The 72,089-nt window shown below is 41.8% G+C and overlaps 2 protein-coding genes across 2 annotated transcripts; both read left to right on the top strand.

Annotated features, from left to right (window-relative positions):
- Nucleotides 1-16,026: 16,026 nt before the first annotated feature.
- On the top strand, nt 16,027-36,325 carry RNF114 (ring finger protein 114). The gene is made up of 6 exons (XM_072110615.1): nt 16,027-16,223; nt 23,223-23,373; nt 30,306-30,412; nt 30,680-30,794; nt 30,877-30,984; nt 31,924-36,325. The coding sequence occupies exons 1-6, from the start codon at nt 16,096-16,098 to the stop codon at nt 31,987-31,989; spliced, it is 675 nt and encodes a 224-aa protein (XP_071966716.1). The 5' UTR covers nt 16,027-16,095; the 3' UTR covers nt 31,990-36,325.
- A 10,446-nt stretch (nt 36,326-46,771) lies between these two features.
- On the top strand, nt 46,772-49,789 carry LOC140064086 (protein snail homolog Sna-like). The gene is made up of 3 exons (XM_072110614.1): nt 46,772-47,046; nt 47,182-47,700; nt 48,235-49,789. Exons 1-3 carry the CDS (start codon nt 46,968-46,970, stop codon nt 48,414-48,416), a joined length of 780 nt encoding a protein of 259 aa, XP_071966715.1. The 5' UTR covers nt 46,772-46,967; the 3' UTR covers nt 48,417-49,789.
- The last annotated feature ends 22,300 nt before the right edge of the window (nt 49,790-72,089 follow it).

The following is a 72,089-nucleotide window of genomic DNA, read 5'->3' as shown; positions in this document are numbered from 1 at the left end:
AAGACGAGCCCTGACCCCAATTTATATTTGGAAAGTTAAAGTCTCCCATTATCACTACGGTCCCCTCCTGTGCAGCCCGCTCCATCTGTTTATATAGGTGACCCTCTATTTCCTCAGAGATGTTAGGGGGTCTATAAATTACACCAAAAATAATTTTTTCAAAGCTCTCTTGGCTTTGAATTTCAACCCACAAAGTTTCAGCCTCCTCACACTCTTCTGAGACCACTGACTCATTCACAATCGCTTTTAAGTCTCTTCTGACATACAGACATACACCACCTCCCCTCCTATTTGCCCTGTCTTTCCGAAAGAGTCTAAAACCTTGAATATTAACACCCCAATCATGCGATGCATCAAGCCATGTCTCTGCTACACCAACAACATCTAACTGTTCCTCTAATATCAGAGCCTCAAGCTCGCCCATTTTGCCTGTGATATTTCTGGCATTTGTGAACATACAATTTAATTTTCCACAGTTATTTATCTGATTTACAGTAATTTTACTGGCACATATATCCTCACCACTGTTCTGAAACTTGTGGATCTCCTTATCCACCGTCTTGGTTCCACATACACCGCCCACCTCACCACCCACCAACATAACCTGCCCCCTCTCTGACCTGTCTACCCCTTCAGTGTCTTCCTTTTCCTCCTCCCCCGATCCTAGTTTAAATACTCCGCCACCCCTGCTAGGATCCTCTCCCCCAGCACAGCAGCCCCCCTTCCACTTAGGTGCAAGTTATCTGCAGAAAACAGCTTGTACCCCAGTGAAAAGTCAGCCCAGTGCTCTAGGAACCCAAATCCCTCTGCTCTACACCAGGATCTGAGCCATGCATTTAACTCCCTGAGCTCCCGCTGTCTGCTCTGTGTAGCGCATGGCACAGGTAGAATTCCGGAGAATACTACCTTGGAGGTCCTTTCCTTAAGCTTTGAAGCTAGTTCTTTAAAAGTATTCTTCAGGCTCCTCCACCTACCATCTATTCTGTCATTGGTACCAACATGGACCACGACAGCTGGGTCATCCCCAGCCCCTCCCAGTAATTTATCCACCCTTTCCACCACATGCCGAACCCTGGCACCAGGGAGACAGCAAACCATTCGGTTGAGGCGGTCTTGGCGACAAATTATTCTATCCGTCTTCCTGATTATAGAGTCCCCTACAACCACTAACTGCCTTGGCTTGCCTGCACTCCCATCCACCCTACTACTAGCTGGTCTGCTCCCCCGGCTGTGGGGGAGAGCAGGATCCGCTAGGGCTGCCATTTCTGACACTGACGTCCTGACATCATTGCACAATTTTGCAATTTTGCTTGGATGTTCAGAGTCAGAGTTGGCCTTCCTTTTCTTTGACCCCTTCCTACCCCCTCTATTTACAGTAACCCAGCTACCCACCTGGCCCTGCTGGCTTTCCTCTCCACCCTCCACTTCTACCCCGCTTATTGCTTGCTCAGTGAGCAGCATACTCCTCTCAAGATTGTCAATTGCTCGCAGCCGTGCAATATCTTCCTCCAGATCTCTAACACGAGCTTCTAGTAGAAAAATATGGGTACATCTGTCACAGCGGTATTCACCCTCGAACTCCTGCTCCAGCAGTGTATACATGTGGCAGAGTGTGCACTGGAGCATACCACCAATCTTGCTAGCCATATCCAAGTTACAAAACTGTGATGAGTATATAAATCAAGAGATATAAAATGTAGGTTACTTACAGTTTTGTGGACTTCTCTTTTTCAAACTCTGCTTTTTTCAACTCACTTAAGTTCACTAGCCACTTAGAATCACAAGCCAAAACTGAGCGAGCTCAAAAGTGAGTTGCTAGACCTTAATTTATCAGGTGTGAACACTAATCCCTCCTCCCAATTAGCAGACCAGGCAAAGAAAGGAAAAAAAAAAAAAATCTATTTAAATTGTGACACTAAGAAACGTGCCTTGCTATTACCTGTATACTCAGTCCACAATCACCCAAACAACAGATTCACTCTTATCACACACAAAACTCCGCTTTTTTCAACTCACTTAAGTTCACTAGCCACTTAGAATCACAAGCCAAAACTGAGCGAGCTCAAAAGTGAGTTGCTAGACCTTAATTTATCAGGTGTGAACACTAATCCCTCCTCCCAATTAGCAGACCAGGCAAAGAAAGGAAAAAAAAAAAAAATCTATTTAAATTGTGACACTAAGAAACGTGCCTTGCTATTACCTGTATACTCAGTCCACAATCACCCAAACAACAGATTCACTCTTATCACACACAAAACTCCGCTTTTTTCAACTCACTTAAGTTCACTAGCCACTTAGAATCACAAGCCAAAACTGAGCGAGCTCAAAAGTGAGTTGCTAGACCTTAATTTATCAGGTGTGAACACTAATCCCTCCTCCCAATTAGCAGACCAGGCAAAGAAAGGAAAAAAAAAAAAAATCTATTTAAATTGTGACACTAAGAAACGTGCCTTGCTATTACCTGTATACTCAGTCCACAATCACCCAAACAACAGATTCACTCTTATCACACACAAAACTCCGCTTTTTTCAACTCACTTAAGTTCACTAGCCACTTAGAATCACAAGCCAAAACTGAGCGAGCTTCATGGATATAAAGAAATGGCTGAGAGCAATGGGGGTCTCCTATTCGATGCTCTATCCAGCCCGTCTACGTGTGGTGTAACTACACATTTCTTTGATACCCCGGGATCTGCGCTTCAATGGCTGGGATCTGAAGGAGTGATTCCCGTGGTGTTGGATATTGAATACCAGCCGAGAATGTTGTCTGACCACTCGGCCCTATTGCTGAAAGCAGGGTGTGGGCGGAGGGATGGGCAACGACAGTGCGGTTGGCGTTTGAATGCTTTTTGGTTGAAATTGATAGATGGGGGAGTAACAAAACATCACCTGAGGGAGTATATTGAGTTTAATGAGGGGTCGGTACCAAGAGCTATTATGTGGTATGCTGTAAAGATGGAATTGAGAAACATTATAGGCAGGGAGATCAAAAGGGTGAAGACCAGGTCTAAGCAGATAGGAGCTGACTTAAGGGAGAAAGTGGTGAGGGCGGAGGAGAACTATATCATGACTAACACTCAAGAAGCGGAAAGGGTATGGGTAGATGCGCAGGACCAGTTGACAACATATATGCTCCAGCAGGCAGATAATAAGCGTATGTTCTTGAAAGAACAATTTTATGCGGAAGGGGAACAAAGTGGGAGGTTGCTAGCCAAAATGGCGCGGGCAAGGACAGAAAGGGCATATGTTTATAGCCTAAGGGAGGAAAGCGGAAACCTGGTAGAAGGAACAGAAGGGGTTCTAAGAGTGTTTGCGGATTTCTATAAGACATTGGGGCACATTTACTTACCCGGTCCAGTCGCGATCCAGCGGCGGGTTCTCCGACGCTGATTCGGGTTCTGCTGGGATTCACTAAGGTCCGTGCGCCGATATTCACAAGGTGTCGCTGCTGCGCCGAGGTCCGCCGAAGTTCACCTGCTTTTTTCTGGTGTATGTGAGTGCTTGATCTTGCGACACAAATGGCTTTTTAAATTCTGCGGTTTTTCCGAATCCTTCGGGTTGTCCGGTGGCCACGCCCCCCGATTTCTGTCACGCGAAAGTCGGCGCAATTGCGCCAAAAATCGATCGCGTGCGCCACAATTCCGTGAAATACAGCGCAAAGTGGAAATATTCGGGAAAAACCCGACGGATTCGCGGCTGCGGACCCTTAGTAAATGTGCCCCATTATATACTACTAGAGCAGATTATACCGCAGAACAGTTGGAGAGTTTTCTGGGGGAGATCTGTATGCCACTATTGAGCCCTGAGGCACGGGAGCTTTTGGAGGGACCCATTACACTGGAGTACTTGGAGCAAGCAGTTGCAGGCATGGCAAATGAGAAAGCCCCTGGCATGGATGGGCTGCCGACTGAGATCCTGAAGGAATATGGGGATGTTTTGTTAGTGGGAGTCTGCCGGCCCCATGTTATGAAGCTGCAATTGTAGTGATCCCTAAGGAGGGGAAAGATGCACAGTTGCCAGACTCTTATAGGCCCATATCGCTCCTCACGTCTGACATTAAAGTACTGGCAAAGGTGTTGGCGACTAGACTGAGTTCGGTGGTGGGCTCAGTAGTACACAGTGACCAGTCTGGATTTATCCCATCTAAATCCACTGCCCTTAATCTTAGAAGGTTATATCTCAATTTGCAAGCTACAACGGCGGATCGGGAAAACGCGGCAGTTGTTTCTTTAGACGCCACGAAAGCTTTTGACTGTGTAGAGTGGGGTTACTTGTGGGCTGTGCTTAAGAAACTGGGGTTTGGCCCTAATTTTATTAAATGGGTGCAGTTGATGTATGCAGCGCCATCAGCTAGACTGAGAATGAACGGGGAATGGTCAGATAGATTCTGTTTACAGCGGGACACAAGACAGGGGTGTCCACTCTCACCACTGTTGTTCACTCTTGCAATAGAGCCGTTAGCATGTATGGTCCGACAGCATCAGGATATAAAAGGATTCCAGTATAATGTAGGGGAAGAACGCATATCCCTATATGCAGATGATGTACTGCTATTCCTCTCAGACGCAAGACAGGCAATACCGGTGGTGGAGAATATCTTCTCTAGATTTGGGGACTACTCAGGACTGCGTATTAACTGGGTGAAATCTGCAGTGATGCCCCTGACTCCTATTGCCCAAACACAGGTACAGGGAGGAGAAATACCAATGGTGGACACATTCACATATCTTGGACTACACATTACTCGAACGGTTACGGACTTTATTGAGTTAAATCTGCCACCTCTCCTACAGGAGATGCGGGCACGTATAGTGGTTTGGAATAAATTACCTCCGTCTGCGTTGGGTCGTGCTAACCTGGTAAAAATGGTCTTGATGCCCCAACTTTTGTATGCCTTACACAACGCCCCAGTGTGGATTCCTAAATACTGGTTCCGTAGGTTCCACAGCCTGTTTAGAGATTTAGTATGGAAGAGAGGGATCCCAAGGAGAAGCTACAGATGCCGAAAGATAAGGGGGGTATGGCACTCCCTAATGCTTGGGTTTATTATTTGGCTGCGCAGTGCCAACAATTTGGAGGATGGGATCTGACAGGGAGCACTTCTTGTTGCCCAAGAGTGGTAGAGCACTTTTTGGGAACTCAGGAACCAATAGCAGCGTTGGAAGCAGGATTCTTGGGCAGGGGGGTACGTAATTGTCCGACCTTTAAACTTATGCAAAAGGTATGGGGTACGTATAAACACTTAATGGCAGTAGGTCCTTGGACTAAGTTTACGCCCTTGTGGGATAACCCATATCTGGGAGAGGTATACATGCTGGAAGACATGCAAAGATGGAGGAGAAAGGGGGTTGTATACTTACATCAATTGTATGCAGCTAAAGTGCTCAAGTCATTTCAACAATTGACGGAGGAATTTGTAGTTAGTAGGGCTATGTTTTTTCAATTTTTGCAAATTAGACATGCGATCCAGGCACAATTTGGAGGTCAGGATATAGAGTTCTCCTCTATCGGAGTTCTTTCAGGGGTGGTAAAAGCGAAGAATATGCAGGGCCTGATATCTCTGGTATACAAAGTGATTCTAGATAAGGTGCTGGGAGATCAGATGGCTGATACTCGAAGGAAGTGGGAGGTGCAGGTGGGAGACCTTACAGATGAGGAATGGGGGGAAGTGTTGGAGTCACCCTCCCTACTGTCATTGAACGTGGCACTTAGGAGATCACAATTATTTCTTATACATAAGGTGTATCGTACTCCAGCTGGGGCTACAGGGAGACTCGTACTGCCCGAAGTGTCGGGAGGAGGGTGCGGACGATATGCACATGTTCTGGAGGTGTTCCATGCTACAACCCCTGTGGGAAAGAGCGGGTAGACTGATGCACAAGGTGTTTTTGGTTAATGTGCCTATTGAACCCAAAATATGTGTGTTGGGCTGTGTAGGGGAATTAGACATAACCAGGCCAGAACAACTAGCAGTAGCCAAAATTCTTTACCACGTACGGAAATCAATCGCCAAACATTGGCTGGATGAGGAACCGCCGGTTCTTACGGAGGTGAAGAAAATGCTAAATAACACTATTAAGCTTGAAATGAATGTATATAGGAAGAGGGGGGCTTTTAAGAAATTTGAAAAGCAATGGAGTAAGTGAATTGAGTGTCCAGGACTGACCTCACCGCAGTTACTGCAGAGTTGGGAACGTTGGCAATCTGTAGGGCTGCTAGGAATATGAGCAGGATAACATGGGTGCTAGGTACCTCTGGAGAATAAATTATTATGCCAATGAAAGGATAAGCTCAGACCCATGGGGGAGGTGGGGGGGTTGATGTTGGGGATTTGTTATGTGTGTATAATGCATATTGAACAATGTTATGGTATATCACTATGTGGAATATGTCAATGTAAATGCTTCACTCTGTGATTCAAAACATAAATAAATGTTTTCTGGTTTAAAAAAAAAAAAATCTTCCTAAAAGCAGTTTTGAGTAGTTTGAGGCGTGTACTTTTAAAAAAAGAGGGGGGGTTGTTAGGGGTTCATAGAGGGATACTAATAATTTATATTTCAAACTCATTTTTTTAAAAAATATTATCCCAAAATTTTCAATTTAGACATTTTGTGAAAAAAATCTGTTCGATTTGTAGGCTGTCTACCGAATAAAAGAACTTTTAAAAAATGAAGAGAACATGAAACATGATGAAAGTTAAAATATGAGAAATGTTAGTAAGTAACTCATTTTGGTGGTAAAACCTCAGTCTCTATTTTCCACTTATTTACCTTGTGCTCCATACAGACTTTGGGGATATGTATCATACGCTGGTGCTTGTATGATAGCCCCGCTGCTGTATATTCGCAGCGGCATACATCAAGCAGCGTTTGTTCTGTGCCACTTGACTATGTACCTCACCTTGGCCGCCACCGCGGACAAAGTTGTGCCTATGGAGCGACCTGGTGGTACCATGTTGCAGGAAGTCCAACCCGTTTTGCGGCCGGCTCTGGTGAAAACTGGGTGCCACTTAGACTCCGGTCCCATGTATCGGCTTACGTCATCATCCGCAGTGGTACAGCAGGTCCACTACCCCTGAACCCTGACGGTAAGATTCGGCCATGGATCCTGCCAAGGTTCTACTACCTAACTTGGCTGATATTATCACCATTGTGGCCCAACAGTCCCAGCAGATTGCCATGCATGGTCAGCAGCTTGGACAAGTCATTGCCATGCTGCAGCAATTGATGGCTACTCAGGAGCAGTGTCAAGTTCCTGCGGTCTCTCCTGCTACTATAGTTTGTCTACTATCTGCAGAACCCAAGCTGAGACTCTCCATGTCCCCTAAGTATGATGTGGACCCCAAGTTGTGCAGAGGCTTTATCCCTCAGTGCTCCTTACACATTGAACTTATGCCGACGCAGTTCATCACGGAAACTGTCTAAAGTGGTTTTTATCATCAGCCTCCTTTCTGGGAAGGCATGGGCTCCTCCCCTCTAGCACAGGAAAGACCCGGCCACAGCTAATATCACCTCCTTCTTCGCTGAGTTCCGGTCCGTCATTGAAGCAGCTGCCCAGGTTGCTGCGAAGCTATCGACGGCTAAAAAAATGATGGAGCCGCTTTGGCGCTGAGGATCACTGCTCCCCATGACATCATCGGACAGTCTTCCGAAGACCGAAGGCTGTCTCGGCTTAATCCTTTTATTACAATGTGCGATCAGCACATTGTAATGAATGAGGAGGAAAATCCCCATATACTGCCGTACTGTAGTATTGCAGTATATGATAAGATCGATCAGACAAACTAGGGTTGAAGAACCCTAGGAAGTCTGAAAAATAGTAAAAATAGAAAAATGTTTTAAAAAAAAATTATAATAAAAAAAACTAAAAATTCGAAACATCCCCCTTTCCCTAGAACTTATATAAAAATAAATATACAGTTAAAATCATAAACACATTAGCTATTGCCGCGTCCGAAAATGCCCGATCTATCAAAATATAACGGTTTTTCACTGCATTTAACCCAGTAACAGAAAATAGCGCCCAAAGTCGAAAATAGCACTTTCTTGCCATTTTGAAAAATATAAAAAAATTCTATAAAAAGTGATCAAAAGGTTATACAGTGTTTAAAATGATAGGAATGAAAACGTTGTCAAAAGTCGCCAAAAATAACACCAAACTCCGTACACCAAAGTATAAAAAAGTTATTAGCGCCAGAAGATGGCAATACAGGAGGTTTTCATTTTTGTAAATGTATGAAAACATTATAAAACCTATACAAATTTGGTATTCCTACCGCCATACAGTGAGGAACACTACTGCCATACAGTGAGGAACACTACCGCCATACAGTGAGGAACACTACCTCCATACAGTGAGGAACACTACTGCCATACAGTGAGGGACACTACCCCCATGCAGTGAGTAATACTACCCCCATACAGGGAAGAACACTACTTCCATACAGTGAAGAATACAGCCATACAGTGTGGAACACTACCTCCATACAGTGAGGAACAGCACTCCCACCGATTTCTGTCGCATGAAAGCCAGTGCATCTGCACCACAATCCCATCGGTTTCAAGTCTCTGCCTTCCTGGATTTCGTCTCTGCAGGAAAATTTGTGAATCCTGCTTTCCAGATCCGCACTGAGCCTCTATATCTGCAAGTAGGGGCGCTGCACAAGGAGAGACTTCCATTTTATGTGCTACCCCGATCCACGTTGTCTGTTCTTCTGGGTCTTCCGTGGTTGCAGAGCCAAGTACCTGTGTTCAACAGGCAGACTGGTGAAGTCCTACGTTGGGGACCAGAATGCCAGTCTCACTGTCTGGTGGCACTTCATCAAGTGGCCCCCATGTCTTCTCTGGTGTACTCTAAGGCTCTGGCGGGTCTCTCAACTTCTTATACTGACTTGCCACTGCACCGTCCCTTCGACAGCCCCATTGAGCTGCTACAGGGCACATCACCTGCACAAGGTCGGGTGTACCCATTGCCTGTGCCCAGGGAGAATTTGCAGAAAGGGTCCTCTTCTCCTTCCCATGCTAGATTGTTTTTTGTGGCCAAGAAAGACGCGTCTCGCCTTCCCTGCATTGACTATTGTGGGCTTAATAAAGTTACCGTAAAGAATAGCCACACACTACTCTTGATTACATAGCTCTTCGGCCGCCTCCATGGAGCCAAGCTCTTCACTAAATTGGACCTTCGAGGGGCATATAATTTCATCCACATCCGTGAAGGCGATGAATGGAACACTGCCTTCCCTTCAACACCCGGGATGGGCACTTGGTATTTGATCATGGCCTTTGAACTCTGCAATACGCCTGCTGTGTTTCAAGAGTTTGTTATTTACATAGCTAGACTTATTTTACACCCCTGTCGTGGTCTACCTATATTGGTGTTCTCTACAGACCTGGAGTCCCATCAGGTCCATGCACGACAAGTCCTCAGACATCTAAGAGCCAATCGCCTTTATGCCAAACTCGAGAAGTGCCGGTTCCACCAGAAGAGCCTTCCATTCCTCGAGTACATCATCTCTGACAAGAGCCTACAGATCAATTCCATTAATGCGGTTCTCCAGTGGCCTTGCACAGTAGGACTGCGTGCTACTATCGGCACTTTATACCACACTTCTCCTCCCTTGTATCTCCCATTGTGGCTCGGACCAAGAAGAATGCCATTCCTAAACTCTGGCCTCCGGCAGCTGAAGAAGCTTTATCTAAGCTGAGGTCTGCTTTTGCCTCTGCTGCAGGTCTCACATGGCCTGATACAGCTGGAGGTTGACGCCTCTTTAGTAGGAGCTGGAGCAGTGCTCACCCAAAGGTCAGGTGGAAGTCTCACCTGTGGGTTCTTCTCTAAGACCTTCTCTGCTGCAAAGAGAAATGACTCCATAGGAGACCGAGAATATTATCCCTGGAGGAGTGGCACCATCTTCTGGAAGGAGCTCGCCATTCGGTTTGCATATATACGGATCACAAGAAACTCCTATATCTCCACGTCCGTCCGGTAGAAAAGAACATCAAGGCTGATGACCTCTCTCATGCCTCTGATGTAATTGAGGAAGAACCAGCTCCTCGGCATGTCATTTCTCGTGAGTGACTGGTACTTGCCGCTCCAGTGGACCTTCGGCAACTTCCTCCTGGCAAGACCTACATCTGAACTTCCCTTTTGGAAGAGAATATTGACTTGGGGACATTGCTCTTGTGTGGCAAACACTCTGTTGCCCTCATTTCCCGTTTCTACCAGTGGCCAGATCTGGTCAAGGATGTACAGGATTTTGTGGGCTCTTGCACTTCCTGTGCCTGAAATAAGCCATCTTGTCTTAAACCAGCTGTTCTTCTTCTGCCGTTACTGATACCCAGCTGCCCGTGGAATCACATGGCTATGGACGTTCTCACTGTTATTCCATCTTCCTCAGGTAATACTGTCATCTGGGTGGTAACTGACCTGTTCTCCAAGATGTCCCACTTTTTTCCTCTGCCAGGCCTGCCGTCAGCTTCACACCTTGCCAGCTTATTCTTCATCCACATCTTCCGGCTTCATGGACTCCATCTACATATTGTATCGGACTGAGAGGTCCAGTTTGTTTCCTGGTTCTGGCGTTCTTTGTGCAGCCAACTTCAAGTGAAACTGGACTTTACCTCTGCGTACCATCCGCAGTTTAATGGCCAAGTGGAGAGACCCTGGGCTGTTAGCTCTGCTATTTTGTCTCTGCCCGACAGGACAACTGGTTCACCCTTGTTGAGAGCTCTGATGTTCCTGCCGTGGTAAAATTGGTCCGAGATTTCTGATCGATCTGGGAGGGAACACATCAGTCTTTACTCTGGGTATCCGCCCGCACCAAAACTCAGGTGGACAAGAAGGGTAGATCTCCTCTGGTCTTCTCTCCAGGTGATAAAGCATGGTAATCTTCTAGGTACGTCCGTTTGAAGATTCCCAGCTACAAACTTGGTCCTCGTTTCCAGTGTCCATTTGAGGTGCTGAAGCACATTAATACTGTGGGTATAAGCTCTGCCTTCCTCCCACTATGCGCATCCCGAAGTCCTTCCATGTATCTCTTCTGAAGCTAGTCATCCTGAACCTCTTCTCCAGGCAAGTCCCTCCTCCTGAGGCTGATTCCACCAATGTCTTTGAGTTGAAGGACATCCTGGATAAAAAAGATGGTGAGAGGGAAGCGGCTCTTCCTTGTCGACTGGAAGGGGTTCGGGCCAGAGGAGAGATTCTGAAAGCCTGAGGATAGCATCTTGTACTGTACTCTCCTACAAAGGTTCCTTCAGACCAAGAACAGGGGGGGGGGGGGGGGGCAGGGGGGGGGGGGAACTGTCACCGGTGCTCCCGCAACCTCTCTCCCGGGTCGCAGATGAGCCTGTGTGCCTCCCTGTGCCCCATCTTCCCTGCTGCAGTCTCACTCACCTGTCCGCGTTCTACCGGCAGTCTCTTTGCTCCGGCATGCATGTCCCCGCCTCATAGGGCACATACCCGCAGACTTTCTGAGATTTAAAGGGCCTGAGCGCTAATAATTTTTGCTGGCTGGCTGGCCATTCTGTTACATTTTCGCCCCCTTCCTGTGTCCCCTGCCAGGTCTTTGTGCTTCCATGCCACAGAGAAAGCTGTATTCCATACCCTGTGCACTTATCCTGATTTCCTGTTGTGACCTCGGTTCTGTTCCTGACCTTGCTTCTCTGCTGTCTGCCCTGACCTTCTGCTCTGCTACTGACTATGATCCCGTGCTGCCTGTCCTGACCTCCTGCCTGTCCCGACTACAATTCTGCTCTACGACTCTGTGCTCCGCTTTGGCTGCCACCACGGACAAAGTAGGCCTGTGGAGCAACCTGGTGGTACCAAACCACAGCAAGTCCAACCCACTTTGTGGCGGACTCTGGTGAAAACCAGGTGCCACTTAGACTCCACTCCCAGGTGTTGGCTTACGTCATCGTCCACGGTAGTACAGTGGATCCACTACTCCTGATCCTGACAATGTCTATTGATGGTCTGACCTATTTCCTTGTTTGAAAATGAGGTTTTGTTTGTAGTTATTAAAGAAGTGTGCAGTACAATATTATTACTATTATTGTTAAGTCAGTGCCAACAGTCCCTCTATCCACAGTTGGTAGAATAGGTGTCGTTTATTTGTGTGTGAACTATGGCTTGGATTAACTGAGTCCTTGCATTTCAGCCCTGCCCAGCAAGGGTTACTAGCCTGCTTGACAGTTTTCCCAGTATGCTGCAGGAGGTGTGTCCGGGAACTGCCTTATATACCTCCCTACTCCAATCAGACCTGGCGGGTAATTCAGTCTGATCTCTGTATCTACTGCTATCATGCTGTGTTTCTAGCTTCTCTTGTATTCTCTAGTTTCTGATCTCTTGCCTGTGTCTTGACTACTCTGTTGCCGACGCGGATTGTATTCCTCGCCTTATTGTGTTTGTTTCTCTGTATCGTTATGCGTTCACACCTTACCCAGGGAGGAACGTCGCCCAGTTATTGGCCTCCGTTAAGGGGGGACCCAATAAGTAGGTAGGGACAGATTGGGGGTCTCAGTGCGAGGGCTCACTGTCTTTGTTTGTATCCTGCCATCACAATTATCTATCGTTTTTAAAATATACTTTTTAAACCTGATGAAGGCACTAGTACAGTGCCAAAACGCGTTGTTTTTATAATATTTATTGGATGAATAAAAATGTGGAAACTGAAGAAGCGCTATCCTTGTGGATTCTCTTGCTTGCATATTTTTCAACCATATCCACCAACGGGTCAAACAAATGGATACTTATCTCCGGGGTTTCTCTCCACGGTATGCTGCTCTTCACTAAAAAGAATATACTATATTATGACAAAACCAAAACACTAAAGGTGAGCCAATATATAAAAAGGGCTCTAGAACTTCACCGGGCAATTACAGGCCTGTAAGCTTAACTTCCATTGTGGGGAAAGTGTTGGAAGGGTTAGTAAAAGACTACTTACTGGAGTATGTGACATCAAATAGAATAATAAGTGATAGCCAGCATGGGTTTACTAAGAATAGAAGTTGTCAAACTAACCTTATCTGCTTCTATGAAGAGGTGAGCAGGTGCCTGGATGGAGGAGCAGCTGTGGATATTGTGTTCTTGGACTTTGCAAAGGCATTTGACACTGTCCCTCATAGACGCCTGATGGGTAAAATTAGGGCTATTGGTTTGGCAGAAATCATTTGCAATTGGATTGAAAACTGGCTGAAGGATCGTATCCAGAGAGTTGTGGTCAATGATTCCTACTCGGAATGGTCACCAGTTATGAGTGGTGTACCTCAGGGTTCTGTGCTTGGCCCACTACTATTTAATATATTTATTAATGATATAGAGGTAGGAATTAATAGCACTGTGTCTATTTTTGCAGATGACACCAAACTGTGTAGTGTAATACAGTCTATGGAGGATGTTCATAGGCTGCAGGGTGACTTGGACAAACTGAATGTTTGGTCATCCACTTGGCAAATGAGGTTTAATGTGGATAAATGTAATGTTATGCACCTGGGGGCCAATAATCCAAAGGCAAAATATGTCCTTGGGGGAGTAAATCTGGGAAAGTCCCTTGTTGAGAAGGACCTGGGGGTACTAGTAGATCATAAATTGAATAACAACATGCAATGTCAATCAGCTGCCTCTAAAGCTAGTAGGATCATGTCATGTATCAAAAGTGGAATGGACTCTCGTGATAGGGATGTAATATTACCACTATACAAGGCACTGGTTCGGCCACACCTGGAATATGCTGTCCAGTTCTGGGCACTGGTCCATAAAAAGGATGCCCTGGAGCTGGAGAGGGTTCAACGTAGAGCCACAAAAATGATAAGGGGTATGGAGGGTCTTGGTTATGAGGAAAGATTAAAACAACTAGATTTATTTAGTCTGGAAAAGAGACGACTACGAGGGGACATGATTAATTTATATAAATATATGAAAGGTCCATACAAAAAATATGGTGGTAAGTTGTTCCAGATTAAATCAAATCAAAAGACGAGGGGGCACTGTCTCCGTTTGGAGAAACCAAGGTTTAATCACCGGAGGCGACAGGGCTTTTTTACTATGAGAACTTTCAATCTGTGAAATAGCCTGCCTCAGGCGCTGGTCACAGCAGGGACAGCGGAGAGGTTCAAGAAGGGTCTAGATGCCTTTTTACACCTAAATAACATTGATTGTTATGCTATATAGGATTGTTTCCCCTAAATCCCTTCCTCATCCAATCCCTACCCTTCCTTGGTTGAACTTGATGGACAAGTGTCTTTTTTCAACCGTATAAACTATGAAACTACAGTAAGTACTACAATTCCAACTCATCACAAAAAACATTGGAACAGAGTAAATGGGCTTGATGTTGAACGTCATCCAGGGGTCAAAGCAAATTATACTCTTGGTCGTGTCTATACTGTTCATCCGTCCTACCTGCGTATGTTACTTTATGTCGTCAAGGGTCCAGCATTCTTTTCTGAAGACTATTGGAGGCCATGTCTATGAAACATTCCAGGAAGCTTGCCAAATACAAAGACTTCTGGAAACTGATGGACTCTGGGACATGATCCTCAGTGAAGCAGCAGCCACACAAATCCCAAATCCACACATGCAACACAAATCGGGGGGCGTGGCCGACGGACAACCCGACTGATTCGGACTAAGCGCGGGATTTACAGTTCAAATTGTGTCGCAAAAAAAAAAGCACTCACATTCACCGGGAAAAAGATGAACTCCGGACCTCAGCGGGAAAGCGACAGATGCAGGAAAATGGACACACGATCTTAAATCGCGCCGAACCTCATCCTCGTCGGAGAACGCACCTCAGGAATCGTGACAGGACCGGGTAAGTAAATCTGCCCCAATGTGTTTTCACCTCAAAAAACATTTTTTATCTTCAGTAAGGGTGCATTCACATTAACATGTGCTCGCCCGGGGTACGTTGCGCATGCTCTATCTTTCCCCTGTGTGCGATGCACAACAGTGCCACACGTTTGTGGCACCATGCTGTCTATGGGGACATATATAAATTTGAGGACGGATATCCATCCCTACATGGCTGTCTAAATGAGGTCTAAGACTGATGTGATTTGTGATGCGTCTTTGCTTAATGTATTTGCAGTGCCTTTCAAAATGCAGTGAAAATGCAGTGTGTAAACGCGGCCTAAGAAAGTACTGGGGATATTTCCATGTAGCAGTAGGTGGGCCTTAGTCCTAGGCTCCCCAGTCCGACCCTGTGGCTGTATGCCCGCCTGAACCCGGGGGTGGGGGGGTGGGGGGGTGGAGCACAGGGCCAGGTGGAGAAGGGAGGGGGAGTTAGTGCTCTTCAGCCCTCCCCTCTCCATAGAAGGCTGAGCAGCTGCAAATCTGGCAAAGTATAGGACATAGGAGGGGGGTGGGGCAGTGTAGCCGGCGGGGGGGGGCATTGTAGCTGGAGGGGGGTGGGGCAGTGTAGCTGGAGGGGGGACAGTGTAGCTGGAGGGTGGGGGGGGGCAGTGTAGCTGGAGGGGGGCAATTTAGCTGGAGGGGGTGGGGCAATGTAGCTGGAGGGGGACAGTGTAGTTGGAGGGGGGGACAGTGTAGCTGGAGGGTGGGGGGGCAGTGTAGCTGGAGGGGGGGGCAGTGTAGCTGGAGGGGAGTGGGGCAGTGTAGCCGGAGGGGGGCAATGTAGCTGGAGGGGGGTGGGGCAGTATAGCTGGAGGGAGGGGGGGCAGTGTGGCTACTGGAGGGCGACCCACGAATGGGCCCACTAAGGCTCTGTCCTCCAGGGGCCCATTAAAACCTGGAGCCGGCCCTGTGGTGAAGAATAAACATCGGTGCATCAGGAAGGGGTTATTTCCTAAAATAACTGCTGATAGTTATTACAGTAGTCGTCTACTTTTACTCATTAAACATATTCCTGCTTATGAGGATGATGACTCCTGTTTATTGCCATGTGTTAAGACCCTTACTAATCCTATATACGATACGATGATTATGACTTCTGCGGGATATACACGTCTGATGGGGACAGCGAACCAGTAGGGTTTTAGCAATGGATAAGGTCATGTGACACCCTGGTCACGCGCGGCGCCTGTGGGGGCGTGGCCTCGGAGTGTGTGACGTCAGAGGGTGTATGCGGAAGTGGCGGGAGTTATGGCAGGGGAGCAGCGCTGGCAGAGAATCTCTGGGGCGGCCCGGGATGTGGATCCTATGGAGCGATTCATCTGCCCAATTTGCCTGGAGGTGTATCAGGACCCGGTGCGTGTCACCTGCGGCCACACGTGAGTCCCCGCTCGTCGCCTCTGTTACATTGTTCCCTGTGACCTCACATGGCCGGCACTATCATTTCTGTGAATCGTCTTGTGTGTCGGGAAGGTGAAAGTGAAGTGTGTGCAGCTGCCAGTGATAAAGGGAGGATCGAAAAAGGCCTGTGTTATTGGGCACCTGCCACTAAAACATGGAGGAGTGCTGCTCTTTTATTAGTATTGGAATGGGGCTTTCTTTATAATGTAAATGTTGCTTTATGGGGACTGGTCAAGTCTTTTCCAACAATTGGTGTCATGTAATGGAGACATGTTGAATTTTATTATGTTATTGTCCTGTTGACAGCCATTGAAGGTGTATGGATGTTTTAAAGGAGTTTGGCCTTTATACTAAACTTTAACAGAGTAGGTATTAGAACTTTATATGATCACATAACCCCCATGACAGGAAATATTGGAAGTTAACCCCTGCCCAGGGGTTACTTATATGGGTGACTATATTAGGGTCTTATACTTACCCTGTATAAAGGTGCGGACACATGTACCGGCTTTCATAGAAACGCATATGCAATAGGCACACCCCAGTGTGAAGAGAGGGAGTTGAAATGAAGAAACACATAGTTGTAGATAATTAGACATCTATAGGGAGATAACTGTCTGGTTGAAGGAAGTAGAGGCACATGAGTAGTTTGCACTAATCAGCCCTGGGGTCTGAGCAGGACCCCAGGGCTGCCTGCAGACTGTGCCTGTAAGATGGCGTCTCTGACGTCATCTTAAAAGCACTATGTCAGCCTATCCATGTGCATAGGCTGACACAGCTAATACCCTGAAATATATCAGTACTGCAGGGTATTATCATGAGCAAAAATTAATAAAGCAATAAAAATGCCCATAAACCCCACAACATATGAAGAGACATATAATGCACAAAAATGTCAACACAAACCCCCATATAGTATCATCGCGTCTGTAACAACCCGTACAATAAAAGTAAATAATTCTTGAACCCGCAGAGATGCACGCTGTTAAACCTGTTAAAAACCTGCCAAAATGATGACTTTTTACCTATTTAATCCAACAAAAATGCAATAAAAAGTGCTAAAAAAAATATGTACTCCAGAATGATACTGTTGCAAAGTACAACATGTCCCGCAAAAAAACAAGCCATCAACCAGCTCTGTAGCCAAAAAAGTAAAAATGTTATGCCACTCAGAAGATCGCGATGCACAAATGATAGATTTTGACCCACATTAGGGTTTTATTTGGCAATTTTAGTAAAACATAAGAAAAAATATTCAACCAGGTTTCCCCGCAATCATATTGACCCATACAATGAAGATGACATGATTATTAGGCTTAAAGGGGTATTCTCGTCTAGGCATTCACATTCAGTTTCACTAATCTTCCATTTATAAACATTTCTTCAATTGGATGTTATTAAAAAAAATGTTCCTGTGTGAAGATAATTTCTCATAAATGTAGTCATTCTGTCCTTTAGAAACAAGATGGCTTCCTCGGATACGACCACGTCACACTCTGGCAGCGGTGGCCAGACATGCGCTATTGAGTCCTGCCTGACCACCAGGATTCAGCAATCATTACCACAGGACGGCTGTGGGTCATGTAGTAAATCCCGGACGTTTCATATACAAAACCTTTTGTTTCTTTGTGCAATCCCTCCAGCAGACGTGGCCGTATCCGAGGAAGCTATCTCGTTTCTAAGGGACAAAATGACTACATTTATGAGAAATTATCTTCACACAGGAACATATTTTTTAATAACATCTAATTGAAGAAATGTTTATACATGGCAGATTTATCAAACTGAATGTGAATGCCCAGGCGAGAATACCCCTTTAAGGTGAACACCAAAATAAATAAATAAAAGTAAAAAATCCAGTACAGAATTGATGCTTTTCTTCTCCTGCCCTCAAAAGTTCATACATTTTCAACAATAGGTGATACCAACCCCAAAATGGTAACACTGGAATAAGCATCTCATCCTGCAAAAAACATTCCATCACATGGCCCCAATAACGAAAAAGCGAAAATTTTATAGCCTACAAAAGGAGCCAATGAGGAAACTAAAATCCTGGCAGCTGCAGGGCGCTCCTTCCCTCCTGCGCCTCACTGTGCCCCCATAAAACAAGTAATGGCCACATGTTGGGGGGGGGGGGGGGGGTTCTCTGTACTCGGGAGAAATTGCATAACAAATTGTAAGATGAGTTTTCTCTTTTTATCTTTTGGATAAATAAACATATGACCGACAAAATTCCATCTAAAATGATCCATCTAAATTTCGCCTTCATTTTGATTCAATTACTATGAAAATCTCAAGGGGTTACCAATCTTTCTAAATAGTTTCTGATAGTTTGAGGGGTGCAGATTTGAAGAAAGTTCTGGCTGGGATTACAATGATAAAATATACAGTTCCGACTTACATACAAATTCAACTTAAGAACAAACCTACAAACCCTATCTTGTATGTAACCCGGGGACTGCCTGTATTTAACTTGCCTGGTGTTGGTCTCTCCCCTACGATCTCACCCTCCCCCCTTCCTTGCGGCGCTCCATCTGTGACAGAATCTTAAAGGTACACTGTCATAGGCTGCCTGGTTCTTGAACAAGCATGAACCATATCCCATGATGTAAGTAATAATAAAGTAAAAAGAAAAATTGTTCACAAAAGTTATTCAATAAAATTATTCATTAATCCCCTGTGAAACTCCCCCCTTCAGTTTTCTCTTTTTTTAGTTGGTATAATACATAGCCAGCTACTGTATCAAACTCTGAATTCCCCCTGCGAGGGATATGTGTTTTGCAGTGACCTATTGTAAGGCACCATTCTGTTTTCCTTCAATAAAATTTTGTTGAAACTGTTGAAAAAACTGTTAAACACACAAAACAATTATGATTTTTACCTATTTCATCCAACAAAAAATGCAATAAAAAGGGATTAAAAAAAAAACATATCTTCTCTAGAATGGTACTGGTGCAAAGTACTACATATCCTGAGAAAAAACAAGCCATTAAGCAGTTCCATAGCCAAAAAAATTTGTTATGCCACTTGGAGGAGGGCGATGCAAAAAGAATAGATTTTTTTTCACCATATTTGGTTTTATTTTGAGAAATTTAGTAAAACGTAAGAATTATCTAAGTATGGTATCAACGTCATGGTACTGACACATAGAACAAAAATAAGATGTTTATTAGGCTATATGGTGAGCACAAAAAAAAGTCAAAAATCAATTACATAATTGGTGCTTTTCAACTCCTCCACCACCCAAAAAAGTTGATGTTTTCACTATGCTATCACTGGAAAATAAATCTCATCCTACAAAAAACTAAAATCCACAAAACTGGCAGCTGCTTTTGCTTCTTGAATTCTGCAGCTCACTATGCGCCCATACAACAAGTAACGTCCACATGGGTGGGGGGGGGGGGCATACTCTTGCATAGCAAATTTTAAGATGGGTTTTTTACATTTTGATAATTTGTGGATATTTTAGGGCTAAATGAATGCATTACCAACAAAATTAGACCATTCTAAAATTTAATTTCCATTTTGTTGTAATTACTTTGCAGTGCTCAAAGAATTTTAGAAAAAAATCTTCCTAAAATAATTTTTTTTAGTTTGAAAGATATAATTTTGATTCAAATAATTTTTTTACGTTGCAAACTCCTTGAAAACAAAAACTTCAGAAGAAAACATACTAATCTCTGTTCTATTTGTTAGCTGTCTAACGTCATATAAGAATAAAAGGACTTTTAAAAATGATGAAAACATAAAGTTTAGATTTGGAAAATGTTAGTTTTACCACCCAAGTTAGTTACTTACTATCTGTTTCAAAAGCAGATCATTTAAAATGTTGAAAATTACAAATTTCTCAAATTTAGCTAATTTTATTTTTTTATAAATAAACACAAAACATATCAACCAAAATTTTCTACTAACATGAAGTATGTGTCACGAAAAAAAAAAAATCTCAATCATTTTGGTAAGTTGTGTTCAAAAGTAATAACCATATAAAGCAACACATGCCAGATTACAAAAAAAAGAGGCTGAGCCTTAAAAGGGTATACCCACTTCAGCAAATGAATTGTTTATATGATGAAAAAAATAATACACAAAGTATATTTGAAAATTGTATCAATTCTTCATGGTTTTCTAGTTCTCTTCTTGCTGTCATTCTATAGAAAGCTTCATTGTTTCTTTATAGTGGACAGAAATCCGACCATAGTCGCACAGGTGCATGGCTTGTTACATCACAAAGAGTAATAAGAGCTGTGTGATATAACGAGCCGGGCAGCTGTGTGACCATTGTCCTTTTTCACCAGTATGAAGAGAAAGTAGCGACACTCACCTGGTAAAATTCAAATCTTTATTTCATGACAAAGGGGTGCAGGAGGACTCCAGGCATGGCAAGGTTACGGTCTGTTTCGCGCCATGCAGCGCTTTCTCAAATCACTCTGTGTAAACATTCTTTTCTGTTCACACTGAGGATGTCGGATGAAGATTGTGGGTAGTGCCCGCCATAACTTTTTTTTTTTTTTTACATATGTGATAGATTTCTGTCCACTGGAAATAAACAATGAAACTTCTCGCCTCTATAACCTCAACTACAAAACCCTTCTGGATCGCACAATACAGGACCTGGCCAAATACAGCAACAGTAGCCTATCATGGTTCGGCCGGATTAATGTCCTGAAAATGGACGTAATGCCCCGGTTCTTATATTTATTTCAAACCTTACTGATACGCCCCCCGGGCGCATTCTTTACAAGCCTCAAAGCGGCATTCCGGAGATTTGTGTGGGGAGGTGGGACAAGCAGGATCCAAAATTGCGGGTGGAGTGGGTCTTCCTGACCCCAAACTCTACCACTCCGCATCGTTGCTCATGCGTATAGTAGACTGTCATTATCATAAAGCAACCAAGCAATGGGTGTCCCTGGAAACAGACCTTACTCACCCCCACTTCCGCACAATTCCATGGATACGGCCGGCCCAGCGGCCAGAGAGCTTCACACACTCACTCTTCTCCCCATCCTTCCTCCGAGAATGGGACATACTGGCTTCTCGGGACACCCTAATTAGATTACAGGGCCCCCTCACCCCCCTATTTAACAATCCAGCATTCCCCCCCAGGGATGGGGAGAGGGAGATTCCTGTGTTGGGAGGCGGGAGCAGATATTCGTATGGGCAAGGTAGTGTCCGGAGATACCCTACCCTCCTGGGACTCTTTGAGAGCCTCCAACCCAGACACTCCACTGTCTTGGCTGGAGTACCAACAGCTAGCCTCACTTGTAAGCTCGGACGCCGACTCTAGTATTGGGGCATCCCTAACCGGGTTTGAGGCATTACTTAGACCTGCATCACCCCCAGCCCACGTCTTGTCTCAGCTATACGCTATACTGCTCGCTGAGTCCTCCCGGGGGAACCCAAAGCCTTCTTATTCTCCTATAAACTCTCTTTGCCCTGCAGCGCTCAGGAGAAGAACTATAAGATTTTATCACGCTGGTACAGGTGCCCCCTCACGCTCCATAGGATCTACCCTGGAGTCTCGGAGCTCTGCTGGAGGTACGGTACGGAGGTGGGTTCTATTCTTCACATATGGTGGAGCTGCTCAGTAATACAGGTCTTCTGGCGGATGGTGTTTGACACCTATAGCAGAGTGTCTAGTAAGACTATACAATTTAGCCCACAGGTTGCCCTCCTTTCAGTGTTACCGGGCACCATCTCCTCCATCAAAAAAGGACTCCTCCGCCACTTTCTCACAGTGGCAAGGACTGGAAGAGCCCTCATCCACCCACTGTTGTGGAGTGGATACAGGAGCTCCGCTACATACGGAGGATGGAGGAGCTGGTGGCCAAAGACTTGCCCGACCCGAGTAAGGCAACCACTGTGTGGACCCCATGGGAGGAGTTCCAGCTAACCCTGTCCTTTCAGGATCTCTTTGCTTAAAATAATAAGTTCTCTACTTGAATTTGTAACCTTTTGGGACCCTTGCATTGAAATAGGCGATACGCTTGTAGTGTATGGCCAAAGAAGCACACAGAAGCCATCCCTAACCCCAGACTTTTATAGGATGACGGCAAGTAGAGAACTAAAAAACCATGAGGAGTTGATGCAATTTTCCAATATACTTTCTTTAATACTTTTTCATCATATAAACAATAACATTAATTTTAAGTGGGAATAGCCTTTTAAGACTTTTTTTTTTTTAAATTAATTTTGTAATCTGGCATGTGTTGCTTTATACGGTTATTACTTTTGAACACTTAACTTGCCAAAATGATTTTGGTAGAAAATCATGAAGAATTGATATCGAAAGTGTATTGGAAATGTTTTAAAAAGGGGTTAAAAAGAAGGAAACACAGCCTGTTCTGGTAATGTACATGAGTGCAAGACTTCAGGTCTATCTTGCCAACAAACTGTTACAAGCCTAGTATTAAAAATTACTGGATCTTTGTTACTTGGGGCTATGAAATTTGGCCACCATATGGTCCAGGTTGCACAGAGCAAGAACATTTGGGCAAAGAAGCCAAATTGGCTTTTGCTCTGAATAAAAAAAAATCACTTTGCACCAAAAATTGCACATTTAATTTCTTTAGGATTGTTAATGATAGTAAGGAACTTATTTGGGTGGTGAAACTATTTTGTTTTTAAAGTAAAAAACTGTTTAACATGATGGCCCATTTTTCAAAATCTTTTCATGCAAGATTTATCACTAATATAATACGAGCATAATGCAATATTACATGCATAAAGTTTTACATATAAATTGACAGAAGTACGGCTGAATGCTGAAAACAGACTTCCATGAGAATACTAAGACTGAGTTTAGCGTTCAGTCTCTGACCCTGACCTTGTCTGCTCAGCGTATCTGATTATATATCTGCGTCTCTAAACATGATGCATGAATGAAGTTTCACACCGACTGGAGAGCCACAGACTGTGTCTATGTAATGTACCCATGTCTTCTTCGGTTCCTCGGCTCTTCATGTTCTGCTCCACAGATTCTGCTCCACATGCCTACAGCAGTGTATGAAGCAAAAAAGTCCCATTTGTGCTGTGTGCCGTTCTACCCTAAGCCCTAACCGGAAAGCTTCCGACCTGGAGAGACAGATGCGGGACGTCCAGGCCTCGTGTAAAGGTTGTAATTTACAAGTGAGTGTTTCAGTTCCTCCAGATACAGCCAAATCCTTACTAACTTCAGAAGTTAGCGATAATTTGCTTAATATGAGTTTTTCTGTATTTAGTAAATATAGGCTGAGGAATGGAGGTTTTTCCCAATCCCCCATAGGGATATGAAAGGTTCCTTTTTGTCTGTTGATGTTGCTTGCAAAAATGATGCTGGCTGCTGAGCTATTTTGGTTGTTGAAAATAACGGAACAGCATGAAAGAAGGGGATCAACAGTGGTGTGAACTATGGCTGTTTTGGAGGAGACTTGATTTTATGTAGCAAAAGAAAGCAAAGTTCACATTTCCATTCTTCCCATTCTTTGCCATTGCATTATTTTTAACAATGAAAGTGCTTTTCAATTAATTAGTATGTCAGCAAAAAGTTAGTTATTGGAGTAATTCCGTTCAAAAAATGAAACTCCTATAGAGTCATTACAGAATGAACTTTTTCAAGTGTTTATTTATGTTGATGTTGAGGATTATGGCTTATTGTCATGGAAAACCCAAAAGTCATCTCAGAAAATTCAAATAATTAACCCAAGACACCTGCAAAGGTTTCCTAAGCATTTTTAAAGGTACCATAGTCCGTTTCAGTAGGTGACAGGGACAGAGTGGGTAACCCTGTCTTGACATATGTCCTAAAGTCAGTCACTGACACACTCCACAAGGAGGGGAAGCCACAAAAGGTCATGCTAACGGAGCTTACTGTTCAGAGAGCTGTATCAACGGATATTAATGGAAAGTTGAGCAGAATGAAAAAGTATGGTAGAAAAAGGTGCAGAAGCAAGCGGGATAATTGTTAAGAAAGGCCAGTCAGTGCTTCAATAGCCACCACATAAACGTATCCAGTACACAGGCTACAAGTGTTGCATTCCATGTGTCAAGTCACTCCGGACCAATATACAACACAAATGTCTTACTTGGGCCAAGGAGAAAAAGAACTGGACTGTTGCTTAGTGGTCCAAAGTGTTTTCAGATGAAAGTTAGTTTTGTTTTTCTTTTGGAAGTCAAGTTCCCAAAAGTCTGGAGGAAGAGTGGAGAGGCGCAATCCAAGCTGCTTGAGGTCTAGTATGAAGTTTCCACAATCTGTGAAGGTTTGAGGAGGCAACCACCGGTCATCTGCTGGTGTAGGTCCACTGTGTTTTATCAAGACCAGCGCAGCCATCTACCTGGAAATTTTGGAGCACTTCAATGCTTGGTTTAACCACTAACAGGTGCGCGCTGTAATACTATGTCGCGGCTGGAAGGTACTTACGTGAGCCAGTACCATAAAGAACGGTTTCAGCTGCATATTGCAGCTCACATCCTGTTGTCGCATCCGCAACCAGTGATTCCACCGATCGAAGGTGATCGCACCTTATATGCCATGGTCAAGAATGATTGCTGCGTGTAAGGGGCTTCTCAAGTACGGTGCTTTGTATGTGAGGAACGGGGCGGGGGCGGGGGTTACCAATCCTCCCAAAGAGTGTCCTGAGGCTACGCGATGTCCCCCGAATCCGGTTCTGCCTCCTGGCAGGACCCAGCCGTAATCCAACAAGCATGCAGTGAGACCAGCATGCTCACTGGATTACATATTTGAGCTTACACAAGCGATCAGAACGTCTGAAAAATAATTTTTTTAAAACAATGAAGTTTTTTTTTTAATAAAATTAAATACGGTAATAAAAGTGAAAGTCATCTAAACACCACAATTCCCTATACACAACTAATAAAGTACAAAAAAAAAACTGTAAATCACAAAAAAAACCCACATATATGGTATCACCACGTCTGTAACAATCTGTACAATAAATCAAAATTATAATTGGGCCTTTTTTTTTTTTTCTTTTAGTACAGCTTTAATGGTGGATATCTCCGGTAACATCAAATTAAAGTGGAGATTCTTCTGTTTAAAATTATGTGCCAGGATTCAGGAGATATGGCTGTTTGAAGTTGGTCACTGTCGAGAAGTTTATATACATCCTTTCTGCACGGGGCATGTGCAAATACGACATATATAGCCGTATGGCAGTCGTGAGGGTGTTAAACTAAAAGGGAACGCACCCCCACCCAAAAAATATGCTAAAGATCCGAAACTCGAATTAATGATTTAATTTTTCTCCACACATTAAATAGTCAGTAAAATCTCATCAATAAGCTAAAGACCCACTAAAATTAAGGTGTTTTAAAAAATGTTTTATTTAAAGTGCATTTTATAGTCGCATGTGGTACTTCTACACTCGGGAGAAAACAGAGTTTGCAGGACTCTATGATCTGCAAACTACATTTCCTCTACGGAAAGGACAGCCTCCCAGCAACAGCTAATGGTTGCAGGTGGCCAGCCTCCAATTCCGTCTCAATGTGATTGAATGCATTACTATGCATAGAGATAGACGTCCAATCCAAGTTTCCACAGCTAGTAAGCTGTAAGTCCTGCATAACCCATATATCCTTTTTATCATATCATGAGAGCTTATAATACATGTAAACACACAATAGCAGACTCTAGACGAGCCGCTGCCCGTCTCCAAGACTTTTGTGGGCTATAGCCCACTTAAAGAAGAATCCAAAAACTTTAAAATGCAAAAGTGTATCATGTGTCTACTGTCATTAAGTGTAACACAAATACCTCAATGCAGAAATGCTCTACATAGATAAACTTGCCACATCCAGGTAAAAATAATCCAGAAAAGTTACTCTTACCATGGTTCAGACGTAAAGCGTCCCCACGGGCTGGGGGTCGGGGGTGCCAGGGGGAACTGGATATCTGTCCCTAGATTGTCCCCTTTGACTCCCGCCTTTACAAGGGCAGTCCACAGCTGTCCCTGTTGGACTGAAGCATGCCTCCTACAAACGCCAATGTCCCTGACGCGTTTTGTTTGTACTCTTCAGAGGGATAAAAATGCAAAAGGTGCTCGTATCCGCCGCTACATAAAAAAGCTGGTCAGAGGTGAAAACACTAAGTGGCATGCACAAAGAAAATGGGATTGCTGTCAGCAAATAACCTCAGAAAAGACTGCAGGTCTCCAGTCCGGGTGGTGGATCAGGAGACCATTATACTGCAAGTTGGCATTGTGATCGCGCCAAACAGAGAGCATTTCCGCCCATTTCTGCGATCATAATGCCAACCTGCAGTATGATGGTACCTTCTTATTTAAGAGACACGGCGGACCTCCTACGCCACATCAAGGGGTTGATAACAGAACCCAACATCCTACTCTGTAGTATAGACGTTGAGGCACTCTACTCCTCCATCCCCCATGTCAAAGGGTTGGAGGCAGTGGAGTATTTTCTCTCAACCAGGGGCACTCAGTACCGGGCTCATAGCACACTAGTCCGTGATCTTCTACAGTTCACACTCACAAGAAATTTATTTTTGTTCGACGGCCGATACTACCACCAGCTCAGGGGTACTGCAATGGGGAGCCCATGTGCTCCCTCGTATGCAAATTTACTCCTGGGCTGGTGGGAGGCCACCTGTGTTTTTGGCGATAACCCACCTGCAGGAACTGAACAGATTGACCTGTTTTTACGTTATATCGACGACATATTCGTCCTTTGGAAAGGTGAAGCATCTGAATTCGAGAGGTTTGTGGATACTCTTAACCATAACCACATAGGGCTCCGATTCACATTTGAAAGCCATACCACCAGCCTCCCCTTTCTGTACGTTCTCATTACAAGATCACAGGACGGGGCACTTCATCCCTCTATCGCAAACCAACAGCAACCAATTCGTTGCGTTGTGGTGGCTGCATTGCATGCCCCTATATCCAGACAGGAAAAACCTTCACCATCAAAGATTACATTAATTGCAAGAGCACTGGTGTCGTTTACAAAGTGACCTGCGACTGTGGTTTAGAGTGTGTGGGCAAAACTTATAGGGAGCTACGTAGAAGAGTGGGTGAACACCTCGGTGACATACTACACAAAAGGGACAATCCATTGTCTAATCATGTGGTAACGTACCATAACTGCGATGCATCAGTGCTGCACTTCATGGGCATTGAAGTTGTCCCCCCCCCCCCTTCCCGATACAAGGGGGTGATTGGGATAGGATTATCCTCCAGAAAGAGGCAAGGTGGATTTTTACACTCAACACTGTTCACCTGGAGGGTCTGAATGACCAATTGATCTTTACATCCTTCCTCTGATCTCATATATTACCCTCTCAATAGGTAGCCCCATTATATCCCACATTTTAGCCTCCCTCAGCCGCCAGGGATATATGTCTGAGGGCCTTCTGGATCACACATACGATCTCTGTAACATCCACTACGTCCACTATTGTAAACCAAACACAGATAAGTGTCCCGTCCCACACTTGGAAACGGGGGTAGGTCCAATTCTCCCCGAGCTTCAGGGGCTATAGGGAGCTTGTTTTTTACAAGGGTATTTAAACCTACATAGCATGATGATAAACAGCTAGTAGGCTTATTTTTTTTTACGAGCGGACGCTGCGCACGCCCGGTGCAGCATGTGCTTGTGTATGGCGCGCGGCGATTTTCCATCCGCAGTCTTGCGCTGCTCTCCGGCCGGGTGTATGTACAGCCTAGTTTGTCAAGGCCAGTAGGGCAAACTATTTCCATTAGTTTGTCTGCCGAGGTCCTGCAATAGTCACCTGTCATGTCATGAGTGGTATACACGCCCACCAAGGGATGGGCATCTTGGCGCTGCCACGGCAACGCATCGTTTACGAAACCTCCCCGCACTAACCAGCGCATGCGCACTAGCTACATGCCGGATTCCGGGCAGTTCACTCAGCGGTCCGTTGACCGCAACTGTTTCAGGTCCCCTTTACGGTCCGCCTCACTCTCTGTGTAGCGGCCCGTGGGAGGGGACCAATAGGGGCCATGGCATTAAGGTGCGTCCATTCACAAGGCAGCAAGGCGGGGCTTTAGGTTTAAATGGGCGGAAATGCTCTCTGTTTGGTGCCACCACAATGCCAACCTGCAGTATGATGGTCTCCTGATCCACCACCCGCACTGGAGACCTGCAGTCTTTTCTGGGGTTATTTGCTGACAGCAATCCCACTGTCTTTGTGCATGCCACTTAGTGTTTTCACCTCCGACCAGCTTTTTTATGTAGCGGCGGATACGAGCACCTTTTGCATTTTTATCCCTCTGAAGAGTACAAACAAAACGCGTCAGGGACATTGGCGTTTGTAGGAGGCATGCTTCAGTCCAACAGGGACAGCTGTGGACTGCCCTTGTAAGGGCGGGAGTCAAAGGGGACAATCTAGGGACAGATATCCAGTTCCCCCTGGCACCCCTGACCCCCAGCCCGTGGGGACGCTTTACGTCTGAACCATGGTAAGAGTAACTTTTCTGGATTATTTTTACCTGGATGTGGCAAGTTTATCTATGTAGAGCATTTCTGCATTGAGGTATTTCTGTTACACTTAATGACAGTAGACACATGATACACTTTTGCATTTTAAAGTTTTTGGATTAAAAGATATTTTATTTATTAATCACACTCACTCCCTTTCTGTGCTTCTTTATCTGATATATCGTGAGTTGATCCAACGGTTATTTGGCTGCTTCTGTACTATAGCCCACTTAGCTTTATCAAGCATACTAGCATTTATCCAACTTTATAGATTCCCCTGATGAGTGCATATTCATCTTTGCACGAAATGCGTAGGTAAAATATGTAAATGTATTCTTAGCTTGAGGCTAGCCGACTTAGGACCGCAAATTCATGGGGCTAGGGATTCATTTATAGTAGGGATAACTAGGCTACCACTGGATACGTAATTCCCTACTCCCGTAACTCCTGGAGGAAGATAGGTTTGATCTCACCAATCTTTTAGATTCCTATTTCTGCTACTGTGTGCTTATAGGTATTATATGCTCTGATGATATACTAAAAAGGATATATGGGTTATGCAGGATGTTTTGTCGTCTTTTTGTGATAATTCCTTCCACTAGGTTATGTCACACTCGACTTTCTTTTTACTCTAACTACAGTGTGGATAGTGGTTTTATTAACTTAAATTAAAAGTTAAGTTTTAATATTTGCTAGGCATTTTGCTAATGTACGTTACTATGCATAAAATCGCAGCTTGAGGCTACATTCAAATGTTCAGTTTTTCAGGTGCAAACCAGGAGAGTAGTGAAAAAAGATGAAAAAACGTATGGAATGACCAACGGTCTACAAACTTCCGATCTTTATGGACTAATGTGCTTTTGTTAAGCCATTGTTCGGTTATTGGTCAGACGTTAACACTTTAATGATGCATTGTTGGAGATATACAGTCACATATCAAAAACACAAGTCAAATTTCTGTGGACATCCTTTTTATTTTTTTAGAAACAAAAGAAAATTGCATATCTGAACATCCCATCAAATAATAGTGAAAGGGTCCATCTTTTAGGCTATGTCTGGAACATGGCCATCTTTAAAGCTGCCATACTGGATTATGGGAAAGTCCAATGGGGAGGGAGTCGAGTAACAAATCAAAGAAGACAAAATTGTCTCAAATTGATTGTCAAAATCTCAGATTTGCAATATCTATTTTGGTTCACATGTTGAATGTATGAAGAATTTCGGTTTTTACGTTGATTACGTTTTAATGTTAAGAGATCTTACAGATAGGAATAGATTTCTAAGACCATTCTTGTCTTCATTGACTATCGACATGACCATGATCCATTATGGTGGCTTTCCAGATGGTAGACAGGTTCTGGACATAACCTAAAACATGGTCCTTCTTCTTTTACCTCCTGGCATATTCTAATGTGTCGCTTTCCCTTTTGTTTCTAAAACAAAAGGGTTGTCCGGGTGCCTCTCTTCCACATGTAATAGTCAGTATAGAAATCCCCTTGATGCTGCACAGATTCAGATTATTAATAGAGAACGTTCTGGACTCTGTTTTGTTGAATCCTGGGGATTTCCAGTTGCACTGACATTCATGTGATCAATTTTCTTCACAGATGGCTCTATCAAACTTGCGCAGCCACGCTGCCACTTGTTCCAAGTATGAGAGCTATATTCTGGAGGGGATAAAGTCAGTGAAGAAGGAGCAGCCTCAGGTTGTCAGGTAAATGTTCTGTAAGTAACCACCACTAATACACCCAGACGTGGGCAGGGACACCATGATCACATACCTAAAAATTGTGTGAGCACGGCTAACCTTGGATGAGGTAGTGGACATGAACACATCCACTCCAATACTTGGAGCATTGATACTGAAGGCAAGCATGACAACTCTTTTTACAAAATAGGATATGGTTCCACTGTGCCCCAAACATAGTGCAATTTACATAGACTACTCCTGAATTGCATTGGTCTTCTCTTTCTTTTGCAGCGATGTCCCAAACCGTTTCACCTTCATGTGTCCATACTGTCGACAGCAGAACTTGGACCAGGAGGGCTTGGTGGAGCATTGCAATAAATTTCACTTTTCTGACCCCACACCAGTGGTGAGGCCAAATGTTTCTCTCACGTTTTACACAACCTTAGCCACATGCACTTTTTAAATGTTTTTTTTTTCTCTCCCTTTAGGTTTGCCCTATCTGTGCCTCCATGCCATGGGGGGACCCTGGCTATATGAGTGCCAATTTCATGGAACACATCCACCGACGCCACAAGTTCTCATATGATACATTTGTGGTTAGTTTATATATTAACACAGTCATAAGAACTAACTTAGAAATAGTGTTCTTCCCTACCTTTTCTACAGATAAGTAATGGGTAGTGCTAATCATCCTGAGTATTACTTTCAGACTATACCCACGGCTCAACTTCCATTGCTCCAGCTACAAGGCCAGACCACCCCACCAAGCCTAGAAACTTCCAATGCAAATACTGTCAATGGTTACTCAGGTCTTGTGACTTTCCTGTTAACAGAGGAAAGTCACATACTGTACGGACCTTTTTTTATATACCTCAAGCAGACTTAGTTTGTTGATGCCACCAGGTCGGAACAGGAAATGCACCTCCACAGTAAATCTCCTGACGTCTGCTACTGTGGAATCAAGAGTGATAGGCGCAGGGTCGTAGTTGGGAATGCAAGCTGCAGATAACAATCCAATCCGTCCTATGTCTTTAATTTCCTGTATCTCAGGTTCTGGAGCTCCCAGATCCACAAGTCTGTTGCAGTTTGAAAGATGAGATTGTTGTCTAATACCAGAAATGGTTCTGGCTGCTGCAGTACCCAAGATGTAGGCGTCTAAAATGATGACCCCGCAACCGCACCCCCCCACATCCAGCCACTAGAGCCTGACTCTTCCCTGGCGAAAAAATTATGGTTTTCTGCCCATTTTCATATGTCTTTGAGGAAATTTTGTATATGTGAAATCCACTGATCCATTTATATAAGAGGCAATGCTAGAAAGAATATTACATAGTAGTAGTGGTAGTTTATTACAACCGGTTAATTGGGCAGAGAAGACGCTATTCCTGTCACTGCGCTTGGAATTTCAACTAAACTGGCGTACAAGCTGTGATAAATGCGGCCCTTTGTCCCATTTTTACTGCGTTGCCTCCCTCTAGTGATGCTCACTGGAATTACAAGCATTTGCCTCTAATCTTTTTTTTACTTTGTTGTAGGATTACAGCGCTGATGAGGATGCCATGATGCGTGAAGCTCTGGTCCGATCCTTAACAGACAATTGAAAAAAAAAAAAAGTGGTGACCGAACATTCCCTATACATTGATATACCTTCATCTGATCCACCGACCTCTTTGCAGTTTGATAGTCCATGTATTGGGCTATGCTATTGAATAGCTGCTGACTATTCCCTTGGGTGTTTCTTCACCACTCAATAAGTCCAGGTTATAGACTTCTGTGTATGTAAATTGTTTTACTGTCAACTATAAGAATGATTTTCATGTGAAATACAGCTGATGCCCCAACACCCCCACCCCAGCCATATAATGTTATAATAACTGAAGTATAAATGTTTCTGTGTCATGTGTATCATGTGTCTTGTACTGTAGGCAGGGAGAAAATGATGTTTTATGTAATATATCCAGCAAACTATTTTAATCCATTTTTTTTTTGTTTTAATTTTCAGTAATCCTAAACATTTTATTAAGTCAGTGTCTTTTTACATGTGTGTCAATTTCTTTCCGTTTAAACCCTCAACAAGATGTGGTCTCTGGTCTTAGTTCATTGTGTGCAACCTCAGGGCGAAATATATTCGGGGGTTGTCGCAACTGCACAACTTCTCTGAAACCCCTTCTCTATTAGCCTCAAGATATTTTAATATTTGGTTGGCCAATCATTTCACTTTTTTCAGGTGTAATATCACATTATGGTTACGTACAGCTTCTCTGGTTGGAACTACCTCTTTAAGTGCATGGACATTACTGCCTTCAAAAAAATAACAAAGGTGAATAGCACACATCTATCCACTTAGGCACATTATGATATTCTTTAATTTTGTTTTTACAGTGTTGTGTATTCTTTTACACTGTTTATTTGTACTAAATTTGATTTATAACAGGGAGACAGTGAACTTATTCTACCCACCTTTATGACATTACCATTAATGGCCAAAGCGCACACACAATCTCTTTGGTCTCTTCAGGAATATGTTGCCTGCATTATACTTGGAGATCAGGGATTTCTACTTTATATTTGTAGCATCCTAGAAGCTTTTGCAATAAATTTCCTTTTTGGGTATTCTAATGTTGGAGGAAGAGCATAGTGAGTGTAGGAGTTTGTTAAAATGGCAGATGCTTGTTATTTTTAATGTCTCATTTCTGTATTATTTTGCTTTATGGCCTTATTTCTATACCTGTGATTTGTCTTGTATGCCACAGTCCTTTAAAGTCTACTTTACCTTTTGCTAAAATAAGTAGTCCAGTGTGTAATTTTTTTTTTTTTCCCCTAGCTGCTCTAATCTCTGCAGTTTGTAGTCCTCTGGGCGGAGACCTAGATGCTGTGACTTGCTTCCCCTTTTCCTCTGCATGGATCTTTAACATATTCTGTTGGAATTTAGTAGATGAACAAGAGGCCTTCTGTTCCCTGTATATTTTAATTGACCTTCTACACATCAGTTATTAATAGCTGGAAAATGACATTACTGCTGCATTATTCAGAGCCTGTTAAACACAGATGTGTGCTTGGCTTAAAGGATACCTACTGTCGGATTAACTAATGACAGATGATTATTCTCACCTCCCCGTCCCTGTAAATGCCCCCCCCCATGCTGTTTATTTCTTCAAAAGGCTGCATTTTTAAGCAAAAGTAGTAAAGTGTTCACATTGTAAAATATTTACATTAGCGCTCAGGAGAGTGCCTCTCGGCTTTGCCGCCATATACCGTATATTCCGGCGTATAAGACGACCTGGTGTATAAGACAACCCCCCTACTTTCCTGTTTAAAATATAGAGTTTAAGATATAAAGACTACCCATTTTCCAACGCATACAAAACACCGGTAAAAATTTAAAAAAAAAACAGATTTGAATTTAACATGGTCCTTTTTTTAATTTAAATTCTTATGACATGCAGGTATATAGCAGGAAAACTGTCGCTCATAAACATAAGGCATACAACAACAACATTACCTATACAGCACAGCCCAGCCCAGCATTAAAAAAAAAATAAACTTATATACTCACCCTCCGGTGGCCCCGATGTGCTGCGCTGCTCCCCCGATGTCCGCGCGGCTCGTCTTCAGTCTTCCTCGCCGTCTTCTTTCTTCTGCTGGGGGCCCCGGGGAAAAACATGGCGGCGCCCAGCAGAAGAAAGAAGACGGCGCGGAAGACTGAAGACAAGCCGCGCAGACATCGGGGCCACCGGAGGGTGAGTATGCGCCCATGCGCCGCTATCTTTTTGAGGCTGCCGGCAGCTTTGCCAGCAGCCATCGCTGTGAAAACACCCGCGATCGGTGCTAGCACCGATCGCGGGTGTTACCGGTAAGCCTTTGCTGCAATATGCAGCAAAGACTTACCGGCTATGGAGAGGGCTCGGCCCGTGAGCCCTCTCCATGCAGCGCGATCCGACCGCCGCCGTGAATACACGGCGGGCGGTCGGGATTACCGGCGTATAAGACGACCCCAGACAAGAGAGAAGATTTTCTTTCTTCAAAAGTCGTCTTATATGCCGGAATATACGGTAATTTATGTACGCTTCTCAAACCTGCGTGAGGCTGCCGGCATCGCCCACACAGCTTGCAGAGAGGCGGTGTTGGCTTGCATTTAGCATTTGATTATGGTGCAACACAGACCAACATGAAAATGGTCTAAATGAAGTCAGAGTTCAATACATTGGAGTCAGAAAGAAAATAGTTTTTACTAGCCTATTCACCTAACGAACTCAATCCTGACCTGTCTTTTGATGCTGAGCGATGCAGGTCCCAAGTCTGCGTCATTGTTTTTCCCATGTCACTACAATTTCTCCTGCTCCTGTGCTGATACAGGCGGTCCCCTACTTAAGAACACCTGACTTACATACAACCCCTAGTTACAAACGAACCTCTGGAAGTTGGTAATTTACTGTACTTTAGCCTTGGGCTACAATAAACAGCTATAATAGTTATCACAGGTGTCTACAATGAAGCTTTATTGTTAATGCTGGTTCTTATGGCAACCCAACATTTTTAAAATCCAATTGTCATAGAGACCAAAAATAATTTGGCTGGGGTTACAATGATAAAGTATACCGTTCCGACTTACATACAAATTCAACTTAAGAACAAACCTACAAACCCTATCCTGTATGTAACCCGGGGACTGCCTGTAGCTGGAGCATGACCAGGTCTCTAATAGTCAGCCAGAGACCCTAGGGAGAAGGCAGAAACAATTTATCACTGCTTCTGCCTTTTCCTTTCTTCAATGCCTAGTTCTATGCAGTGAACAGCAGAGCCAACACTACCACTGGCTCTATGGATCTGGCTGTCACATGATTACCGGGTGTATAAAGGAAAAGCAGAGTTGCTGAGTCAAATTACCTAATACAGCTTTCCCCAGACATTTACCCCTACAGGATGCCCCAGTTGCTGCAAAAAATGTGAAAATAAATTTAAAAAAAAATCTGTGTCTATCACCCGTGAGGACATAAAAGACCCCTGGGGGACATTTTCAAAGTAAAAGAAAAAATCACACAAATATTAATAAATATTTTGAAATAAACATGAATAATTTCCCAATTAAATAAAAAAGAAAATCTCCCTCAACACTTTGGTATTATAAAATTGGCCTTAATTGCTCCGTTAGCCCGAGACTCCGCACTAGGGAATTCATTTACTATGGTCAGTTTCCTTTAGTGGGAACTTATCATCAGGAACATTACAACATCCCGTCGGGAAAAATATAGGTGCATGCTGGTCATAGTTAGTAAATCAACACCCCCCCCCCCCCCCCCCCCACTGTGTTCTTGTTCACTGCCACAGATGGGGATCATTCATTACTAACATCCATAGGCTAAATTTCCATACAGACCCAATATTTCTCACAGGTGAATCTGTCAGTGTATACCTCAGTTGTACCTAAAGAGTCATGGAAGACAAACAACCTTGAAGATCTGTTCACACTATGTGGTCCGTCCCCCTTCTCTTGAAAATCAGCTTTAAAAATAAACCCGTAAATTATGTTTTGTTACAATTTGGCAATAACCTTTGCTCTCGTATTCCTTTTTTTTGTAGTAGGTCTACCTCCTGTGCACTCTCTGACATCCTTCTGCGTGGTCTTGTACGCATGCTGTGATTGGTTGATTTCTATTACCCTGGTGCTAAACAGTCATTGTGAATTTTTTTTTTAATAAAAGAAAGTTTACATGAATAGTGATAAAACAATTAAAATTAACTTAAAATATTGTTTTCTGTTAGCAAAATGGGCACATTGGAGCTTACCTCTTGCACCACTCTGGATCAAAATCTCCTCAGTTTCATCACTTTTTTTATTAATGCAAGTGAAATGCTGATGACATGTCTGGCAATTTACATATTACACAAAACAATGTTTGTAATTCTGATCAGCAATAAAGCACTTGTAGGATTATATGAACTGTGTACATTCTTTGTGTGCGCACCAGGGGGCACCACAGCACCAAAATATTACATCCAACACTTGATAAGTGAAGGAAAATGAGCATGTTTGAGTACTTTTATTCTCATTCATTTTTAAGTCATAGTAGTTGTCATTCTTATTTTGCAGAACTGGGTATATAACTATGGAGCAGTACATTAGAATAAACTGTATATATTATAACTATTTTCTGAGTTAGGATAAATGATGAACTGAAAAAGTTGTGTGGCCTCCTGTAAATATTCTCACAGATATTGTTGCTCATACATTCCAGAAAGATTTGTCAGCATATGCTATTCAGGGAAGCAAAATAAGTGGATAGTCGTTGAAATCAGATGGTAGGGTAATAGTACTCTAAGACCAGAAATCCACGGCAACGGTATAAAATTCCATCTTTTTATCCTTTTTGTAAAAAGGTTAACAATAATAATTAGATGGTGACGTAAAGCGAAAAAGACAGCTCTATTGTAAAAAAAGCATATTATTTCACTTAATGTACTGTTCAGGATATATGAAGAGGGTGTTTGCTGCATTATCACAGTTGTTTACTATTAAAATGCTGCCAGCAAAGCCACCACTGGCATTTAAATGTCACTCCCTGTGATGTGGGTTCAAGTACCCTAGGGGTCAAAAAAATACAGTAAAAACATAAAAAAAAAAAAAAAAGTTCAAAGTTGCTTTGTTGGTTATTGCCTTGTCACAAAATGCCCGATCTATCTAAATATAAAAATAATTATTCCCAGTGGTGAACTCTGTAACAGAAACTCGTGCCCAAATGTCCAAACTGCCACCATTCATCATTTGCAACAAATAAATATTTGAACAAAAAGTGATCAAAAGGTCATTGATTCTCCATGGTCAGCCACCAAATGGTAGCAATGCAAATGGCAGCTCGTATGAAAATGGCACAAAGTAAATTTTGCTGCATTTAGCATGTTATTTCCAGCTTCCCAGTACATGGAATATCAAATACCGTCACAAGGTAGTACACAGAAAACAAGCCCTTATACAGCTCAGTACATGGAAAATAAAAAAGGTGTGGAGTGAAAAATGGAAAGACAAAAACGAAAAAGGGCATTGGCGATAAGGGGTTAAAAAGGCACTAACATTTACAACTAATATTGACTATTATTGCTCACAAATAAATTCATGGATGTTTTACATGTAAATTACTCCACACCCAGAAAGCTTTCACGTATGGCTAAAACGAGTGAGCTGACCTCCCGCCCCACTCCAATGCTGTACCCTCCTTCACACCTTCATTGTTCTGGGGGTGGTGCAAAAAGGGGAAATATTCACAATTACTGGCCATTAGAAAACTGGTGTACTAGCGCTGATTAATGTCCCCCATAGGCTTGTGTACAATTACCCTTTTGGCTACTATATCCTGACATTGTCTATGATTTTGTGCACCTTGTTCCTGTCATTATAAATACTATAAGAAAAAGTCCTGCTCACCGCTACAAGCCAAGGATCCCTAGGTGCACGGAGAAACTGTTGACACCTCTACGACTCGGCATACAACAGCATTCTCCAGCACATCCACAGGATTCATAAAAACACTTTTCAATGTATTGGTTCCATTTTAAAATCCACATATAATATCACTTCATGGGTATGGACACAGCAAACCAACCCGATTCGTCCAAAAGGACTTCCATGATTAAGTTATATGTGGATTTTAAAATGGAAGCAATAAATTGAGAAGTGTTATTATGAATTCTGTGGACGTGCTGGAGTATCCTTTCTGTTGTTCCTGTGATTCTCCCTTATTACAGACACAAAGCTTTACACCTGTTCAGTATATTACTCCCCAGCAGACAACGGGAAGCTGCTTCCAGGCCTAATCCCACCTTGACACCCTAATATGCATCCAATTTTTCCCCAACCTTTGTGATTATCACCACTTACAGCCTACATGGATAATGTGTTGGTGGGGCGGTGCCTTGGATTTGTGTATTGGAGGTGCACTCCATTATTGAATGTGTTGGTGTTATATGTATCCTAGGGGGATGTGACAGGAGAATACATTTGGTTTACAAAAGACTGGCTTGTTAGGAGTGACATTAAGAATTAGATTCTTAAGCTATAGCTGCTTGAACTAACACCACGTCCTGACACTTCCACCCTACTCCAGATCCTGTGCCATTACACAGTTGTGGTTGTGTCTCCCTTATCATAAAATAGTTTTATTGTAAGGCGCATGATCCACAATGACGGTTTACATAGTAATCGCAAAGACTAGTGTTGGTATAATTTTCCCCTGATTTTCCATATTAATTTACTGAACCTATGGAGACTTGTAGTCCATTTTTTCTGTGTATACCTTTGTCTCTATACCAGGGATGCACAACCTGTGGCTTAATTTTACGTAAACTGTGGTCCCTACTCTACTTCCAGACAATACCATCATGTTAACCAAAGAGTGCCTTCATCAGTAGGTATTTACTGACCACGGCATCTGGTTTGGAGGAGGGCTCCTTCTCCTTAACCATCAGAACCCCCTGCACTGCTTTCACAGGGTGCCTATGGTTGTCATGTCATTGCCTCACTGAAGCACCCAGGCTGCCATCAATGGCTTTTTTTTTTACATAGAATTTGTTTGAATTTCCAAAAAAGTTAAAAAAGTAAAAATCAATGAAAAACACATGCAATGACCGCAACTATAAAAATAAAATGTCAATGAAACTTTTGGGTGTGAAATGAAAGATGATAGGTGGGGCAACGCTGATGAATGTCTAACTGTCCGCATGCTGCATACAACTGCAATAGATAACATATAAAGAACAAATAAATAAAATGTGTTAGGTATCTCCATGTCCCCAAATTCCCTAAAAAATTAAAAAAAATGTCATTTGGTGATAACCATAACACCTTTCCATTGTCCAAATTGCCACTTTTCTGGATGGTGAGCGTGAATAAGTGACAATAGTTCAGGCTATCGGTTATTAGGAGGTCAAGGGCCAATACTACGCCTGCCCCCAGCAGCAGTATTAATCTGAGTAGAAAAGATATTTAACAATTGTTCACATCAAGTTTATCAGTTATCACAGCGCTCTGTCCTTTCCCTGTGGCAGTTGTAAAGTCACCACTAGGTGGCAGAGTTGCTGCATGTTTGAACTTCCTTGTAACTATATGGAGCAGGATTAATATGCTATTTCCTTACTTGCAGTTGTTTGTTAACCCATGCCCGGTATAAAATTCCATCTTTTTATCCTTTTTGTAAAAAGGTTAACAATAATAATTAGATGGTGACGTAAAGCGAAAAAGACAGCTTTATTGTAAAAAAAGCATATTATTTCACTTAATGTACTGTTCAGGATATATGAAGAGGGTGTTTGCTGCATTATCACAGTTGTTTACTATTAAAATGCTGCCAGCAAAGCCACCACTGGCATTTAAATGTCACTCCCTGTGATGTGGGTTCAAGTACCCTAGGGGTCAAAAAAATACAGTAAAAACATAAAAAAAAAAAAAAAGTTCAAAGTTGCTTTGTTGGTTATTGCCTTGTCACAAAATGCCCGATCTATCTAAATATAAAAATAATTATTCCCAGTGGTGAACTCTGTAACAGAAACTCGTGCCCAAATGTCCAAACTGCCACCATTCATCATTTGCAACAAATAAATATTTGAACAAAAAGTGATCAAAAGGTCATTGATTCTCCATGGTCAGCCACCAAATGGTAGCAATGCAAATGGCAGCTCGTATGAAAATGGCACAAAGTAAATTTTGCTGCATTTAGCATGTTATTTCCAGCTTCCCAGTACATGGAATATCAAATACCGTCACAAGGTAGTACACAGAAAACAAGCCCTTATACAGCTCAGTACATGGAAAATAAAAAAGGTGTGGAGTGAAAAATGGAAAGACAAAAACGAAAAAGGGCATTGGCGATAAGGGGTTAAAAAGGCACTAACATTTACAACTAATATTGACTATTATTGCTCACAAATAAATTCATGGATGTTTTACATGTAAATTACTCCACACCCAGAAAGCTTTCACGTATGGCTAAAACGAGTGAGTTGACCTCCCGCCCCACTCCAATGCTGTACCCTCCTTCACACCTTCATTGTTCTGGGGGTGGTGCAAAAAGGGGAAATATTCACAATTACTGGCCATTAGAAAACTGGTGTACTAGCGCTGATTAATGTCCCCCATAGGCTTGTGTACAATTACCCTTTTGGCTACTATATCCTGACATTGTCTATGATTTTGTGCACCTTGTTCCTGTCATTATAAATACTATAAGAAAAAGTCCTGCTCACCGCTACAGCCAAGGATCCCTAGGTGCACGGAGAAACTGTTGACACCTCTACGACTCGGCATACAACAGCATTCTCCAGCACATCCACAGGATTCATAAAAACACTTTTCAATGTATTGGTTCCATTTTAAAATCCACATATAATATCACTTCATGGGTATGGACACAGCAAACCAACCCGATTCGTCCAAAAGGACTTCCATGATTAAGTTATATGTGGATTTTAAAATGGAAGCAATAAATTGAGAAGTGTTATTATGAATTCTGTGGACGTGCTGGAGTATCCTTTCTGTTGTTCCTGTGATTCTCCCTTATTACAGACACAAAGCTTTACACCTGTTCAGTATATTACTCCCCAGCAGACAACGGGAAGCTGCTTCCAGGCCTAATCCCACCTTGACACCCTAATATGCATCCAATTTTTCCCCAACCTTTGTGATTATCACCACTTACAGCCTACATGGATAATGTGTTGGTGGGGCGGTGCCTTGGATTTGTGTATTGGAGGTGCACTCCATTATTGAATGTGTTGGTGTTATATGTATCCTAGGGGGATGTGACAGGAGAATACATTTGGTTTACAAAAGACTGGCTTGTTAGGAGTGACATTAAGAATTAGATTCTTAAGCTATAGCTGCTTGAACTAACACCACGTTCTGACACTTCCACCCTACTCCAGATCCTGTGCCATTACACAGTTGTGGTTGTGTCTCCCTTATCATAAAATAGTTTTATTGTAAGGCGCATGATCCACAATGACGATTTACATAGTAATCGCAAAGACTAGTGTTGGTATAATTTTCCCCTGATTTTCCATATTAATTTACTGAACCTATGGAGACTTGTAGTCCATTTTTTCTGTGTATACCTTTGTCTCTATACCAGGGATGCACAACCTGTGGCTTAATTTTACGTAAACTGTGGTCCCTACTCTACTACCAGACAATACCATCATGTTAACCAAAGAGTGCCTTCATCAGTAGGTATTTACTGACCACGGCATCTGGTTTGGAGGAGGGCTCCTTCTCCTTAACCATCAGAACCCCCTGCACTGCTTTCACAGAGTGCCTATGGTTGTCATGTCATTGCCTCACTGAAGCACCCAGGCTGCCATCAATGGCTTTTTTTTTACATAGAATTTGTTTGAATTTCCAAAAATGTTAAAAAAGTAAAAATCAATGAAAAACACATGCAATGACCGCAACTATAAAAATAAAATGTCAATTAAACTTTTGGGTGTGAAATGAAAGATGATAGGTGGGGCAACGCTGATGAATGTCTAACTGTCCGCATGCTGCATACAACTGCAATAGATAACATATAAAGAACAAATAAATAAAATGTGTTAGGTATCTCCATGTCCCCAAATTCCCTAAAAAATTTTAAAAAATGTCATGTGGTGATAACCATAACACCTTTCCATTGTCCAAATTGCCACTTTTCTGGATGGTGAGCGTGAATAAGTGACAATAGTTTAGGCTATCGGTTATTAGGAGGTCAAGGGCCAATACTACGCCTGCCCCCAGCAGCAGTATTAATCTGAGTAGCAAAGATATTTAACAATTGTTCACATCAAGTTTATCAGTTATCACAGCGCTCTGTCCTTTCCCTGTGGCAGTTGTAAAGTCACCACTAGGTGGCAGGGTTGCTGCATGTTTGAACTTCCTTGTAACTATATGGAGCAGGATTAATATGCTATTTCCTTACTTGCAGTTGTTTGTAAACATATGCCCAACATATTTTTTGAACAAAATAAAAGAAAATGCAGATAGATTCAATGTCTTATTAAAAGTTAACCTAAAATCTTATTATTTATTATTTATCTTATTCAATTGATGTAGCCTCAGTCTTCTTCAAGAATATCCCCCAATGTAGAGTGTGGCCAGGGGTGTCTTGCTGCCAATCCTTTGATCAGAAAATGGGTTACTATCCATGATTGTATATGTTCCAGTTTCTCACCCGCGCCCTGTATATAAATCTGCTGGTCCCATTGTAGCTGGATGTCACAGAGCACTAATAAAGGGGCCCTGGTTTTTGGAGTTCGCCCTCACCCCATGCTTTGTTTATGGCTTCTGCAGTTGTTGTGTTGTATCCTGAATGTGTTTTTATAATCTGTCCTTGTAGGCCGAAGGTATACACCCCCAACTTGATGATCTGGTATGTTTCTCAAGTGCTTAGAATAAACAGTCTATTGGGGTCTATTCATTTATTTATTTATTTATTTTTTTTTTTTTTGCTGCTTTCTGTGTGCTTATTAGATTTCCCAGCCACCCATGGGCAACTTGAGAGACTCTATCAAGATAAAAGTGATCTGCGGGAGCTGGGATCCCTCCGGCTCTGCTGTCACCTGTCCATACCATGGTGCCAGAGGAATGCGGAGGGGTCAGGTGGCTTCTCACCGACACGTGTGGGCTAGTCTCAAACTGGACTAGTCTGGCTATTAATCCCAGTACTGTCCCCATTTTCCTCACCACATCAGTATTAAATGTTAGAACCCTTCAAGTATTTCTTTACTGGTTGCTATGGGATTATATTATTCCATTCTAGGCTTGATGGGTGAATTCATATAAGTATATATATATATAATATGTGTTGTGGAAATATTTGCAACAGAAAATCAGTTAGACTAGATGGGATTGTTTTTCCAGCAAGGAAAGAGATTTCTACAAACCCTATTCAAATGAATAGGGAATATAGCGACTTCTGCAACAAATGTGTTGAGTGTGAATTAACTGTTCCCAAAAATTAGGAATATCTGATAATCTTCCAATATTTAGGATGATAGATTACTGCTTTGGCTACACATAAGATATAAAGCTACTTCACACTACCATACCACACCTAATAATGGCAACACACAAGACAACAATAAGTATTATTTAAACTTCCTGCAAATGTCTACATTCATGAAAAACCAAAAAAGGCCCCATATGCAGTCTCAACTGCCCTCCAAAATCCAATACTAACAAACACCAAAGAAAAAGGGCTTAGAAAGATAATAGTAATACTTTATTCAGATAACAAAATAATACATATAAACAACTTCCAAAAGGGATTCCTGAAAGTCAAAATGTAAGGGGAATCAAAATGTTCCAGGTGGAAATGGGACTGACACAGAGTACCTATGACCCCCTCTCCTTCACATGCCCCAAAGTCCGAAAATGTGCCAAAAAATACATTTCAAATACATATTATGTCCAAAAGTAGGACTAGTATAGGGAAGATAGACCTATGTGCAATAGAGCAATACAGTCACCCGGAGGTACCATCCAGTACTGATAAATGTCAGAAATGCAGGTCATGCTTACCCAAAGGCATTGTGAAGAGGGCACGGAGGCAGTCAGAGGGAAGGCCAGCAGGAACAACCCAACGTGCGTTTCGCACTGATGCGCGTTTCGCACTGACACACTGATTTTGAAACACGCGTCGGGGTGTTCCTGCTGGCCTTCCCTCTGACTGCCACCGTGCCCTCTTCACAATGCCTTTGGGTAAGCGTGACCTGCATTTCTGACATTTATCAGTACTGGATGGTACCTCCGGGTGACTGTATTGCTCTATTGCACATAGGTCTATCTTCCCTATACTAGTCCTACTTTTGGACATAATGGGGCAGATTTATCAAGCTGTCTGAAAGTCAGAATATTTCTAGTTGCCCATGACAACCAATCACAGCTCAGCTTTCATTTTAACAATGCTCATGAATTTTTCAAAGGGGATCTGTGATTGGTTTCCATGGGAAACTAGAAATATTCTGACTTTCAGATAGCTTGATAAATCTGCCCCCAAATGTATTTGAAATGTATTTTTTGGCACATTTTCGGACTTTGGGGCATGTGAAGGAGGGGGGGGGGGGGTCATAGGTACTCTGTGTCAGTCCCATTTCCATTTGGGACCTTTTGATTCCCCTTATATTTTGACTTTCAGGAATCCCTTTTGGAAGTTGTTTATATGTATTATTTTGTTATCTGAATAAAGTATTACTATTATCTTTCTAAGCCCTTTTTCTTTGGTGTTTGTTAGTATTAAATGTCTACATTCACTATGTCAGAGCAACGCCTTGATGTCATGTGTATAGAGGGGAGGACCACCTGCAGGACAGTGTACTATAGTGTACGTAACAGCCTGAGTCTCACCACAGGCTCATGGCACACATTGGGTTTTGGACCCAGACAACAGGTTGTTGTGTGTTTTCTCCATTGAACAGCACAGCAGGTTCAGCTTTATTCACCCAGTAACCAAGTGTAAATAAGGAGCAGAGCACAACACAGGGGTACAGAGGGAACTGAGGGGAAAGAAAACTTTTGGGAGAGGCAGGTCCCTCCATTGTCTCCTCTAAGGAGCTGCTACAATGATGTTTTGTGCCAGTGACAATGTAGGATCATTCTGTGAAAGACCCCATGTGGCTTCTCCCTCAATATGTTATGTATTCAGGTAGTGCACAGTTATTAGTGATGTTACCCATCCTGGTCATGGCACATGAATAGAGAATTAGCAATATGCACTGCAGGAGGTACAGGTATTATAAGGGATGTATTCCCTGGTATCAGCAGCGGGTGCATAGTTATTATAGAATTTGGTTTATATATTATCACTGATTGGGGATACAGGTATTATAGTGGATGTATTCCCTAGTACTGGGGGCACACATGTTATAAAGGATGATTTATGTGTTATCAGTTCTGAAGGCACATGTATTATAAACAAAATATTTCCCAGCATTAACACTGTCAGCTCAGGTATTAGTGAGTAGGTTGTGTGCCATCCACACCCTCCTTACTAGCAGGTGCCTGAAGCAGTGGATTTTGTGTGAGACTAAAGAGCATAGCTGGAGGCAGCTACAGCAGGAACTCAGGACATGGCCTAGCACTATAATAACTGGCCCTAACACTTGAACAGCCATCAGAGAGAATAATAACCTATCACATAGAGCTAATGCTACCTTTGCCCTCAGCACTAATAATACCTGAGCATACAATGCTAATTATACCTGGCCCCACAGCAGTGTTAAAACATAAGACATTCCCAAACATATCTGTAACCCCAGTGCTAATACTAGTTAATACATCTCCGTAATAGCTGGTACCCTTCACCGATAATACATTAGATATCTCTTATAATACATGTGCCCCCAGTGCTATTACTAGGGAATACATCCCCTATAATACCTGTGCCCACAACAATTCATATTGGGAATACTGTATTTTTGTGCCATGACCGGGATGGGTAACATCACTATTAAGTGTTCACTAGCTGAATAGAGTATATGGAGAGTCTCCCAAAATGATCCTTCATTGTAACAAACACAAAACATCATTGTGGCAGCTCCTTAACGGAGACAATGGAGGGTCCTGCCTCTTCCAAAAGTTAGTTTTACTCCTCAGTCCCCTCTGTACTTATTGAATAAAGCTGAACCTACTGTGCTGTTCAATGGGGAAAACACCAAACAACCTGTTGTCTGGGTCCAAAGCCCAATGTGTGTCATGAGCCTGTGGTGCTGAAGCTCAGGCTGTTACGCCCACTACAGTACATTGCCCTGCAGGTGGTCCTCCCCTCTAAACACATGACAAGGCGTTGCTCTGACATGGTGAATGTAGACATGGGAAATTGCAGGATGTTTAGATTGCACTTATTGTTGTCTTGTGTGTTGCGATTACTAGGAGTGATATAGCTACTAGTGTGATGGACCTTGTTAGTGCCAGCAGTACTCCATCATAAATCTATACTGGACTTATGACCTGCTAGATTATCAGATATTTCTAATTATTGGTAGAAAGTTTAGGGTAAATTCACACCTGATACATTAGTTGCTGAAATCTTTATAAATTCCCCATTCCGTTGAAGAGGCTTTATACAAATGTATTTTGTGCTGCCAAAGCAATCTCATTCATTTCAAGCATAGAATGGAAGTAGTGTAATCCTATAGCAATCAGTAAAGCAATGTAGGAAGAGTTTCAATAACTAATACTGCTGTGGTGGGGACATTTCTTGAGCTGTGGAGTATGGAGACAGTGCTGGGATCAATATCCAGCCTGAGACTAGCCCACACGTGTCACCCAGATGCCACCTGACCCCTCCACATTCCTGTGACACCATGGTATGGACAGGTGACAGCAGAGCCAGAGGGATCCCAGCTCCTGCAGATCACTTTTATCTTTGTAGAGTCTGTAATGTGGATGACACACCCCCTACTCACTAACTGGCTGGGACAGGACAAGGCTTATTTACATGGGCGTTCCCTGGCCCTGAGGCTGCATATTATGGAGCGCAGGACTGAGCAGGACAGTGCCTTCCCTGCTGCCAGTGCTGAAACTTCCTGAAATTGCACTGAAGCAGCTTCGCTGGACACCATGCCCCGATCATTCCTGGTCAAGAAACACTTTTCTGCCACAAAGAAGCCCAACTACAGTGAGCTGGAGAGCCAGACAGGTAATGGCATGATTCCTAGCCATCTGTAGATGTATCATTAGAGCAATTGTATTAATAATCCATGAGATTTCTTCATGCTATATAATGCTACAATTTCTAACAATCCTTCAATGTTCATGTTCTTCTCTCCTGCAGTCTACTTTTCACCCTTCCTGTATGATAAGTTCTCCATCCCTGTGATCCCCCAGCCTGAGATCTTGAGCACAGGAGCTTACTTCTCGCCGCTAGTCTGGGACACTGGGTTACTTACAACATTCTTCACCTCTGAGCCTGACTACAGCAAGTCTCCCATCTCCACATCCAGCGATGACTCCAAACCTCTGGACCTCACCTCCTTCTCCAGTGAGGATGATGAGGGGAAGACCTCAGACCCCCCTAGTCCTGCCTCATCAGCCACAGAAGCTGAGAAGTTCCACTGTAACCTCTGCAGCAAGTCTTACTCAACTTTTGCTGGACTCTCTAAGCACAAGCAGCTGCACTGTGACTCACAGACAAGAAAGTCTTTCAGCTGCAAATACTGTGAGAAGGAATACGTCAGTTTAGGAGCCCTAAAGATGCACATAAGGAGCCACACACTGCCCTGTGTCTGCAAAATCTGTGGCAAAGCGTTCTCCAGACCCTGGCTGCTACAGGGACACATCCGAACACATACAGGTAAGGACCTGCTCTGAATATCTGGATGTCAATGTTATGTATATACCTCAGAGACTGGATGGCATGTGTTTCTAGTAACTAATAGCTAAAAGCAGTGGGTGACAAAAACGACTGTGCATGTGGGTTACTGGCTGATGCTGGAGCAGGGTGCAATACTGCACCTATTGGTACAGTTTTGGGGAGGCTAAGGTGTCTTCTCCTGCCCCCTACCTACCACACCAGCTCACATTCTAAGCCAAGATCACCCTCACAATACACTTTCTTGCTAGACATAAGGCTAATGTCATACCCTTTCACACCCTCTTCAAGTGCTAAAAACTTTTGCTAGGAATTATGTGCGTCCGCTAAATGACTTGTACAAACTTCCCTCCATTTGCACATAAGCATTTTATTCAAAGGGTGGGTGTCAATGACACTTTTCTACCTAGTGTAAAGCTCACACACTATAACGATGTTCACATTTTGCTTACATGACAACAGTATATAGTTAATTTTCTTATTGATATACTAATTTTTTAATCTTATTGTCAACAGGCGAGAAGCCATTTTCCTGCACACATTGTAATCGGGCTTTTGCCGACCGTTCAAATCTTCGTGCTCACCTGCAGACGCATTCAGATGTCAAGAAATATCAGTGCAGAACCTGCTCCAGGACTTTCTCACGTATGTCCCTCCTTCACAAGCATGAGGAATCAGGCTGCTCCGGAAACCATTGATCATTTCTTTCACGCAAGTGACTGTTAAAGACATTACAATGGGTTATCATGCAAGTGCCTTGGCTGAGTGTATCTGGAGCACTCAGGTGTTTTTGGGTATCAATGACACTTATATAATGCTCTTACATGTTCTAGATCCTTATTGCAATATTGTGAGATACCTGCTCCACACGTGTACACTACATTGTCAGGTTCAAAACCAGCATTATTTCGCTATAACAGATTTATAAATGCACAAAAGCAAAAAACAGCAGGCTATAACCTTATTATGGAAGCAGAGAAGAGATGTTTCTATTTTAATGAAGGATGGAGTTAAAGTGTTAAAGTGCATTCATATTTTTGTGATTGTATATAGATAAATATATGCCAAGAAGGTGTTACTATGCAAAGAAGATATCTCACTTACAGGGCAGCTGTTCAGCTGTAGCACAATACTGCAGCATTAACAATGATCAGGAAAGAGCGAACTGCTTGCGGTTACCAAACATCAATTGTGTTTACAGAGCTCTTGAGCACCTGTTAATGCGACTCTTAAACAACTGTCTTTCATGAGATCTCACATTAATAGTGAGCAGTTGTCAGCCATTACAATGGCTTCTTGTGAGCACCGGTCCACAGACAGGTGGACGCCAAAAAAAACCTATTAATGTGCAAGAAAAAGGTGTTGATTCAGTCAATGTTCTCTTTTTGTATTTTTCTACATACTTCGTACAGATGAATGTTTACATTTTGATGGTACACTGGTATTTATATTTTTTTATCTTCCACATTTTGTACTGATGAAACTTTTATAGCTGAACACAATTTATTTCATATAAAATAAAAATTTAATTTATAAAACGTGGTGTTGATATTTTCTTGTTTTGCTAGTGACATATGCAAAGATCCCAGGATATGATATATTTCCTAACACAAGATGTATTGTAATATTCTGGGGTACAATGGTGCAAATCAATACATTTTTTCTCTCAAAATGAATTTGTGTCTTGTTGCAACTAGAGCTTTTATATCAGGAATCTACTTCCTTGTTTCTATGAGGCATATTAAGGTATTGCTGTGATTTGTAGTACCATAACAGCTGTCAGGACAGAGGTTGCCATTACCTTGCCAACACTGTATCATGATACAATTGACACCTTGTATTAGGAAGTCATGCAGAACAATATATTGTGTACTCGCAATGCCAGTAGGAAACACCTGCTATTATTGGTGTCTTGTAGACAATGGCAATTTTCATCTCACGTGTAGGAGGCAGGTGGAGTGGCTTAGCAGGATTTTATTACCCAAAGATCATAAAAATTCTAAAAGCTTTAAGATAAGTTGCTACTTCACTTTCCCTGAATGTATATAAATAAATGTCCTCCTCCTTAGCTTTTCATGTTGTCGTTATGTGATGTCTTTTTTTTTTATCTAAGTTGCAACAAATTTAAGTATTTTAAAGTTTTGTAAATCCATGCTTGTATCTTCAGTGATCTATAGAAACATTTACAAATTATAATTGATCATTGACTCCCAGGTGGTAAAAGCCAAGGCAATTGCCTGGGTCTGTTTGCTGTGTTTTTTTTGTCTTAAATGTTAACAACACATGCTAACCTTAGGGGTCATTTGCTGCTGGGCAGGTTTGTTTTTAATGGTAAGTCAAATGCAGTGAATAGATGTAGCTGGCAGCTATTGAATGTCCTTATCTGTTCTAACTTCCAAGAGTAAATGGGATGATATTAATAGAAAGCTGTTCTGCAGCAGCTACAGGCTTTGGTTACACTAGAAAGCTGCAACAGTTTTATCTTTTCATCATGCAGGCAAAATAAGACCGAAGACCCTTTTTCATAATGGCCACGGGCGTCTTGCTGGTTTCGAGATAATAGGTGATTGGGGCATGTCACTCTCTGCACATGGCCTCAGGCTTTGTTGTGTCCTGTATACTTCTTGCAGGTTAACAGCAGAGTGTACAAAAGTTAATTGGCCACTGAAAGTAACTTGCTTATCACCTCGAGTCAGAGTTTAAAGAATTCTCCAGATGGATAAAGGTGTTATTAGGGATTATTCTAAAAGTATGTACTCCTTACAAAGAAATAAAAACCCTCATCAATCTGAAAAGAAGTAGTAGTAGTTAGTAGTAAAGTTAGTAAATGACTTTATTCAAATCAGGGGCAGAATAAAGCAATGTTTAGAAATAACTATATATCTGGTAACAGGGACAAAACTAACAATGGGGTGAGGGGACAAACATTTGACAAACATGTCAATAATGCACTGGGTACAGGGTACTTGATTCTTTAAGTGCCTTTCAAAAGAATTTTAGGCACCCTTGAACTTTTCTGCCTATTGCCACATTTTAGGCTTCAAACATAAAGATATATAATTGTAATTTTTTTGTGAAGAATCAACAACAAGTGGGACACAATTGTGAAATGGAACAAAATTTATTGTATATTTTAAACTTTTGTAAAACATAATAAACTGAAAAGTGGGATGTACAATATTATTTGGCCCCTTTACTTTCAGCGCAGCAAACTCACTCCAGAAGTTCAGTGAGGATGTCTGAATAATCCAATGCTGTCCTAAAATGACTGATGATGATAAATATAATCCACCTGTGTGTAATCGGGCCTCCATATAAATACACCTGCTCTATAATAGTCTTAGGGTGAAGACACACATGGCGTTTTTAGGCCGTTTTTGGGCCGTTTTTAGTTAGTGCGTTTTCACATAGTTAAAAACGATGTCTTCACCCTTAGGGTTCTGCATCATGAAGACCAGGCAGGTCCTTGATACTGGAGAAGTTTAGATGGAGAAGATGGAGCAGTTTAAACCCAGATTTGGATACAAAAGATTTCACAAACTTTAAACATCCCAAGGAGCACTGTGCAAGCGATTATATTGAAATGAAAGGAGTATCAGACCACTGAAAATCTACCAACACCCGGCCTTCCCTCTAAACTTTCATCTTAAACAAGGAGAACACTGATCAGAGATGCAGCCAAAAAGGCCCATTATCATTCTGGAAGAGCTGCAGAGATCTACAGCTGAGATGGGAGAGTGAACATTGCACAAATCTGACCTTTATGGAAGGGTAGCAAGAAGAATGCTATCTCTCAAAGAAATCAATAAAAAGTCTTGTTTAAAATTCCCCACAAGCCACCTGCGAGACAACCAAACATGTGGAAGAAGGTGCTCTGGTCAGAAGAAACGAGAACTTTCTGGCCACAATTCCAAACAATATGTTTGGCCTAAAAGCAACACATATAATTAAAATTTAGTTAAAATATAGTTAAAATTGATGGGAAGATGGATGTAGCCAAATACAGGACCAGTCTGGAAAAAAACTTTGTTGGAGTCTGCAAAAGACCTGAGACTGGGACAGAGATTTATCTTCCAACAAGACATTGATCCCAAACATAAAGCAAAATCTACAATGGAAGGTTCACAAATTAACGTATCCAGGTAAGTCAAAGTCCAGACCGATAACCAATCTGTGGAAAGAGCTGAAAACTGCTGTTCACAAACGTTCTCCATCCAAACGTGCTGAGCTCGAGCTGTTTTCCAAGGAAGAATGGGCAAGAATTTCAGTCTGTCATTGCACAAAACTGATAGAGACATACCCCAAGTGACCTCCAGCTGTAATCTCAGCAAAAGGTAGCGCTACAAAGTATTAACTTAAGGGGCCGAATAATATTACACGTCCCACTTTTCAGTTCATATTTTTTACAAAAATGTCCAATAAATTTAGTTTCACTTGTTGTTCATAAACGGATTCCACGTTGTATTGAGAGCTACCTTAGCACACCTTAATGAACGATCCTTTTTCTTTATAAATCATTAAAAAAAATAATGTAAAATTGTAAAATTTTGTATTTAGAGATATATTTTTTTGTATAAAGATAGTCCATTACTTAGCCTGCTAAGAGAGTGTCGCACAAAAAAAAGTCTGTGAATTTGTCATTCCATTTACCAAAAATCTTTATAAAAAGTGCTCAAAAAGTCACAAAATCTCTCAAACGATACCAAACTATTTGGCTTTTGCTATTTTAGACTGAAAAGGCAGTTCTGCAGTTTCTGTCCACTTTTCTTCTCAAATTATGGAAGCCTAACAGAAGTGGCGTATGCAGAAGCTAGTGGATGATAATATAGGCAGTTTGGGCTGTAGCTTGGGGCCCAATACTTCTAGGGGCCCATGGCCATCCAAACCACCCACCAAATTTTATACAGAGAAGGACCTTCAGCCATGAAATTCTCATACATCTGTTCCTGTTCTCAATACACAAGTACACAAGAGCCATAACAGGACCTTTGAAGGTCCTCCTTCCTGAAACCTGAAACCTCAGATTGAAAGCAGGCAAAAGGGACAAATCCTCCATTCCCCAAGAAGCTTTATTCTAGTACAGCCCAGGACTAATGGCAGTCGTAATCCCCCTCTGTATAATTATTAGTGTTGGTGCTGCTGTTTGGCCAGCAGGCAGTGACTCCTTGCAAGGACTCCTGTCCACTGCACTCTGCTCTGACCTTAGGATCTGACCAGGACATGGGTTAGATTCTATGGACCAAATATGTTTATGTACAGGTAGTTGTAAAATTGTTATAATGCTTCCCTACACCTAGCAGCCATATCCACCACCACTGTATCACTATACAAAGCCAATAGATAAATGTACTGTACATCGATTTCTGAAAGCCTCTCCACATCAGAAATGCAATTGTATGTCATTGAACCCCCTCTGTGGGTGCAGTATAGGTGTATGCCCAACTGTGGTTGGAGTATAGGTGCATGCAGATCACTTAGATGTTATAGTGTTGGGATATTGATGGTAATAGGAGATCACTGGACATTTTGTAATTTAGACATATTCTACATGTGGTTATTAAGCTTTTTTTAGCTTCATCGGGACTGCTGGCTATGGCCTCACGATAATTTTGGTAAATCCTTTGCATCAAAGTTAATTTGTCAAAGGCTAAAGTAAAGCTGCTGAGCAATGGCATCCTCGCCTCAGTCCGCACAGACCCCTTTTCTGGCATGCAGTGCATCTTAAATTGCCTCCACTGTATTTTGTAATCAGTTTTTGGCATGCAGTATATGAAAATAGTCAAAACATGTTGGTACACAGCTGATTTTGTCCCAAAATTGTCAAATTTAACACCCTTGCTTCTTGCACTCCCCTTTTCTGAAAAATTGGCTAATTAAATGAGCTCAGGGTGGGTGCAGGTCTTCCCACAGCCCCACATATATGCTGTTATTTACCAAAGAAACTGGCTTGTCAAATCTACACCACATTTAAGGTTTTTTATTTTTGTCAAAACTGTTTTAAGTTAAAATGACAGTAACAGCAATTTTCACTCGCTGAGTTCTCCCTAATCACCAGGTACAGAATAAAACTTGATTTTCTGCTTTTCTAAGGATCGCTGGTGTTAGTTGAAAAAGTGATGCTCTTAGGACTAAAGGTCTCTATGGGAACCTGTCTTAGATGAATTTTTTTGAAACAGCGGTGACAGGTTCCCTTTAAGTGTTGATGCAAGAGGTAAATTCTCCAGTGCAGTATCAGACTAGGGTGAAGAGGATCCATCAGATTAAGTAAGGGGACCCACCTATGATGTGAACTATAATGCATCTTCACTTCTTTTTGCCCCAAAGTGTATTTTCCTTCTCTGCTGCTCAGATGAACCTTCATACAATGGTACTTAAAGGAAGCATGGAATATGCTAGTGCTATATAAATTAAGACTCATACAGTCTAACCTAGCCACTATTCCTATATGCCTTATGCTACAAGTAGTGCCATAAACAATAGCTGTAAATAATAGCACTGTATTGTAGACTTACACTTCATCATCTCTGTCAGTAAGTGCAACAAGGTGGGCCCATCGCAGGATTCTCCTGTCCTCCAGTGGGCCACTCCAACAATGCTACAGTGTATCCTAAAAAATATAAAGGCTATATCATTGCCGATTTTCTGCCTTTGATATATGTCAAAAAATTGTTGCATCTGCCGTTTACCGACACATTTCTAACTCTTGTTTTGAGTGAATTAATTCGGGCCACTTTTCACTTCTGCTTATTCCAGATTTATCATGGAAATCTAGATATAGTAGGAAGATTTATGAATTGGGGTTTTACAAAAGTTGCAACTCTACCATTAGAGAATGGTTAGGATTTTTTAATCGTACAACTGTCTTTGTGCTCATGGAAGTGTGCTAGCTGCTGAAACAATGGCTAGCACACGTCCAAAATTCAGGTTCGTCTGTATGAGCCCAAAGACTGTCTAGCCTAATTTAACAGTTTAGTAATCTGCCTGTCATGCCTTCAGCAATTTTGTAGTGTTAATTTAATCAGTATTACCTGATAATTGTTACAGCACTATCTAGTGGCCTTAATTGTTCTTAATCTATTATTATAAAATACCCATTTTTTCCCATTGGAACCACCCTTAGCCTGCTGACATCATCATTCAGCTATGCAGGAGCCACTTTCTGAAGAACTTGCTGTGGAGATGGTAGCATCTTCAGCCACCCTCCATCCACCTGTCTACAGTAGCATCACTGGTATGTTTTTAGTTACCATCCAGCCCAGTTCATATCTTAATGCCTATTATTAGATTAGCATGTCTCCATCCCCTCTTCCCAACCCATAGTTCCATGCTGGTCAAATATAAGACAGCACATGTATTCAGGATCGGACTGGCCCAACGGGGGGCCCTGCCAGCAAGGTCGCGCTGGCCCACAATGGCCCCTGCCAGTGACTAACAACAGTGGTACTCGATGTGGCCAAAGGCGGCCTCTCGAGTACCACCTTTGATGTAATGCGCGGCCATTGCTGTGCCTGTGCGACGCGGCCTCTTCTTTTACCCGGCACGCGTCGCACTGTGACCTCTGATGCGTGGCAGCGTGATGATGCACTCACGCTGCCGCGCGCCTTGTTCTTGACAGTTCCTCTGTTGCGGGGAGAAGAGACGCAGAGGACGCGGAGGACACGGGAGCGTTGCGACAGGTAAGTGAATTTAATTATTTTCATCTACTAGACTAAATATATCATAGGGGACCACAGTAATAAGGGACCATTATATACTATAATGGGACTGGTTTCCCGAATATATAATTAATGGCCACTAGAGGAATATACAGGATAGGAGTAGTAGTACTGTGCTGTGTCCATATATACAGGATATGAGTAGTAGTACTGTGCTGTGTCCATATATACAGGATAGGAGTAGTAGTACTGTGCTGTGCTCATATATACAGGATAGGAGTAGTAGTACTGTGCTGTGTCCATATATACAGGATAGGAGTAGTAGTACTGTGCTGTGTCCATATATACAGGATAGGAGTAGTAGTACTGTGCTGTGTCCATATATACAGGATAGGAGTAGTAGTACTGTGCTGTGCCCATATACACAGGATAGGAGTAGTAGTACTGTGCTGTACCCATATATACAGGATAGGAGTAGTAGTACTGTGCTGTGCCCATATATACAGGATAGGAGTAGTAGTACCCGGACCATATATACAAAATAGGAGCAGTAGTACTGTGACCATATATACAGAATAGGAGAAGTAATACTGTGCTGTACCCATATATACAGGATAGGAGTAGTAGTACTGTGCTGTGCCCATATATACAGGATAGGAGTAGTAGTACTGTGACCATATATACAGAATAGGAGCAGTAGTACTGTGACCATATATACAGAATAGAAGTAATACTGTGCTGTACCCATATATACAGGATAGGAGTAGTAGTACTGTGACCATATATACAGGATAGGAGCAGTAGTACTGTGCTGTGCCCATATATACAGGATAGGAGTAGTAGTACTGTGCTGTACTCATATATACAGGATAGGAGTAGTAGTATTGTGCTGTGCTCATATATACAGGATAGGAGTAGTAGTACTGTGCTGTGCCAATTTATACAGGATAGCAGTAGTAGCACTGTGCTGTGCACATATATACAGGATAGGAGTAGTAGTACTGTGCTGTGCCCATATATACAGTTTAGGGGTAGTAGTACTGTGCTGTGCCCATATATACAGGATTGGAATAGTAGTACTGTGCTGTGCCCGTATATACAGGATAGGAGTAGTAGTACTGTGCTGTGCTCATATATACAGGATAGGAGCAGTAATACTGTGATGTGCCCATATATACAGGAAAGGGGTAGCAGTACTGTGCTGTGCCCATATATACAGGATAGGAGTAGTAGTACTGTGCTGTGCCCATATATTCAGGATAGGAGTAGTAGTACTGAGCTGTGCACATATATACAGGATAGGAGTAGTAGTACTGTGCCAATATATGTGGACAAGGAGTATTTATTAGGACTTTTATATAACATATTTGATAAGAGGGGCACTAAATATAAGAATAATAATTAATAAAGCATAATTAATAAGTAGGAGCACTGTAAGACTGTATAGATGAAAAGATTAATTGGAAATTATATATTATGAAAGGGAGTGATGTCCAATTTAATTTATTAGGTGTATCATATTATTTACTCAGGGGTGTGCATGTAATATATTGAGGAGTCGCAATGTAATATTTGATTTATGGAGAGAGCACATTATAGCTTTTGTTATGGGGGCACAGTGTGGTCAGTTGTGTTGTGAGTTGTAAATATTATTTAGGAGCACAGAGTGGGACATTGTTATCCAGGTGACATTATGCTGTAGTGACGGTGATATTTTTAGTTGCACAGTGTGGAGATGTGCCTCACAGAGATGTGAGAGATATCTGGTGGAAAATTCTCCAGTGATAAGGAAAAAAAATGGTGAAGTCGTCATGCAATTCAGTACCCAAAGGAGAAGACGTGTGACATATGAGGTACTGAATCCCACTTCTAAGTCTGGTAACTGTAATTACTGACTATTTTTATGTGGTGCAGAGAACATACAAAGGAGGTGAAGGGCTATAGGTAGTTATTCTTATTGGTAAGTTAGTGCTAAGCACAATGCAGCCGCTGTGAACTCCTGTGAAATAATGAATATTTCTAGGTAGCAGTATGGTGGGCCCCCAGAATCGATTTCTCTGGTGGGCCCCAGGCGCCCCAGTCCGGCTCTGCATGTATTTATGGATATTCATCCTCACTGTTGTATTTCATGCACATGTATGTGTTAGCACACCTTGTATTATAGTGTATCACTACATGTCTGTATGAATTACTAAGTGCACTATCTTTCTGTTCCTAGTTTCACCCTACCCTACCATAAAAGTTGAATTGTAAACCACTCCAGAATCAATGAGTTGCTAGGGGGGAGTTTAGCTGCCTGTCAACTTATGCCCCTCACACATAAGGGGGAAAGACCACTGCCCCGATTATTACACTTGCACATATAACTAAAGCTGTAATATTTTGGCAAGTGAGTTTTGGGAAGTTTTTTTTTGTGTTTTCATTATTTTTTTTACCTTATTTGATCCTGCACATTGCAGCTGAAAATGAAAAACAGATATATTCACAAAGAAATTTGAGAATTGGCAAACAAGCACTAATCACAAAATAATAGCTGTTCTTGTCCTGCTCCACAGATAAGCCTTTGACGACAGCATGAAAATGACAGTGTTATTTAACTAGCCCACCACATGTAAGGCCTAGAACAAAATGAGGTCATATAACATTCAGACCACATCTAAGATTGGACTTTTATTAGTTCAGCGTGTCTGTCTAGGAAATTGTTCCAAGTACAAAAAGACTTGAAATTTATTAGGAGGATCATCAATCTTTGATAATAAGGATTTCACTAATTTAGTGAGCTTATTGTACAAAGAACCTTGATAATTAAGGTAAGGTAAGCAGTCAGCCATTTTGTTCCTCTAGAAAGCATTAACCTGAAAGACATTGGGGCACATTTACTTAGAACAGTGCAGTCTATACTATAGTGCAGGGTGTGCCAGATTCATGATTTTTAGCACACGTTCTTCATGAATCTGGCGCTCCCTGCAATGCCCCAACATAGGGCACCACTTTATTTTTTGGTGCACCTTTAACATAGGATGTGCAACACATTTCTGTTGGACATTGCATGTTAAATCTGGCGCGCAGTCTGATTGAGACCGTGTATCAAATGAAGCATAGTGCAGCCGCGCCACAAAATGGTCATGTGGGACCTTCTTAAATACCTGTGCAAGCAGTTTGCACGTAAAATAACTTGCAAAGTCCGACGGAAAACCTGCGCACAGCCCTTAGTAAATGTGCCCCATTGTCTCATTAAAAGGTATTCTCAGTTTTTGAGTGGGAATAAACAGAGGGTACAAACTGCAGCAAAATGTACTCCAATTATACGTTACCAGCTAAAGATGACCTCAAAGAGTTGACTATATACTGTTTATTATACTCTGCACTCCTTTTATACATGCTGCAATTGCTTGCAGCTTAGCCCCTGCTGGTCTCGCACCACAGTTATAAGATGGAGTCTTTTGAGGAGGACAGGGAATATGGACCTCTGCTGTTTACGTGATTGCATGCTGAAGCCTCCTAAAAAAAATCAATTAAAAAATATTATAGAAATGCAAAACAAATTAACCTCCTTTGTAATAAATATGGTAAGACGACCCACTAATTTGCTTCAGTTTGCACAGTTTTATACATAAATCTGCTTGTCGTCACAGTCCTACAGTCAATAATGGAAATGACTTTCCTTTTATTTTTATTCTCTTACCATCAGAATATTAATATTAGACTTACATGTTTGTCTACAGACTTAATTCCCTTTTGCACTAAGATGTTGTATCTTTGTATTGGCATCCACTGATTTAATGCTTTTTCACTATAAAATTGCCAATCTTGTTAAAACCATTTACAATAAAAACTACTGTAACAAGGTGATTGTCACAAGGCTGTAGGATGACTAATGTTATGCCACGGTTTTAAAAGGGCATGTCCCCTCTCTTGAAATGTCTGTTTTAGTAAATACTTGTATACTCCATAAACTAACAATTTTGGATAATCTTGAAAATTTCTTAGAATTTTGTGTTAGTGTTGTTCCATTCCAGATATTTCTTCTAAAAGCTTCCGAACAAATTGACAACAAGATGTTACTGTTCCTAGTTTACACAAAGTTGTGAATTTATTCAAACATTTCTAAGGGAAATAAAAAAGGGACAGAACAAGTGTTTTCAGTAAAGATGCTCCAGAATTATTATGTTATGAAGAATTGAAGGGCACCAATAAAGACTGTGGGACCTATTGCATGCACAGGTAGCAGTGCAGGCTGTTTTTACTGTATCTGTGCATGTTCCTCTATTTTGTCCGCAAATAGGTGATGACCCCGTTTTCAAAGTCTCGGAGAACGAGCATTTGTGGCGGAAGCGCAGGGACTGTGACCCATGATGAACACGCCTCAGGGACTAAGGACACGAGCTGGCGGGAATCCAGGTAAACCTAGTTTGTTATTGTTTGAACCACAAATGGCATTAGTGTTATAAAAACTGTTTGAGGATATGGGGTTTATTGTCTGTGGAGACATAGGGGGAGCCTCAAAAAGTTTGTGTTGTGACAGGTTCCCTTTAAGAACAAACCTACAGAAATACTCCTTTTTCATTACCCAGGGACTGCCCATGAACATGTCAATTCAAATCACTGATTAGAGTACTATTGTCTATGGTAGACTACTAAGTATGGTATTTGTCAATACATCCATTGACACAGCCATGTTTAGGTTAGGTAATTCTGTGGGACTATACAGATGATGTGTATATGTACTTCCATATTGGGAAAAACTGAGAAAAAATGAGACCATGAACCTGAGTTATAAAGAACCAGATATACAGTACCTCTAATACAGGTTTGGCACTTTTAGTACTTCAGGAAATAAGCAGTCATTCAGTTAATATTAATTAATGCTGGAATTCATTGATGTTCCTCTATTTTGGGAGATCAGGTAAAGTTTTCTCCACAAGTATTTTTTTGTTATTTATTTAAAAGGTAAGCCTATGATTAGCAGCATTGACTGCAGAGGCCATTTGCTGACCGCCTTGTGTGAACATCTGCAAGAGATTACAGTGTCAAGGCTAATAAATGCTACAATTCAATTTATCTCCAGATACCCATGAACAGCCGCTCCATGTAGGAGATTCAGCACCCCTTGGAGAGTGTTCATTAGGCCTGTTGATTCTCATTCAGAGTCTTCTCCAAATGGAGTTTTTCGTTTGCATTTCCCTTTTACACCTTTATTCTCTCCTTTGAAATTCAAAAGTGAGTCGGACAGAGGTCTATTGAAATGTGATGTGAAAAGCAGTAGTTATTTTAGCAAAGTCCTACAAATGTTATTTATGACCTTGCCTGGTTTGAAGTGTTTCATGTATGTGAGCAAGTGCCTTTATAGACTGTTTTACATTTCCTATATATCTGTAATGGTTAATTATTTTACTCAACATTTTTTTTAATAATAATCTTGTTTTTGAGTTTTCAGGAGTTTACACAGTGGGACACATTTACTTACCCGGTCCTGCGGAGTTCACGAAAGTGCATTGTCCGACGATCATGCACTGTGTTGCGCTTCACTAAGATTGTGCGCCTGATACCCTGCATGTGTTGCTCAGGTCCAACAGAGTTCACCTTCTTCGTCCTGGTGTATGTAAGTGCTTGATCTTGTGACACAATTTGAAAGTTAAATCCCGCACTCAGTCCGAATCAGTCGGATCGTCCGTCGGCATGTCCCCCTGATTTCTGTCGCATGAAATCCAGCGCAAATTCGCCAAAATGCGCGTGCGACACAATCCCCAGTTAAATACCTGTCACAGCGGCACAAATCCCCAAAACATCAGAAAATCCGACGAAAGTATGGCCACGGACCCTTAGTAAATAAGCCCCAGTATTTTTTATGTATCTTTAGCATTTTTTGAGTGGATCACAGATAGAAATACAGCATTTCTGAATCTCTAAACCACAGCATAAATTCAGCCTTAGCAAAGGCATAAACAAAACAAAACATGCGCGGCTGAGCAATAGCTAATACAATAACAAAACCCATTCTAAACATGTACCTGTCTGCCAGGTACCCACATTTGATCAACAGAACGTGGTGACACTGTATGATACACAGTACAGCCTTCAGAATCCCAGGTGGGACCACCAACCAATTCTGACATGCAATCAGCAGCCCCAATACAGACTTTACCAAAGGGTCTATGCTGGCTAAGTCAACATAGACAAAACAGACTACTCCTGCTTACCATATATTTGCTTTAACCGTTAGGTTACTGCAGACAAATCCTTTTATCAAACAACTTTCAACAACCTGTACAGCAGATACCGGACCTCCAAAACTACACCCCTCACTTTCTCACAACCTATACAAAAATTCAAAAGTGCAGATCTTATTATCTTAAGTACTTTTTGTTCGGATGGCTTTATAGGGGGATATTTATCATACGCTGGCGCTTGTGCTTCCGCCTCTTGATGTATCGGGGCTGCCGGCAGTGCAGCGTTTATCCTACGCCAGGCCTATGAAAAGTCGCCGGCAGCAGCGTTTGCGCAGGCGCGGGGACAGTAACGCCCCGCGCCACCACCCCCTTCATGCCCCTTCACGCCCCACTGGCGGATCGGGGCAAATAATCGCCAAAGCTAGCAAAGGTCCTGATAAATATGCCCCATAATGTCTATATAGAGATAAGACAACTATGATAATTTCAACAATGCCACATATGATATTATAATGGTACCCATGAGGTTGCATTTGCACGCTGTTTTTTAATTGTTTTTTGAAACACAATTCAAAGTCTGCAAGGACGGGTTTGACCTTATTGCAAATTGCATTTCCACTAAAACGTTTTGTTTTCATGTAAACAATACAGAACACCTGGTGCTTGCTGCCAATTGCAAGTGTTTCAGTGGAAACGCATCTGTGATCGGCCCAAGCCCTCCCCAAAGCCTTTGCATTGCCTGATTTCTACTAATTTTCCCTTTTACATCCATTTTTATACATCCCTTTTGCCCATGTATCTTTTGTACTATTTTGTTCAAGTATCAACAGATTCTAAATTGGCTGAACATTTGCATTTTCTATTTAATCTATTCTGTGTAGACATCATTTGAATAAAATAAAAAAAACAAAAACTCACCATAAATGGCAATAACAGAAATATGATATATACTTCTGTTAAAGTGTGATATATGGACACCTGCTGTCATGGTAGAGGTCTTTGTGACTTTGTGATTCATGTTGGGTAATTTTCAGACTGAACTGATGATTGCACAGGAATAAGACAGTTGTATTTCTAAGAACAAACAGTAAACTCTGTAGCCGTCAGTATATTTAGTAATTGCACTGGAGGTGCAAATTCCATACATCTGACTGGAATTTTTCTAGCACCACACTGTGTCTGTTCTTTCTCCTGTGTAAGTGAAACACAGGATCAATGCTAAACTATTTATACTAATATAAGGTTTAAAGGGAACCTCTCAGCCGAAATTGACCTAATAAACCACTACCAGTATGTTGCCATGCAGCTAAACACCTTCTAGATCATGTTTCTTTCATGGCCCAGTGTGGTGGCATCATCCAGAAAATCAACTTTGAAGTGAAATGTACACTGGTTGTATAAAGTCAAGGAGGCAGAAATTTTAACACTGAAGTCATGCTTTCTCTTTCTCAGAAAGCCCCCATCACTGTAATTGATGGACGTGCATCCAGAGACATCACTAACAAGATCTCCTGAAGTCAGATGCATGATGTTAATTAAACAGGAGGAGGCGTTCAGAGCTCTCCACCTTGACTTCAGTGTTAAATTCTCTTGATTTTCTCTTGATTTTCCCTTGATTTTATACAACCAATTTACATCTCACTTCAAAATTGGTTTTCTAGATGATGCCACCAGATTGGACCATGAAACAAAAACTAGAAGGTATTACGTTGTTTGACAATATACTGGTAGTGGTTTATTAGGCCAATTGATGATGACAAGGTCCCTTTAAATGCACTCCACTACCATCCCCTTTATACCATGTGGCATGTATGTATCAGCTCAATGCTTCATGTCTGCTGAGATGCTGCTGAAGTTGGACAAGCTACCACTAGAGGTGAATGCTCTGTACAGGCAATCCCCGGCTTATGGATTAGATATGTTCTGCAGGTTTGTTCTTAAGTTGAATTTATATGTAAATCGGAACAACTATGTTTTGTAAGAGTCTCCAGACAAAATTTTTTGGTCCCTGAGACAATCTGATATTCTCAATTTTTAGCTATGATGGAGTAAGGATTAACAACAAAGCTTCATTCTATGTGTATAAGAATGAAAAAAAAAATCTTGTTTACATCATTCATTTGATCTTTTGTTTAAATTTCTTCTTTTCTTCTATGTAAAGGCAAGCATGGTATTCCATTGGATTTGAACTTGTTTTCTTCTGTTTTCAGTTCGTTAGGTTATCTGACCTGTTAATATATTATTAGAATATGGCATAAATTTGGTATTCTCTTGAATTTATGGTGGTGGATGTGGACCCTGTTTCCAGGTAAATTGACATCTCTTCGAAGCCAGAGAATCTATGAACATCCATATTGCTTGACCACTGATAATGGTGGAATAACTGTTTTGACTATCTACATTAGTATCCTGCGATTTGCATGCTAGAGTTTTTTTTTGTTTATATACCTTTGTTACTTTGGTAATAAGGTAAGAACTAAACATCCATTTCCTGTTCCCCGTCAAAATTACAGTATTGGTTCACCACCTTAATAGTGCCTATGTAACTTGCCTTTGTTACTTGTTTCCTAAACACTGAAGCCTCATCGGAACATCAAATAGTGAAATTTGTTTACAGAAAATTAAATAGTTATTAATATGCCACCAGATATTTGATTAAGTTGCAGGATGTTAACTTACAGTTTGATAAATCTTCAATCATTGGAGTTTTCCCTTTCACCCTGCTGTACTGGAAGCAATTGTGTTGGACATGTGAAAATCATGCTGCAGAATCAGCCATGAATTGGACATTTTGAAGACCAAACAAACTTTGTCCTATAAGAAAAACAGTCAAATGGTTCATTCCTTAACTTCTATTCAGTCGAAAGGAAATTTCCAAATGAGAACATTGTGGTTATATTATCATCTGAAATGCAATTCCAGCTTGTTTGACCCATGGGACACAACAGCATCTGGAGCATGTGTCACAGCTGGAAATGCGTGGGAATTAATTCTATCTGTACCTGCAAAGCCTATTAAAAATCCGGGACTTTTTGACATGTTGTTCCCAGAAAGCTGCATTGCTTCTCAAAATCCAGTGCTGTTTAATTTGCAGAATATTAATTGCTTATTGTGGACTAGACTACATATAGGACTGAGAGGTCAAATGGCAAAAAAATAGTTCCTACAATTTCATAATGTGCAGTATTTTTGAGTGCCACCCAGGGGCTTAATTAGCAAAGGAAGGGGCCAAAGTAGACTTCTGCATGCCCCCCCCCTACACATTAAAAATGTGTGTCTTTAAATTCAAATTCACTTTCTGCAATGGTATATATCTGTTAATTGCCTTAGTATTACATGTGTCTGTTTCTTTCTCTAACATTTGACCCTTTTGTGTCCTACCTGATGTAATGTTCATCTATGCCCCTCAATGAGTTTGTTTTTCTCTGTTCAGAACTTGATCCACATGTGTTAAGTCTCCTAGATTAATTGTGTTACGAGATAAATGAGGGCCTGGTCTCTTGTCTTCTCTGGGTATAAATTTAGGGGTTAGTATAGGATGCTTGCATTCTTGTTTTGCCTAGCATAATATTCTGACAAGTATGCGGCTGCAGTTTGACATTGCAGTTAGACAGGGCAGGAGACAGGTAAGATGGTAGAGAAAAATGAACAATTATGTTTGTCTAAAAATGTTTTCCATTTTTACTCTGTTTGCTATGCTTGTTTTACTTGCCTACCGTCCATCTTTCCGACCAGTACCACATCTATCCATATCAATGCCTCTCTTTTTCACTCACCTTTCTACACACTGTTCTGCTGTGAAGCAATGCCCACCTTCTGCTTATTTTAATGCTTCACACAAAAACCCTGCTAACCTTATAAAGATTCAGTGTATCCCCTATTCTCCTTCTCCACCTGCAACCCCTTTTAAATGTGCCCTATGGAACGCCCGCTCTGTGTGTAATAAACTATAATCAGTTCATGACCTCTTTCTTTCTAAGTCTTTTAACATGCTGGCCATCACGGAAACATGGATCCTCATTTGTGGCATTGTCTTATGGCAGTTTGCAGTTCTTTCACTGTTGCAGACCTGAGAATAGGCAGGGAGGAGGGGTAGGCATACTCCTCTCTCCATGATGCACTTTCCAGGTTATTCCTTCTGTACCCTCTCTTACTTTCCCATCTTTTGAGGTTCACACCCTCAGACTTTTCCACCCATTCTCTCTTTGTGTGGCTGTAGTATACCATCCTCCTCTCTTACCCTATCAGTTCCTCAACCACTTTGCTTCATGGCTCCCTCACTTTCTATCCTTTGACATTCCAACCATCATCATGGGAGACTTCATCATCCCTGTTAACACTCCCATTTCCCCTCCTGCCTCTCAGCTTATAGCACTAACTACTTCTCTAGGTCTTTCACAACTCTGTGATTCCACCACTCATAATGAGGGAAACATACTTGATTTGGTCTTCTCCCGACCATCTTCAATATCTAATTTTACCAATTCTTCCTTTCCACTTTTAGACCATAACTTCCTTTCTTTTACTTTCAATAATCATTCAAATTCTCAAAATCTTTCGACCCATCGTTCGTACTGGAACCCACATGCAATAGATACTCACCAACTCACAAAAAACTTGCAGTCTGCTTTGTCCTCCATCTCCTCTTTCACCTGTCCAAACCTGGCTACTAACCTCTATAACAGTGATGGCGAACCTTTTAGAGGCCGAGTGCCCAAACTACAACAAAGACCTGCTTATTTATCGCAAAGTGCCAACACAGAAATTTAATTTGTGATTTATACTCCCTTCTCTGTCACAGTTTTCATTTATACCAGCACCCTGAGTACACCAATAAAGCAGAAAATAGTCCCAGGTTGAGCTGTCACTTTAATATAGCTCTGTGCACAGCAAGTCCTTGGCTGTCTGGGACTGCAGGAAGATACCTGGAGTCCTCTCTGGTGATGGCCTGAGTGCCCACAGAAAGGGCTCTGAGTGCCACCTCTGGCACCAGTGCCATAGGTTAGCCATCACTGCTCTATAATCTCACTGTGAGAAGCGCGCTAGAAGAGATGGCACCACTCACTATCCGAAATGTTCAACACGTGTGCAGACTTTTTACACTTCAAATTTATGCTAAAAACCTATAACTCTGATCTTCACCTTGCTAAACAGGTCTATTTTACTAATCTAATATCCTTTTTGATACTCTTTACTCCTTACTAACACCAAAGGTGCAGCCACCTGTCACAGACCTCGGGCCTAAAGATCTGGCAACCAAATTTAAGGTTAAAATTGATTGCATTCGCCAGGAAATAATTTCTTAATCCACTAAATACATTAATCCCCTTCCCTCCGGTACCTTACCTTGTTCACTCTCTTCCTTTGAGCCAGTTACAGAGGAAGAAGTGTTCAGGTTCCTTTCCTCTGCTCGTCGCACTACCTGCATCAGTGACCCCACCCCCTCACATCTCGTACAGTCTCTCTCTCCCCACTTCTCACCCTAACTAAAATCTTCAACCTCTCTCTCTTCTGGTGTCAACCCCTCTTCTTTCAAGCATGCTTTTGTTTCTCCTTTACTAAGAAACCTTCACCGGACCCATGCAATGCTACTAACTACAGACCAATTTCTAACCTCCCTTTTATCTCTAAACTCCTGGAACGCCTGGTCGATTCTCGACTAACCCGCTGCAATCTGGTTTCCGCTCTATGCACTCCACTGAAACTGCTCTTTCTAAAGTCTCCAATGATCTTATCACTGCAAAATCCAAAGGTGACTATTCCCTCCTCATCCTTCTGGATCTATCGGCAGCGTTCGATACTGTGGACCACCAGCTCCTCCTCAGGATGCTTCGCTCCATTGGCCTAAAGGACACTGCAATCTCTTGGTTTTCTTCCTATCTCTCTGACCGCACTTTCAGTGTCTCCTTTTCTGGATCTTTCTCTTCTCATCTTCCTCTCACTGTCGGGGTTCCTCAGGGCTCAGTCCTAGGTCCTCTTCTCTTCTCCCTCTATACTGCCCCCATTAGACAAACTATAAGCAGGTTTGGTTTCCAGTATCATCTCTATTCTGATGACACCCAGCTTTATACTTCTACACGTAATATCACCCCTGCCTTAATCCAGAATACCAGTGACTGTCACTCTGCTGTCTCTAACATCATGTCCTCAGACATTCATATTCCCAGAATTCACCTTTAATCTTTCTAAGACTGATCTTCTTGTCTTCCCACCATCTATTAACTAACCTAACCCTGACCTCTCCATCTTGGTTTGTGGGATCACTATAGCACCAAGGCGGCAGTCCTGCTGTCTTTGGGTTGTGCTAGACTCTGACCTTTCCTTTTCACCATATATTCAATCTCTTGCTCACTCTTGCCGCATGCATCTCAGAAACATCTCCAGAATCTGCCCATTTCTAAAATGTTAATTGTAGCACTTATTCACTCTCAACTAGACTACTGTAACTCCCTACTAATTGGTCTTCCACTCACTAAACTCCAATCACTGCACTGGCTCACTGTCTACTTCCGTATTCACTTTAAAATAATAACCCTCACCCACAAAGCTCTGAATAATGCTGCACCTTCCTATCTCTCTTCTCTCATCTCAGTATACCGTCATTCTCATGCTCTTCGATCTGCCAGTGATATTTGATTAACCTCTACCTTAATTCGAATCTCTCATGAACGTCTCCAGGACTTCTCCCGAGCTGCAACAATTCTCTGGAATGCCCTTCCCCGGACTCTCAGACTAATACCCACTCCCCAAAGCTTCAAACGTGCTCTTAAAACCCATCTCTCTAGGCAAGCCTATCACACTCGCTAACTGCATGAAATGTCAACTCTCCCTTTACTAATCCATCCTGTGTCCTATCTCCCATCTGTTACTGGCAAACAGCAGATATATACCAAGCTCCAGGCTTCTCTGCAGTCTTTTTCACCTAGTACCCTGTAAATAAGATGGCGGCTGATGTCTGGTTCATGCAGCAGAATTTTTATTTATCAAATTATTTTATATTGTTCCCTTATAAAGAATTGTTGGACCATTATACAAGCTTTTTACCTCGTGCTACTGAATTTAAAGGCACTATATAACTGAAGATTATTATATTATTATATATACATATTTGTACGCATGTTTATAAAATCACACAGTTCTTCATTCATGCACACATTTATGGACTAATATATTCATGTATGCACTCATATACATACAGAATATACACACTCATACAGTATATAGACAAGGTATGTACACATCCACAGTACACACATACAGTATTTACACATCAAATAATAACATACTCTATAGTATATACACATACATATAGTACATATACATGGTATATATGCATACATGCTACCTAACTGATAGACTTCAATACGTCCAAATGGGCAGCACACAATCAAAAACGCTGGTTGGTAACTGAGGAGCACCACAGGGCACTGTACTCTTTCCATTCCTGTTTACTTTATACACGTGTAGTTCAACACCTGCAACAAATCCTAAAGATATAGATAGTAATAGGGCTACTTTTCAACACAATGGAAACTAGAATTTGTGCTCATAGACTGTCTTGAGTTTTAAATAACATAGACTACGCAAAAAATGGGAGAAAACAAGCTTTTCCAGCTTCCTAGTACATATTTTGGAATATTTAATGGTGACAGTATTCGTACTGCAGGTAAGAAGTGTACCTGTGTCTCTGTAAATGAAAGAATAAAAAACGTTATGACATTTGCAAGGTGGAAAGTTATACGAGTATTAAAGGGCTGCAGCATTAAGAGGTTAATGTTAGGAAATGTAACATAATAGTCCTACTAGAATCAATGGTTCCATATAGGAGGTTTCTGTAGAACTGTTTAAGAACTGTAGAAGTATTTGCTCAAATGAACCCCATTTGGTTGCCAGCTGCAGGCAAGACGCAATTTAAAGTGGTCTTATTTATGCAGAACAGCTAGATTCAGCATTGTTTCTAAGCAAAAACAACATCACACTGTTTGTATGATGCTATCAGTACACATAAGATTCTTTCCACCTCTAGAGGTGGAGGTCAAGGTTCAAAGGCATTGGTGTAAGAGTTCAACTTGGGCCCCTGATCCCCATCCTGGCTCTGCCAGCCCCCTTTCACAAGGCTCGTCTCACTGAATCTCTGTGAATAACGTTATCTGTGATGAGAGTTGTCTCACGAACTACATGCTTCCTACTACACTAGGTCCCCCATCAAGGCAGCTGTAAATCATTATTTGAATGAGGCAGTACAGGCTACTTGAGTACTACATTATCAGCTACTCCAATAATTAATTTGAATAATATATAGTTTTTTTTTAGATTTTATTATTTTTGAACAAAAAATAATATTTTAAAATAAATTAAATTATTCTTGTTTGCTGCATTCTAAGGACAATATTTTTTTGCCCACTGTACCCATATTAGGGCTTATTTTCAGCATGTAAGATGGGTTTCATTTATACTATATTTGGAAATAACAGAATTATTGATTTTTTAAAAATATTTTTAACAGGGGTGTGAGAGTGTGTGATTTATAATACCTAATTTTTGTGTGTAAATAGAATAGTTCATGCTACAATGGACTAAAAGAGCTGAAGTCACACTAACATTTAAACCCTTCGTAAGCATCATGAAACATGATGGAGCACATTTACTAAGGGCTTTGTGCTGCACTTTTGTTGGACTTTGCACGTTCTTGTAGGGGAAAATGGCTTGCACAGATATTTAAGAAATGTCTGTGCCGCTATTGTGTTGCACGCAACCCTTTTGTGGCATAGCTGCGCTGGCCTCCATGTGACACAAATTAGGGGGCGTGCAGGCGGTCGGAGCGAGCTCCGTATTTATCATGCAAATTGTGTCACATGCCCAATGTTAAAGGTGCACCACAAAAAAGTTGAACTCTTTTGGGCCAGTGCAAAGAAACACCAGATTCATGATTTCTGGCGCACGCTCCTAATCCAGCAATATACACGGGCAGAGCACTTTTAGTGAAGTTTCTGTCTTTCTTAGCAAATGTGCCCCAATGTTTTTTATCTTTAATGATTGTGTAAAGAAAAGTTATACAATTTTCCAATATACTTTCTGTATCAATTCCTCATGGTTTTCTAGATCTCTGCTTGCTGTCATGCTATAGAAAGCTTCTATGTTTACTTGCAGTGGATAGAAATCTGTCCATGTGATGTGATGGACACACATGAATAAAACTAAATAATTATTGAACCTGCACGATGAACACCGTTAAAAGAAACTGTTAAAAACCTGCCAAAAATTATTATTTTTACCTTAAATCCCCCCAAAAAATGCAATAAAAAGTGATCAAATAAACATATGTACTCCAGAATGATACTTTTGCAAAGTACAACATCTCCCACCAAAAACAAGCCATCAACCAGCTCTGTAGCCACAAAAGTTAAAATGTAATGCCACTTGGAAGTCGGCAATGCAAAAATTATAGATTTTTCCCACATTAGGGTTTTATTTGGCAAATTTAGTAAAGCGTAAGAAAAAATATTCATGTCTGGTATCCCCATAATCGTACCGACCCATAGAATAAAGATAACATGATTATTAGGCTTTACGGTGAACGCGAAAAAAGATGCTTTTCGGTGAACACGAAAAAAAATGCTTTTCTACTTCTGCCCTCAAAAAAAGTTTAAAATTTTCAACAATAGGGGATACCATTCCCAAAATGGTAACACTGGAAAAAGCATCTCATCCCGCAAAAAAAATGCCATCACAAGGCCCCAATAACGAAAAATCAAAAATTTTATAGCCTGGCAGCTGCAGGGTGCTCCTTCCCTTCTGCACCTCGCTGTGCGCCCATAAAACAAGTTACAGCCAAATGTGGGGGGGGTCTCTGCACTCGGAATAAATTGCACAACAAATTGTATGGTGAATTTTATCTTTTTATCTTTTGGTAATGTGTCAATTTTAGGGCTAAATGAACGTATAACCGACACAATTTGACCATTCTAAATTTCATCTCCATTTTGATTTCATTACTATGTAGATCTCAAGGGGTTATCAATCTTCCTAAAAGCTGTTTCTGATAGTTAGAGGTGTGCAGATTTGAAAATGGGCTGATTATATAAGGGGTTTTTGATGCTAAAAATTTAAAATTTCATTCAAAACGATTTTTATTCCCAAAATAGTCAATTCTGAAAATACAGAAAACCAATATATTCGATTTGTAAGCCGCGTGACATCAAAATAAAGTATCCAAACAAAAGTAAAGTAGACATATGGGAAATGTTATTCAGCAACTTATTTAGGTGGTAAATGTATCTGCCTGAAAACGCAATGATTTCGAATTTCGACAATGGCAAATTTTTCAAAAAATCCATAATTTTTTCTTTTTTTTTAAAATAAATCGTAAAACTCATCAGCCAAAATTTACCACTAAAATGAAGTACATCTGGGGAAAAAACTATTTCAGAATCGTTTTGATAAGTAACAGTGTTCAAAAGTTATAACCATATAAAGCGACGCAAGTCAGAATCCAAAAAAATGGGGCTGAGCCTTAAGCTTTAAACTGGCTGCGTCGCCATGAAAG

Source organism: Engystomops pustulosus, chromosome 6, assembly GCF_040894005.1.
Source record: "Engystomops pustulosus chromosome 6, aEngPut4.maternal, whole genome shotgun sequence".
Lineage (NCBI taxonomy): Eukaryota > Metazoa > Chordata > Amphibia > Anura > Leptodactylidae > Engystomops > Engystomops pustulosus.
Note: the sequence above shows the minus strand (reverse complement) of the source record. Positions and strands in the feature narration are given on the sequence as shown.

Coding starts and splice junctions, on each gene's coding strand:
- LOC140064086 (XM_072110614.1), top strand. CDS start 46,968: ATGCCCCGATCATTCCTGGTCAAGAAACACTTTTCTGCCACAAAGAAG. Junction 47,047..47,181: donor TGAGCTGGAGAGCCAGACAG/GTAATGGCATGA, acceptor TCTCTCCTGCAG/TCTACTTTTCACCCTTCCTG. Junction 47,701..48,234: donor ACACATCCGAACACATACAG/GTAAGGACCTGC, acceptor TATTGTCAACAG/GCGAGAAGCCATTTTCCTGC.
- RNF114 (XM_072110615.1), top strand. CDS start 16,096: ATGGCAGGGGAGCAGCGCTGGCAGAGAATCTCTGGGGCGGCCCGGGAT. Junction 16,224..23,222: donor CGTGTCACCTGCGGCCACAC/GTGAGTCCCCGC, acceptor TCTGCTCCACAG/ATTCTGCTCCACATGCCTAC. Junction 30,413..30,679: donor GAGCAGCCTCAGGTTGTCAG/GTAAATGTTCTG, acceptor TTTCTTTTGCAG/CGATGTCCCAAACCGTTTCA.